The 54,253-nt window shown below is 37.7% G+C and overlaps 2 protein-coding genes and 1 long non-coding RNA gene across 5 annotated transcripts; 2 read left to right on the forward strand and 1 right to left on the reverse strand.

Moving 5' to 3' along the window:
• The first annotated feature begins 25,049 nt into the window (after positions 1-25,049).
• Positions 25,050-27,021, forward strand: ppp1r3c2a (protein phosphatase 1 regulatory subunit 3C2, duplicate a). The gene is made up of 3 exons (XM_012921878.5): positions 25,050-25,208; positions 25,350-25,432; positions 25,592-27,021. The coding sequence occupies exons 2-3, from the start codon at positions 25,419-25,421 to the stop codon at positions 26,646-26,648; spliced, it is 1,071 nt and encodes a 356-aa protein (XP_012777332.4). The 5' UTR covers positions 25,050-25,208; positions 25,350-25,418; the 3' UTR covers positions 26,649-27,021.
• Positions 27,022-31,512: 4,491 nt separating this feature from the next.
• Positions 31,513-50,781, reverse strand: prkab1a (protein kinase, AMP-activated, beta 1 non-catalytic subunit, a). 3 transcript variants are annotated; one of them, XM_076886332.1, is made up of 8 exons: positions 50,667-50,781; positions 49,151-49,354; positions 48,855-49,024; positions 48,534-48,627; positions 47,840-47,954; positions 47,466-47,599; positions 47,206-47,274; positions 31,513-31,621 (listed from the first exon to the last, which is right to left on the reverse strand). In XM_076886332.1, the coding sequence occupies exons 2-8, from the start codon at positions 49,298-49,300 to the stop codon at positions 31,604-31,606; spliced, it is 750 nt and encodes a 249-aa protein (XP_076742447.1). In that variant the 5' UTR covers positions 49,301-49,354; positions 50,667-50,781; the 3' UTR covers positions 31,513-31,603. The 3 variants fall into 3 exon arrangements, with proteins under 3 accessions (XP_076742447.1, XP_004538458.1, XP_004538457.1); XM_004538401.3 differs by lacking the exon at positions 31,513-31,621 and adding an exon at positions 36,517-41,192 and having other exon boundaries at positions 49,151-49,333; XM_004538400.3 differs by lacking the exon at positions 31,513-31,621 and adding an exon at positions 36,517-41,192.
• On the forward strand, positions 32,044-33,363 carry LOC106675176 (uncharacterized). Its single transcript, XR_001341782.3, has 2 exons — positions 32,044-32,644; positions 32,802-33,363. It is a non-coding gene; the product is annotated as an uncharacterized LOC106675176 (long non-coding RNA).
• Positions 50,782-54,253: the final 3,472 nt, after the last annotated feature.

The raw sequence follows: 54,253 nt of genomic DNA on the forward strand, positions 1-54,253 counted from the left end.
AAGTCAGGACTCTGTGCAGGCCAGTCAAGTTTTTTCCACACCAAACTCGCTCAATCATGTCTTTAGGGACCTTGCTTTGTGCACTGGTGTGCAGTCATGTTGGAACAGGAAGGGGCCATCCAAAAGCTGTGCCCACAAAATTGGGAGCAAGAAATGGTCCAGTATATCTTTTTACGCTGAAACATTAAGAATTTCTTTCACTGGAACTAAGCCCAACTCCTGAAAAACAACCCCACGCTATAGTCCTGCCACCATCAAACTATAGTCAGGCAAGTATCGGCACCCTGACAACTGCCAAACCCAGATCCGTCCATTGGATTACCTGATGGAGAAGTGTGATTTGTCAATCCAGAGAACATGTCCCAACTGCTCTATAGTCCAGAGGTGCCGTGCTTTGCACCACTGCATTGGACTTGGTGATGTAAGGCTTGGATGCAGCTGTTCAGCCATAGAAACCATTTCCATGAAGCTATCTCCTTGAGCTAATCTGAAGGCCATATGAAATTAATTAATTGACTCTGCAGAAAGTATCCACTCACCTGCTCGATTTTATACACCTGTGGCCATGGGAGTGATTGGAATACCGGAATTCAATGATTTGGATGAGTAAGTGAATACCTTTGGCAATATAGTGTTTTTATAGTGTATTTTATTTCTTGCATTTTTTTTTACATAGATTGCTTGTCTTTGTGTAAAAAGCAAGAAAAAAAGAGATTCCTTAAAATCTGAATGTGCTGCTGGTTTACATAAATCATTGTGCACTACATTAGACAATAAGAAGAAGCAACATTTAGAGGTGAATGTTTGTCACCATATAATGATCATAGAAATATCATTTTGAGGATGTATGACTTTTTCTTCTTTTTTATGCTCTGTTAAAGACACACGTTAGACCTATGCATGCACATCAAAGTATTTCTGCCTGTGAATTTACCTGTATCTTAATGTTTTGCCTGATTAAAGTATTTCCTCCTTACTGCTGATTTCATCTCACATTATCATTCGCCTGTGTGGGTGACATTTTCTCACTTCATTAAATTACAAGATATTAAAAAAAACACACAAAAAACCAACCTTTGCCCTCATCGTCCCTTATGAACACACACTGAGCACAATTCTATTTGCTCATCTGCTTTGCAGTACCCGACACTTCCCAATTGCTTAAGTACAGTGTGTTAATTAAATTTAGTTACAGGGGATGAGTTTGAAAAAAAATGTGTAATTTACAGTGGTTTAGTGTGTGTTTTATTAATTCCATTAACTAAATACCATCTGCAACAAATGCAGCATCTATCTGCATCTAGGTCAGCCTGCACGAACATCATCTCACCTTTCTTGCATGGTTGCATTCATTTATTTCACAACCTGACTTGTCTCGCTGGCTTTTCCACCCTGCTGCTCGAATCTTTTCTGCCTCTGGGTCAGGGAGGTCAAAGTTGAACTTAGATTCTTACTGACTCCATCTTTTCCACTTTGTAATCCTGCACCGTCTGTGGCCCGATTTCTTGTGAGTGGCAGATGTGAAGCTCATCATAAACAGCCTCGACACACTCTCTGACTCCATCTGTCTCCAAGCATGGCTGCTTAGAGAGCCGGTGGTTTGTTGTAGTTCTGTAAGAGGGAACTGTGGTTTTAGTTATCTTGACCCAAACAGGATATTTCACAGCATCAACACCTCAAGGGTGAGGTGTTGAGTAAACTAAAGTGGTCAGTCTTTGACACTGCAGTTTATTGCACTGGTAGAAGAAGCAGTGCAATAAGTTAAAAGTTAGAAGTTAAAAGTAGTGTGGGAAGGCTAATGTGTGGTAGCAGTAAACCAGGGCCGTGCAGAGAAGGCCTGAGCTCTGTATTTTGTTTTTTTTGTTTTTTCTTCGCTGTCACTTCGAAAAATGATTCAATTATTATGATTATTAAAAAAAATGTTGACAAAAAGTTCCTTAAGTATAACATCTCCATAGTAACGTGATGCTGTTATAATGTATCAATTATATACATTACACAATATAAAAATAGTATATGAAGTAGATTTTGTCCAGTTATTTATATGTAAATAATATTTTGACACTAGAGGGTAATAACTGACCATGATTTTACAAACTTTAACTAATCTGAAAATTTTGAAAAATATCTGTCTCCTAACGCTTGTTTTCAGTTAGAATGAAAATATTAATGTACAGTTCAAGTCTATCAAAGCTGAAGGTTTTTAAGCAAAAGTACTTTAGTACTGTGTTTTTCTTTCTTTTTCCTGTTCTCTGCCATTTCAGTTCAACTTTTGCTCCCAATGAATCATTATCTTTTCCCCCTCCCCTCACCCCGTTTCGTACGGGGGCAGCATCATAAGACTGCAGTGCCCTTTCAGAGAGGATAACTGAATCCCCACTGGAGATACTTGTGTAAATGACCGTGGGAAATGAATGTACTTTAGAACACAGTGATACTTGGTCCACGTGGAGAGGGAAGCCTTTGCTAGCTAAATCCTCTAGTCCCTTGCATGGTGTTTACCCCTGGCACCATATCGCCCCAGATCTGAAATCCTGACTATCCTCAAAACCCCATTACAGACGTTAATCCCCAGCAGTGTGTGCTCTATACTCCTCACTCTGGGAGGCATTATGGTTAGACTGAGTAATTTCATTTTTGCTGAACCAATAACCAAATACTCCTTTTATCATTTTTGGGCTTTTTTTCTTATTCTCCAGATTTGATTTTGCACGTATATATAAGATATATAGAGAGATATATAATTTGCCATGAATTATATATCTCATTACAGACACTGTTAGATTGCTTGTTTGCTGGACTTGTTGGGACAGTGGGATGCTACATGTGAGAGTATGCTATTAAAAATACAAAGAGCAAGCAGAAGAAAATTATTGTCAGAATACAGAATTCCTGAGGAAGTGCAAGTATTTTTTTTAAATGACAAGAGAACTGAAAAAAAAAGATAAAAATGGTTACAGCAGAGCCTTGGGGCGGTGGTCCGACTCATTCCTGCCAGATATATCTAAATGAATCTTGCTTTCATGCAAATAGGTCTGATGGAAAAAGACAAATTCAGTATGCATGACAAGAAAGTGACCATCAGGATGCATTTGTTGGGAATAAAACCCAGTCTGCAGATAAAAGAACCATGTTGATACCACGTTGTCAAAAACGATGCCGAAGCTGGAAAACAAATTATAAGTGCTCCTTACGCATTTCTACACAAAACATAGCACAGCTTTTAGATTTAATAAGGTAGAATTGGAATAATGAAAGGAAACCATGCAGAAATTGGGGTGAGGGTGGGGGGATTCTTTTTTTATCACTTTAAGACATAAGCTTAAAGATACGGGAGTAGTTAAGTTTAGGCAGACAAGTCCGATATAATTTCTACAATTGGGATATGTTCTACACTAGGCAGAGTATTTTATTCAGACATGAAATCAAGATAAGTAGCCCACAAAGAAATTACTCATAAGGAGAGATTTCTGTTACATGCTGGAATAGTTTTATGGTCACAGGGGTTCAAGATATGAATGTGTATGCGGGAAAAATAAGTATGGTTCTGACATAGATATCTTTAGCAGTCTGACTAAGAGCTGGATTTCAGGTTCTCTCTGTGCAGTTGACCCCTGAGGAGAATTTTGTGCATGAACACAATGTTAAAGTAGAACTACTAACTTCCCACAACATTCACTTTCCTTTATCACAGAGATCCCCCAGTATTCATAAGGAAGTGTTTCTTCTTCTTTTTTGTTTCCTTATTGTTATTTTTTTTTTATTTTATTATTACACCAATATCAATAATACAATTTAGTAGTAGTTGGAAAAAGACAACAAAAGTAAGAAATATAAGAAAAACAGTGTTTTGAAATCTGTAGGACTGATATAATATGGAGAACATGTTCACATTTAGCCTTTTGTATCTCCAGCTCTTAAAGAGCAACATTATCTACTTAATAAATGAAACTTTTCACTTTCCTCCGGGGTCTTTATGTTTTCCTGCTAACTCCTCGGAGAAAAATCTGACCTGTTTTTGGCTAAACTCTTGCTAACAATGGAAAGTGAATAGCAATTGCATGCAAAAAAAAAACTTTTGTTCAGTAGGGTGTAACGTCTACTGCTTGATAACTGCTTACTAGAAGTACAAGGCCATCCACAGACGGGTCTTGCAACAATTGATACAGACTTTCAAGTTAGATGATATAATTTAAAATGCAGTGCATTGAATTATACAATAAAAACTGTTCTTTTTTTTTGTTTACATTATTTATTACTTAGGTATTATCAGTAATTCTGAAGCAGCTCTCCATGGAAAAAGTAAAATAAGAGAAACATTCCCATTCAGGTCACATTTTTCAATGTAGCTCTCATCTCAGCAGTGCAAAGCTTCCCATTTTCCTGCGGGAGCTTGCACTTATATAGGATCAACAGCACCATATAGGCAAAGAAACAGTGTCCATCTCTAATCTAATGCAACAAATGTTAGATAGAAATTTGTCTTTCTTCTTCTTGTTTATTTTTGAGGGGTTGCTGAAGAAGAAAAATGTTCAAACAAATGAATAAAGCAATGACAGGGAAATCATATTGTCTAATGTGTCATATGTAATGAATGTAAATGACCATAAAATGTTCAACAATTGGTAAGTAAATAGGTCATAGTCACACGCCGAATACAAGATTCTGTTGCTACAATAAGAATTGGTAACAGAATCAGTGAGGCCTGCTGGCTCACTGCCCGTATCGGATCCTCTCAGACCCCCTCTAAAGCCTCCTAGGGGGGCCTTTAATAGAACAACAGCTGTGCCGATGCTATTTCTCATTTAACTCACTTAGAAGCTGCCTTCTTATCACAGGCTCAAAACAAAAACACTAGGTTGCCCTTCCAGCACTTCCCTCTTTCTCTACAGCTCCCTAACATGATTGTAAACTTTTAAAATTTAATTGAGGTTCTGGAGAATTGCTTTGTGAATTTGATCGAAGCCTCCACTAGAAAGCTTTCCTCAGAGCAAAGCTCCTGCAGCAAGCCCCTGTTTCACTATACACAAGCGGTGAAAGAACACAGAAAGCTCCACATACATAACCATACACACACCCAAGAGGGCACTCTAATATAATTAGGTACAAACCAATTATTCAAGCAATCAGTCTCAGTTTGATGATGTGTCAACATTTCGTGTCAGTCCTATTTCCCAAACTGTTCTTGAACTGCATCACTAATTTTGTATTCATACTCAGCATCCATAAAAGCTTGCACTCTCTCCTCAATTTTAATCATTGTAGTCTCGGCAATCAAGAGCGAAGAAACTGTTGACAAGAGGTCAGAAGTCGAGTTATGAAATATTACAAAAGTGTGAATTTTAATGAGCCACTCTGCTAGTTATCCTCCCACAGTAAATGCCCAAAATGGACTACTTAAATGCATATTGCTGCCTTATCACGACGGGTGTGGAGGCAGAGCAATTTAAAAGCATGGTAGAAATTTTTGAGATGGAAATATGAGGAAGAAGGAAATAAACTACAGGTGATGTACAGTAATGTACCTGTCAAACAGAAAAACAGTTTTGAGTATGCAATTGGCAAAATGGAAAAAGTCAAATAGAAGAGAAAGTACGTACTTAGCACACAGAGCAGAGCAATTAATTGTTATTTCCTTCTCTCTCGCTTTCTGTTGTGTGTGTCCCTCTTTTGCTTTCTCTGTGTCTTTAACTGTATTGCTTACTGTCATTAAGTATTTAACCTTTTGATATGTTATGTCACTTTAATTTACATATCAACAAATTCACATTAATCAAGATAAGGCTTTGAAGATTTTTTAAAGTATTTTAAAGGTTTACAGAAGCATATTAAGAAAGTAATAACATGTGGGTTCCAAGCTTTTTTGGATACATTATTCATATATGGTATTTGCCCTTTGCTGGGAGGTCAGCAGATATGAATTTAGTATCTTATTCAAGGATCAGAATTCCCTTGAACAAAATTAAAGAAAACTTTTCTCAGTAAAGCTGAATTTTATTCTTGTGGCATTATATGTACAAAAAAAAAAAGGAAAAAAGGAAAAACCTTCGGTAACCTGCGTTTTAATCCCTGTTTGTTTTTTCCTCTTCAATTTCCCATCTCATTTTAGAATTGATTAATTTTCAGATGTATGGGTTTTTTATGTATTACTTTCACTTTGCTTTTCAACTCCATTATGCAAATGAAGGGGTTTTCATAAGGCTGATGGTTGATCTATATCGGCATTGACTCCTATTGAGTCCTAACAGTAATGGCTGCCTCCAGTTAAACGATCCCTAGAGATCCGAGGCAAGAAAAAAGAAAAACTTACTGAGACACGTTTTCCTCTTGACATGTTTTTTTTTTTTAACTTTAACTAAAATAAAGCATGAAATAAAGTATAAATGAAAGCAATCTGATGTCATCAAGCTTTCCATAAGGCTATCCTAATTGTAGGATCACCACCTCCCACTTCATATAAGGTATGTAGCTGTGACCTGCTTTCTGTCAACAACCAAATATAGTTTTTAGATTCTTTGGATTCTTATGAGTTAATCCCACTAATGATGGTGTTTCCAAAATATTTCTCTGTCTTTGTCATCTTCTGCTGAGATGCTATGTATCTAGCAAGTGATTAGTACTGAAATGGGACACCTTGGGAACTTTCGTTCAAAGAATCCTCGTTCTCCTCACATTATCATAATTTGCCAGCCCTATCAAACTAAATTCAGGAAAACCTTATATAGAAATAAGCACAAGATCAGTTGAATGTATGAAGAGTAACAAAGAGTAGCTAAAGTTGGCCTCCTAGAGTTAGCTTACTAACTTTTTTCAAATAAAACAGAACATTTTGACAAGCTCCACAGGAGGTAAGGCTTTTGGCTCCACTCTGGTATGAGATACCTTAGCCTTTTGACAACACAGCCACCTTTTTAATTCACCTGTCAGGTCAGGCTGACAGGTATTTATTTGTGTCTCGTCAAGAAACATCAGCACTACCATTCTGTTTAAACTGACAAGAACAGATGACATGTTTGCGCACGTCACAGTGAATCGTTCTAAGCAGTCGGGAGACATCAAAGTGTGTTCTGGAATCTTTGTCATTCCATGTTCATTAGGGAGACAAACTAAATATGCTCTATAAAGAATTTCTTAGAGTCCTTGAAGCAGCTTAACCCATTTATTTTCTTCTTTGGCCATATTTCTTACTAGAATCTTAACTTGGGGCTAACACCAGTTAGGAATCATGAAGAGAAGTGAAAAAATGATCAGTGGCTAGTGGACTGCAGAACATGAAAGCTTTTATGAGACCAATTAAAGCATAAAATTAACAGAAAATGTTCCATCTTCTTTGCACATTCCCATTTTAATTCCTAAAGGAGAAGGCCACAAATCAGTAGTCTATTAACACATCTGTCCAAGTGAGTAATCCAAAATATTGGCTCTGGACTTGCTGTGATCATCAAATTACTCACAAAGACACCTTATTGGCATGCTACACAGCAGTACAGGTGAAATGACAGTAGCTCCCCAGACTCTCTGCACCACATTGCAGGGCTCTTATTTCATTTTGAGGAAAACTACCCCACCCTGCATCACCCACCCCAGCCCTCCACCCCATCCAGCACACACATATACACATACACCTCCTTCAGACCATCTCATAACCCATGCCCCTTTTGCCATTTCTCATTCCATTAAACCCTGAATTATTCAAAGCAGATGAAATTGATTTCTTGATAGTTTAATCGCAAATCAAAACCGAACCTTGAGCCCAGTTCGTTCCCTTAGGACAATTTTTGACAATCAAATATTCATGGAGAAATGAAATGTTAGCAGATCATTTCTGCTTCTGGCTGATTAGGCAGACACAATGAAATTCAGATGGAGAAAAGAAGGAGGCATGGAATTAACTTACTCCAATATGCCACGGAAAAATTGAAAGTGAGATAAGATTTTCAGACGATCTAGCAAAAGCCCTTATATATGAGGCTTGCCATTTTCTTTTATATCAAGCCAATTTGCAAAATAGAGTAACTTTAAGATTAGATGTGTGTACCAAACCTGTATTTAACATTATTCATAAGAAGTCCTTTACTCACAATGTTAGGTGTAATTGTATTACAGTGTTTATGATAATGCAATAAGTGAAGAACAAGATATTAAGCAAGTCATAACTTGAATATTTTTTGGGTCCCTTATCTGCACCAGCCTCAGGATAACCCCAAGTGCAAGATTAAATGACATATTAAGTTGACTCTGTTTTGTAATTGGTCTGATATCAACACCAAGGTTTAAAAAAATTTGAATAACCAGAAAATGCTTTGTCTCATGAATTTCAACATGTTAAATTTGGTGATAGGGTCTTTAAAAGCATGAAATAAATTATAATATTCCTGCTAGAATGCTTTATAACTTTCTATAAGTCCTATAGTATGCTAGCAGCAATACATTAAAGAAGATGTGGTGCTTAGAATAGAATAGCCTTTTAATGTCATTATACGTGTACAATGAAATTGCAAGTACATTTTTTTTTTTACCTTTAGTAAGGCTCGCTGATTTTCCTAGTTTCCAGTGGGAAGAACAAGGGGAATATTTGGGTTATGTTATATTGCTGAGACCCTAGCTCATGTAAAGAATGCATTTTTAATTATTTCTTTTGGGAATTAGTTGGACCTGAGAAGTGTAACAACGTTCTGTTCAAAGTTTTATCTTTAAACAGGAAGTCATATTTTAGTTATGTCTTCATATTTCACAGCGTAACACATTAAAGTGACCATTGTATAAGGTATAGAACACTTCATTTGAGCAGAATGAGGTGCAAATAAGCCCAAATGACTTCTTAATGCCTTTTTTTTCTTGTTTCCTGTTATAATGAGTGTTGGTTAAAAATATTAATGTATTGGGGTTATTCCATTAAAGGCTTCCAGTTCTGCCTATACACTATTAATACAACTGGAACTGTTTACTGAGTTCAGTGTATGTCATGGGTCCTAATTTAAGGTTTCACACACTGTCAGGAGGGATGCACTCTGTCAGTCAAAGCATGAGCAAAATGTGTGCTATATTTCCAGTCAGTGTGTGTTGTTTATCATTATTTGTGTACCCATGAAAATTGAAGTGTTAATTACATTTAATCAACCTTATTCAGCTGTCATTCACTTACACATAAGGTACATTTTACATCAAAAGATTTTTTTTAATTAAGTAAGATTTAATACAACTTTACTGTATCAGAAACTACTTCAATTAAATCAAAATCAAATCAAATCAAATCACTTTTATTGTCACATCATATGTGCAGGTACATTGGTACAGCACATGCAAGTGAAATTCTTGTGTGCGAGCTTCACAAGCAACAGAGTTGTGCAAAATACAATAACATAAACAGGCAAAATATACGAATGGCTAAATCTGAAACTAATAAATATATGTACAATATATAATAGTATATGCAAAAAAAAAAAAATAAATTCTGGATGTGTATATGTAATTAATGGTACCAAGATTTAAATCCTGGTCATGTTAATCCAAGGAGCTTGGAAAGAAAAGTGACTGGACTTCTTTAAGTTTCTTGAAGACGTTTCATGAGGACATTTGTATACCAGATAGAAGCCAGGAAAATAAACCAACCTTTCTCCTCTGAACCATCAAAGGTATACTCTCAGTGGGAGGGGTACAATTTGAAAATAGCCGCACCAAAGCTGGAGCTAAGAGCAGACCACATAATTCCCACCTACTGGCTAAAGAAGCTAACTGCACTCCAGACTGACCAATCTGTGCAATTTCATGAAAGAAATAAGTATTTAATCCCTTTGTAAAAATGTGCTTAAGTACTTGATGTACATCAAGCCTTGATTTCCAATAATTTCTTTCCTGACTGTACAAGTACCTGGGAATCCCACTGGCAAATGGGAACCAGGAAGGTGTGGAAGGTGAAGGCAACAATGGTTCCTTTGGTAATCGGAGCACTCGGGGCAGTGACCCACAAACTGGGCAAGTGGCTCCAGCAGATCCCAGGAACGGCATCTGAGATCTCTACCCAGAATAGTGCAGGATCCTCAAGCTCTCTGGCCTCTTGTAGACGATTTGTGCTTGAAGGATAAAGAACACCTTGTAGGGTGAGTGGGGAATTTATTCAGTGTGTGTGTGCACATGTTTATATCATTCTGTCTTTATAAACAAATGTGGGTTTTTTTTTTCATCTGACTATATAGAGTGGTATAAGGAATATATTAAGAATTGCAAGATAAATTATGCATACATGTCTGGGCATATATAAGATACTCGAAAAAGTGTCTCAGGCCTGATAAATAGCAGAAACAGATTTTTGAGTGTTTTTATTTTTGTTGTTGTTCTTGTTCTTGTTGTTGTTTAAAATAACAAGATTTAAATACCAGCAATTATTTTGAGTAAAAGTGATTTAATCGTTTTATATGAAGGCTTTTTTTTTCGTTAACAATGCCAAGAATGACATTTCACACTTTTATTTGTAGATTATTCTGATTACATCATAAGTATAAATTTTGTATTCAAGTTATTCCTAAGCTTCATGGGTTAAAGCTTCAAAACAGTAGCTGAGCAACACTGCTTATTTTTATATTTAATTTACTGAAGTATGTTTGTAGTTTCCTACTTCAAATTTCACTTTCTTATCAGTGCGTATGAGTGTTGTCCAAAGCCTAACACAGAGGTGGCTTCAAAATGACTCATCCTTTGATGGCAGTAAGTGCAGATATTCACAGTTAATTTGTTTGGATCGAGTGGATATAAGGGCGGGAACAGTAAAGGTTTCTTTGAAAATAACAGTGTTATCTGACAGAAAACACTGCACCTTCAGGTCACGAACACTTTCTGCAGTTCCTCATATAATACCATCTTTAGAAAGTCATTTCACTGAGGAGTTCACTTTGCAAAGATGTTCTTTCTCACTTTTATACCAAAGTTTATAATTTCACATAAATAAAAACAGACCATAAATGCTGCTCTTCCTTTCCAAATGTTAAAGCCAGTATTAAGGTTTCATATTGTAATAAAATAATGAGCAGTAATGGGGTTAATAATGGTAATGGTAAAATGGTATAATGGTAATGGTAAAATGGTATAATGGTAATGGTAAAATGGTATAATGGTTTTCAGCTACAAATATGAGATAACCTATCTGACTAGATGCAATTTTGTTAATGTTTAAAAAATATAATAAAATATACTACTGCTGTAACTGTACATTATTATAAAACTGAATCAGTACTACTGAGTAAAATCAGTATCAGTAAACTTTTTATTCCAAGAACAGGTAAGACTGTAATTTCATTTCTCTGTATCTATTTGAATAATGACCTATACCTGGACATTACCACTGAAATGGATTCTAGATACAGTGTGTCTGGAATTCACCCCTAAGGTGTGATCTTTGGATGATTAGAATCAATTTGTGAACCTTGGGACTGTACAATAAGCCCATGTATTTCTTTTTACAGATATAAAAAGAAAATGAGTGATGGGGTGGTGAATGGTGGTACAAAGAATAAAAGCACAAGATCAAACAGCATCACAGGGAATGAGGAAGTAAGGAGGAATTTTATAATACGGTTCTGCCTGCCTGTCTGAATGCGTGGCTAATTCATTCACCATCTCTTTCAGCTGAAAGCAGCTCAGATCTGACTGTATCTTATCAAGGTAAAGGGTGAGTTACTCACACTGACATGAAGAACAGTAATATCTGATATATTAGCTCAACAGATTGCATTACTGCTCAGAACATACTTGTGCCCAGCTGCTTCCATCTCTCTGCAGTATCCTTCCTGGGGTTATGTTATATTTACAGTCTTGAAATGACAAAAAAATATATAGGATACACAAATATTTTTGTGTTTTTCTGTCTTTAAGGTCATTTTGTGGAAAGCAGCTGATTATAGACCAACACTGCAGGTAATACTGGATTAGGAATTTACAGATTGGCATTAATATTTATTTGAGCTCAGATCCAGATTATTTTATGTAAATGTAACGTGATGCTACAGATCTTTGTGCATGCAGATATATACAAAAATAGGATAAAAGCATTGCAGCTGACCTCCTTACAGTTAACACAGTTGAAACTCTTGTGATGTACGGCCTTTTAATAATGCAGAAATGCACTTGATCACCACACTACTCAGCCTCCTATGGGATCATGACATGCATTAAAGGAAATAAGCTATCCCGAGACGTCTCCTGCAAGGTCAATGTAGTGTATCATGCAATTGGAAAATGGGTCGAAATGAGCAATCACACTTGAGACATTGCGTTCGTCCCAATGCTCCACTAAACAAGAATTCATTATTTACTTACAATCATTTGTACCACATGGGAACTTTCTTTCTTACTTACAATAAATACTGTATGTGCATTCTCATTGTTTTTCTAATATACCATATAGTGACATTTACAGCAGTGGAGTACAAATATAAATGCACTTTAGACTCTATTGTGCTTTGGCACCATGTCTCATACTACCTCACGAGACATTCTCTGTTGTGCATAATTTACTATATTTCCATATTGTATTAATGTTTTCACTTTTCAGCTTTTAAATTAACATTTTCTAATACAGCACATTTAGGCGAAGGACATTCATAGATCATTAACAAAAACAAAAAGAGAGAAAGAAAGAAGAAGACAAAATAGAACAATGTTTTTAGGTACTCTTTGAATATAACAGTGTTCTTGCACACCCTGTGTGTCAGAAAGCAGCCCAAAGGGCAGTACATGTTTGGCAGAGGAGCTATTCCAGTTGTTTAAGTTCTAAACAACATACATCATTTGCTGATATTCTCTCCAAGGTTACAGAAGTGCTTGCGTTTGTGGAAAATGTTTCACAAGGCTTTATCAGACTGATTGAGCCAAAGCCACTAACATACCTGTGGGCTACAGGCCAGTGTGGCTGTGGTAGTCATAATAAAAAGGCTACAGTACAGTTTTTATTGTGCTTAAGTTTTGTGTAGGCACTTAATGATGCAGAATAAAAAGGAACGCTTTGTAATTATTATGATTGATGCTCCACTGCCATCAAGTGGAGAGGCAAGAGTCTGCAACTGAAGGCCATTAACAGTGAAGTAGATAATGTGAAGATAAAACGTCCATGGGGAAATTTATACTGTTGTTCATGTATGTAGTTTCTTTATTATTTGCTATTAGATTGAAAGCAAGAAAAATTGCCTTCTTCAAAACTCAAAAACAATACACCCTGCTCTGAAGGTATATTTCATATAATTTACTTTGTTTAATGTTAACTGAGTAGGTTATAGTCTGATCTGAACTTACCTATATGTCACATATTTTTCATCATGATTCAAATTAAATATAACAGCTGAAAGCCATGAAGGTTAGTGATTTTCACCTGGATTCACCTGACTGGTCCATGTCCTCCCCAGCTGGTAAAATGCACCCAGTAGAAAATGCTTTGCTTCTCACAGATGTTGAATAAAATGGTCCTGCAGTCTGTTAAGACACATCTGGTTTTGGAATACAGTCTGTCTTGGGTCTCCAAATGCACTGAGGTTTCCTAACACATAATTCTGCTGATTCTTTCACCATTAGAGTTGAATAGACAATATCCGAGTGACCCTGGATGTATGGAGTTTGTCACTAGAAGTGCTACTAAAATTATTTTTCTTAAAAAGATATGTTTTTGGTTTTGGTTTTTTTCCCCACACTTTCACCAAGAAAGGCAAATTTACGTCAGTATAACTCAAATCTTGCAATTCAGCAAGGTTATTCAGGTACAATAAATGACACATACCAGTAAAGAAACATTTTTATCTGTGGCATGAGAATGCCATGTATTGTAGGAAATCTCAGTACCTTTTCTGAAGATGTGCCTAAGGGTTTGGATGTGACATCAATAAAATAAATCCATACTTCATTTCATCCTTATGTCAAAGATTATTTTCTTCTTTCTCCTTGAAAATGACAAATCGGCACTTCAATTAGATGCAACAATAAACCAGACACTGTTTGAAATGATAAGAAGGATCCAGTAGGAAAATGCACCCTTGTCTCAACTTCTTATCAATTATCAAAATTTGCGAAAAGTGAAACTTTTGAAACAAGGTGACATGGAAATCTAGACTAATGGTGTGACATCTCTGGAAGAGCTTGCAAAGCTTGTTTTAAAGGCAAGTCTTTAAAAACAATTATTCTTATCCTGTCTTGTCCTTTCATATGAGTCAAACTGTACCCATTTATTGAGAATACTTTTCAGCTGGGAAAATCGTGAAGACCTTTTCAGCTCAAACATTTCAAAAAAAAAAAAAGATGTATGTCAACGTGTCTGCATGACAGAATACTTCAGCAGCAAAAATGTTCCTTGTCATTACTTATGCAGCCTATGAAACATTTGATAAATAAACTGATGACTTGCAAATGGTTATTTTGTGGCAGATTGATTTCAAAGTGCACACATCTACATCATTTACATTTTCACTGTTCTACTTGTGCAGTGTGGAGCCACATGGCATGTGAAATATGAGCAGATGATGCAAATGTACAAAAGAATACATACTTTTTTATATTCCATCAAAGGTTCCACTATAGACAGTCATTAACATATGAAAGTTTATTTCTTGGGTACCATTACATTTAATGAGTTTTTGGTATATATTGCACTTCTTTTATTTCATATGTTACAATCATTCCTGTATAGTTAACTCTGCTTTATGTCCTCATGGGGTTAGTATCAGTCTTTTTTCAGTTTGCCTTTAATCTTTTTAAATTCATTTCAGTTGTACGCATTGTGGAGGTTTATGGAGGTTGTAGCAGTCAGACAATCGAAACGTCATCTTCCCTGGGTGCCTCATTGCCTTTATGTTTATATGCACATTATATTCTAGCTGTTATGGGTCTTCTGCCATTAATAACATTTTGATCTGTGCCAACTATGTTCCATTTAGCAATACTTCCTCATGACTGATACATAATTTTTTGTCTCATCCAAGCCAATTTTTCACAATATTTCATCACTGGATTCTTGGCCGTGTTCTGCGCAAATAGTGAGCTACAGTGAAATATAAGACAATGATGTAAAAAGGTTCCTGAAAGTGAGCAGTATTATTATTTTTAAAAGTACATATCAGCTCTTTTGGTTAACATTGTCTGCAAACCTGCCACCTTTACCTTGCTGCTGTTGATAGACTGAATGATGCCTGATCTGTATATGTGCAGTGTCATTAACCTGGGAACATACAGGTCAATAGTGCTGTCTTCACTACTAGCCTTCTCCCTGCACAGAGCATAACACTGTTACAAGACATAGATGGGAAACTGCTGTATCTGATTATGGAAGCTGAGCTGTACAACTCCCCAGTCCTGCTTTTAGACTCTGCTTCTATAACACCAGAGTTAGTCTTGAGTGTCCCAGCTGCTGCCTTGACCCGTGCTGAGGACTACTGGCAAAGGCTACAGGGTATACCCACAGCTGCGTTCAATTCAATTTTGTTCCTTTTAGCATCGAAGTGCAACTGGCAAAAGCAAACATGGCAGAAAGCAAAGATCTTTTGGTACACATAATCATAATCAAGTTTTGTTTTTTTCTTATCTTGATTTCTCTAACAATAAAAAACTAGCCAATCATCTGATGCAGTAAGACAGTGCAATGTATCTAACACTCCATGGCATGGTGTTCCCTTCAGGCAATAAACTACATCTTTTTTGCTATTACGGTGTGCCTTAACATTTTTATTTATTTATTTAATGACACAAGACACTGTCAATTGCAGTATAGTTTGTTGTGCATTGTGCAATTAGACCATTTTGTTAGGGCAATAATTCTGAAACAGTGCTATTAAGCTCCGTGGGACTGCTTGTTTTCGGCTGCTTCAACACACTGTATTCAAATCATTATCTTGTTATGAGGCAGCTGCAGGATCATTTGAATTAGGTGTGTGGGTCCAGGGATTGGGGTCACAGGCGAACCTCTGTGTTAACATTTTGAAAGCACTGAGGGGCAGAATATATATGTAGGGAAAGTATGGATTAACATGATGAAATATAAGGGTCAGTTAGGGTCATTCCCTCAGTGAGGACAGTGAACATCATGAGTGTGAGTTTGAGGAACAGTTCAAGTCAAGGGGTCATTTAAGGGTCAGACATATAATGCAGGGAAAAAGTGGGTTTGGATAACCCATCCTGGGTGAAAAAGTAATTTCCACCTAAAAGTAATAACTGCTTATACAGCCTTTGGTAGCTAAAACTGCAATCAAGCACTTGTGATAATCTCAATTAGATTTAAGCCTAGACTTTGATTAAGCCACTCCAAAACCTTCATTTTGTTTTCTTTGAGCCATTCAAAAGTGGGCTCGTTTGTGTCATTGTCTTGCTGCATACCCAAAGTGTGTTTGAGCTTCAGGGAATTCTATTTTTTGGCAAATGTGAGACAAACCTTTGTGCTCTTTTCGGTCAGCAGTGGTTTTCACCATAGAACTTTCCCATAGATGACATATTTGTCCAAAATCTTTCTTATGGCTGAATCATGAACTCTTACCTTAACTAAGTAAGGCCTGCAGGTCTGTTAATGTTGCTGGCAGTAATTAGGCCTGGGTGTTGCTAGTCATGTTGAAATCAGCTTTTCAAAACAAGTGGTTAATACCATAATAACAGTTAATTCATGATTTAACAAGAGAGGGTAATTACTGTTTCACATATGGCCAAAAAAAATTGGATAGCTTTTTTCCCTTAATAAATGAAATGATTGCTAAAAACTGTTATTGCCGGCAGTGGCTGTTCCACCTCATAAGACTACTTCATTTAAGATATTCCAGCATTATTAATTTGCTTTGACCGAGGAGCAAGTAGTCATTAATATTAATATTAACTAATGTTTATTAATGTTAATATTAATCTATAAGGATAAGCACTAGCACTTTATTGTTGATTTTTTTTTGTTGTTGTTTGTTTTGTTTTTTATGTTTTTGTATGGGTTAATCCATCTTTCTGTAACATATTCACCTTTAATGGTGAATATGGTGATTTTTTGTTTTTATGTTTGTTTTTATAACGGTATAAACAATGAAAGGTGGTGGATTGGCCAATTCGTCATCATCGACTCTGGGCTGGACCAATTACAATACATCTGTATTGAGGTGAAGAGGAAGCGATTTGTCCCATACTTCAGCTAGAATGAAAAAAACTCCAGTTTTGTGTCTTTTTTTCAGCTAGAATGAAAAAAAGACACAAAACTGGAGTTATTCTGTGTCTTTAGGCTGCACAGCTGCCTCTTCTTCTCTCATTCTCTCCCCTCCCTCTCCTGTTGCTACTTCAATCATGAAACTGATCAATGATCAGTGGGATCGGCTTTTCTGTCGCAAGTCCCGTCTCTCTTGTTTGTTTATCGCCCACTTTGCGTCAGAAAGAAGAAACCAGCAGATGTCGAGCTAAACAACAGCAGCACGTTCAAGCTGTTGTTAGAATTTATTTGATATTACTTTCTAGTATCAGCTGATGTTTGCTGGAGCCACAGCTGTAAAGCTGCTGGTCATGATATCGGTTTGGATATGTGGTGAGAGGGAAACGTGAAGATAAAACCAAGAGATGTCCTTAAGTGGTCATCTGATGTAAACTGTATAGAAATCATACATAAATACCAACAAGACAGTGTACATCACTGTCACAACAGCGTTTGTTTTCATTCAAAGGCTTTATAGTTTTTCCTATAATACCTGGTGCGCCGGTCTCTAGTCAAAATACCCGAGCAGATTTTTTGTCCCAGTCCCAATCCTGACAGATATAGTTGTTTTGATTTTTGTTTGCTTTTTTGCAGATGACATTATGCTTATCAGTTTTATCTGTATTCCAGCTAAATAGTTAAAATCCCACATGCAATCTATTTCTGTCATTAAACTGTGTTTATTTTTTTTACTGTCTAGCTGTATTGTAATCACATCTTACTAGATGCATCAACACTACTAGTTTATTTATTCTCTCACTTTTATTTAAGATTGCAATTTTTAATTTAACATTGCTCCTCATCACAGAGAAAGAAAGACACAAAGAAATAATTATATGTTCAGGAAAGTATAACAATTTCTCTCAGGCATCTTCGCTGCTAATAGCCTGGATTTTATTTTTTTGTCCCAGCAACATCTGAAGATGACACTTAAATGAGCCATGTTACATAAAGACTAAAGTTCATTTGCTTTTCACAGTGAACGGAATCCTTCCTTCACTGGAGGAAGGATTCCAGGAAGGACACTGGAGGAAGGACTCCCGCCCCCCGCCCCACTGACTGTACAGGAAGTTAGCACAAATGATGATAGAGGTCCTGCGGGGTTCTATCTTCAGTCAGCCAAGGGTGGTAATGGGGTTACAGTGTGCAATTTGCTACTCTACCCCTGCAAGCTTACATCAGCCCGTCTCATCGTTCGTCTTAAAAGCGGATTCCTAATCGTTCTGCCAGCAGAAATATAGTTTTGGCTTTGAAGATGGTATTTTTTTCCAAAGAAATAAAGTTTTGACTTTGAAGATGCTATTATTACAGATAAATTTATTTATTTATTTACCCAGGATGGACTTGAGCCTTTAAAAGTGTCTGAGGCATTTTAGATTTAAAATTAAAACTTCAAAAGTGTTTAAGCAGCATAACTGACAAACTGCTTTTGTATTTAGGGACTATATATATGAAACACTATTAACTCTATTAAGAATAAAATATTATTTTCACAACTAAAATATAGTATAAATTAGGAAAGCATGTAAACATACATATTACACTAACTTTCAATTACATTCTACATATGAATAAAAAACATAACAATAAAAATATTAATACCACATTAATTATCATTATTAATATTATGGGCAGTTAATGAGAATTTTAAGCACATATCAAACCTGTCATCAAGCACAGTTTATCAGTAAATGAACTGAGTGTTGACTAAATATACTTTTACTCATGAGTTCACTGCATGGAACAACTCACAGCTACACAATAGAAGCTATCATCTTGCCTCATTCGTTACTTGTCCTGTTTGTATTAAATTGTGCATGATGAACTAATGCCCAAGGACAACAGAAAATCCCAATAATGTCTTTCAAGCCTTGACATGAATGTGCAAGGTTGCTTATGCAACAACTTAATTCTACAACTTAGTTGTCAAAACATCCACATTGGTATGGGTGTTCCCAAGAGAGCTTTACAAATCAAACAAACCCACAAGGTATTTTAAGAAACAGTTCATAGATAAGGAGATTTATATATCTTTAGTTTGTAATATGTTGTTTTTGAACAAGAGTACAAGAAATACTTTTGTAGTAATAACCTATGATTCAGTAGCTTGTGGAACAATAACTGTTGTTTTCTGCATGACTTCATCAGTCTCTCAGGTAATTGTGTTGGAATTTGGCCCCTTCTTCTTTATGTATGGCCTGTGCTTCAGTTCACTGAAGTTTCCAGGCATTTGGGCAACAGCACCACCTTGATTCGTTTCTTATTCTGACATTATGTTGCAGATTTGCTGGTCTGCTTAGGATCATGGTGCGCATGACTGGATTTTGCCAAGCTTTAGCTGTTGGACAGATGGTCTCACATTTGACTCTAGAATACCAGATGACTTCATGCTTGATTCAATGACTGCAAGGTGCTCAGGTCTCTGGCTGTAAAACAAGCTCAAAATGATCACCCCTCCAACTGTTAATTGCTCACATGATTGACAGTTGGTAGGGAGTGTTTGTGATGACATGCTGTGTTTGGTTTCCTCCAAACGTGGTGCTGTGCATTATGGACAGACATTTTCATTTTGGTCTCGTTTGTCAAGAGGACTTTGTTCCAGATGTCTTGTGGTTTGTTCACATGCAACTTTGAAAACCAAAGGCATGCTGCCATGTTCGTTTAGGGTAGCTTTCTTTAGTTATGGTGAGCGAGAATAGTTGTTTTAAAAAATGCAGGTGATTTAATCATTATTTTCAATGCAGAGAAACTGTACCAACTGAGTGCTGCATTGTTATCCAACAGAATCCCAAACAACTGCTAGTGCAATAATACAAAACCAATACATGTCCACCTCTTTAAATACAAGTCGCTGGATAATAAATTTCTCAAACACAAACACGTAAAATTGGAATTTTGGAACCATTTTTAAATTTTGAGAACACTGCTATATGTTTATGCACTGAGATTTCAGATTAAGTAACAGCGATTAGTACTGAAATCTAGAACCCGTGTTATTGAAACCTCTGCAATATAGCGTCTGGTATTTATATATATGCCTGAGTCTAGATAGGAATTTTAAAAAGAACTTCAAATTAGTTAGTATTTTACAGTAAGGACAATAGTTTAAAGACACTGAAAGTTTTTTAATGGTCAAAAACAACAAAATAAAAAACACTTTGACAATCAATATGTGAGAGAAAATGTTAAGAAAAAAAAACATTGTAAGGATATGCAGTGGATATGTTTTGTGACTCTTTGGCACGGACTAAGAATGAGTTCAAACCAACAGCTAAGTATAAAATTGTCATTATTTCCTTAGAGGGAGGGAAACTTGCCATCACTAATTCATTCAACAATAAATTCTGCACCATTTAAAAGAGTATTTACTATAAACACAATAATATTCCCAAACACACCAGTAAATCCAGCAAGGAGTAACTTTAAAAGAAATTAAGGGTTAAAGAGCTCATCTGAAGCAGCCAGGTTTTGTACTGGAACAAACAAAGTTCAGCTCACATTTACCATACTCTGTTATTAACAGATGATGGATGTTTATGAGGGAAAGTGAGTGCTGGAGTGAAATTAGAAAATTGCTGAACTCCTAAATCTTAAATAGTATTAAATGTATTAAAAGTATTAAAATGAAAACCACATTGCTCATCTCCACATGAGACCAAAATGCGAACAGAAGTCTAGACAGGTAGTCAAGCCAATAAAACTGGGATTAATGAGGCATTGTGTATGACTCTTTGTGACTTCATTTATGAGCTCACTGAACATCTGCATGCAGTTGACAGAAGTCAGTTGGTATGTATCATAACTTTATCATTACTTTTAGCAGTGCTTTGCGGCTGTGCATGCATGTGTGCGTGCGTGCGTGTGGAGGGGGAATGAGGGGGGATTGTGCTTTACTTTCATTTGCATTTCATAATGTTATCAGATATCCATGTGTGGTGAGAGAGTGCAGCTGGGCTGATGAGCTACTGTAATGCAAAATAAATGGCCACAGTTAAAAATACAAGGGAAAACAACATTAATATAAATGACAAAATTACTATTCACATTATGACAACACTTTCTGAATTATGAATAGTGACCCATATGCTTGAAATGGTGGGAATTTAAAAGCACAGGGATTCTACTAGATAAAAAAAAAAAGAATTTAATTTATATGAGTTGTCAAGACAAGTGGCCAGAATGTTTTGTACAAGACAGGGAAAACATGTATGGCCATTTAACAACAATGAAGGGTCTGTGATTTGTTCATGCTGCATAATAAGTAAAAACATGTCTGAAGGATTATATGCATTTGCATAATATGAGCCAACAGTGTGAATATATATTATTTAAACATATAGGAAAGAGGCACAGTTCACAGGAAAAAAAATTAAATGCTGATTGATTCTGAAATTGATTTGGTTCAGTGAATTTTTAAAAGTAAGCATTTCATGAATTTTCTCAAGCTCTTCTTTTCTCACCTTGGCTATTCATTACGTAGAGCACATAGGGGTTCTTTGATTCCATTGCTTTTTGTACTCAGGGGGCCAAGTGCTGCGAAAAGTTGGTGGGAAGGAACTGAAAACTTACCTGGATGGGTTTAACTTCTGTTTGCTGGAGAAGAAAAGTTTAAATAGGTATTGCAACATATGAATACACTGCTTTTTGCTCATTGGCACTGTATGATTTGATTAAACCATGTTCTAATATAAAATAAATAAATGAGTACAGCACATTTAGATAGTACTTCAGAAGGGGTCAGCACAGAGACTACAAGCCCATTATCATCAATGGAGCTCCAGTGGAGAGGGTGCAGTCCTTCAAGTATCTTGGTGTCCACATCTCCTCAGACCTGACATGGGCTGCCCACATTCAGGTCCAGACCAAAAAGGCTAGGCAGCGCCTGTATCACCTACGACAACTGAGGAAGTTCAGGGTCTCTCCAAAGATCCTCAGGATTCTCTATACAGGCGCTGTGGAGAGCGTCCTCACACAGAACATGACATCGTGGTTCGGGAACAGCTGTGTGAAGGACCAAAAAGCTCTCCAGAGAGTGATCCGTACAGCAGAACGCTGCTGCAGGATTGTTCTCCCCCCGCTTCAGGACACCTACACCAGGAGATGCCGGACTAGAGCAGCGCAGATACTGAAGGACCCGTCCCATCCTGGCAACAAACTGTTCCAACTTCTGCAATCTGGTAGAAGGTTCCGCATCTTCCGGGCAAGGACAGAGAGACTCAAGAGGAGCTTCTATCCCCAAGCCATCCGTGCCCTAAACACACACACCCGCCCTCTCACATCATCTATAATTGACTGAGACAGGACTCTTCCAGACACTAAACCAAGGAACAATGTACATTTCAATTCCTTTAATTTTAAATATGTTTATATTGTCTATCCTGTAAAATAGTCAGATGTCTATTCATATTAATGTACAGAATTCACCTGCTTGCTGCTACTACTGCACATTCACCCAGTGTATATACTATATGTGTATATATATATATATAATGTTCTTCCTCTACACCCCCCCCCCCAATTTTTGCACATGTCGAGGAGCGTGTCAGGCTATGTTTCACTGTGTGTTATACTTGTATAACTATGCATGTGACAAATAATAAAGAACCTAGAACCTAGTAAGAATAGGTATGTGGATATATAGGGGCCTTATTTAAAAAAAATGCAAATAGTTGTAAACACCACAGAGTGCAAGAGTGTATCTTTTTTTAGGTTTTATAATACTCTTCTAGAATATTCTTAGTTGTAAACACCACAGTGTTTACAACTCAGCACATATACAATCTTTATTATTGTTATTATTATTTACGTCTTAAATCATAATCACAAAACATTCAATGAACTCATATGAATGTTCTAAATGTTAGGACTCTTTTGGTTGTGTGATAATCCACAGCAGGCTTTATAATATGAGGTTACTTAGCATAAACCTCATAATAGTCGGTTTTTCCCTTCCACCAACATCTAGCGTCTTTTATGCTTTTTAAGAAGGCTTTTACATTTTTATAAACTCTAGCTATGCCTGGAACTGCGCTGGAACACATTTTTTTAGAATATGCCCCCAAAAAGAAACACAAACAAAAAAAAAGATTATTTGGAGTACTGCCATTTTTGATCTGGCAAGTTAGAACAGACCTTTTATATGCTATCATTCCAGACAATCTATTACTAACTGAGAGTTGGTTAGATATTTAGTTAGATAATTGGGGTCATTTTTTGTGTAGCATGTGTCACTCACTGACTCAGGAGTGTGTTGAGATATTGTCTGAAAATACCTGCAGCACACACCCCTCAAGTATTCTATCTCCCAGAAATGAACAGTTTGGTTGTATCTGTATGAAACCCGCCCGCTGTGGATTTTGAACATGTTTAATTTTTATTTGGCGGTTCCAAACTGACTATGGATGTGAGATAGACGAAGTGCTTGAAATGTATAAAATAAAGTGCTGTATAAAGGTATTGTTAAAGTGAAAGTATCATTAAAGTATGACATGCAGTCAAATGTGCTCTATTTACATGAGTTTTGAGGGGGGGGGGTTATGATACAGAAATGAGGACTTCTACAATATTCTTGCATGTACATCATAATAAAAATATATTTAAGTCATTATAGCTGTCATGTTAATATCTTGGGTGAAATAGGGCATGATTTTATCTGATACAAAAGTGAGTATTATAAAACCTAAAAAAAAGATACACTCTTGCACTCTGAAACATTAATTAAGGATTAATAACACATTTATTAATATCAGATAGTGTATTTATGCATTCTAAATAAAGCATTTTGTTGTAGACACTTATTTGCTCTGTTACCTCCAACAATATCCGGTAAAAATTCAGGGATTCAGTGCAGATGTGAAATAGCTTTTATGCCAGAAGATAGATCAACCAACAAACTGCCACTAAACACAGATTCTGTTGCCTTTTGCTTTTGCATGACCTCACGTCACTTGTGAAAGTCTGCACGAGGAGTATGGCAGCTCTTTGGGAACATTCTTTCCCCATGACTCAATTGTTCACTCTGCAGAGACTGGCTGTCTCTTGGCTGTCTCTTTCTGCAAGTCAAAACATGCTACATAGAGAACATTGTGTCATGTAACCTACCTTGTACATCAAGACAGGTTTTGGGGGTTTTTTTTGGTTGTAGCTTGCCAATTTACAGTGAGGTCATAAAAGGAAAATTATACATAGCTAGCCAAGTCTGTTAAAAAAAAAACAAATGAAAAGACAATTGCTCGCAAATGCCAATCCCAGAACTCGGTGTACTCTAATTATCGGAACCAAAACTTTCACTTCATGGTATTTGATTTGTCTGAACTTGAAGTTAATTAACTAGTGAAATGTTCCATAATAGTTGTCTAAGGCAGCACTGCAGTTACTCCCAAATTTGTTTCAGTCTAAACTTGTTTTTCAAAGCTTTGACATTAGCATTTGACCATGTTACAGTCTGTACCAAAAGAGCAGAGTAGCTGCTTTACCATTTACTGAGGTTGCTAAGCTAAGCACAGCAGCTTCTCTACCAGTATCGTTGATCTTCTCACCAAGAAAGAAAGCATGTTGGAATATTGGGCCACTTCTTTTTTATCTTTACATTACGGTTTCTGTTAGCAATACATCTTGTCCATAATCTCAGAAATGAGTGCCTTTCGTGTGTCTGCTATAATTTTTAAATCTCAACTGTAAAAGGAGAGATCATTTAAAAGGTTACATTTGTATTGATGGAGCTGAAATCATACTCTGGTTCACCTTCACCATTAAACACACTTAGTTTGGCCAGAACTCCATAAAAGGAAAACTTTGAGACCGCCTTTCACATATCAGTTCTTAAGGGGCAGGATATAAAGAAAGCAGCTTGATTTCATTGGCTAAACTATACCCACATGTAGGCATGGTGTCATAGACAGTGCTGCCTTATTCTCAAACTTGTCAGGGAAGCTCCAGAGACAGCACTAACAGACTGCAACTGAGGTGCTCTTTTGCTCTTTCTCAGTGGCGGATTTGATTAAGCATATGGTTACTGTTATAACCTGTAAGTACATTTTGCACTTAAAAATTTGAATCACCTTGCATTCTATTCATTTATTTGTCACGTCATGTTTATAGTTAATTCATTGACTGTTGGGTTTACTAAGATGTTTTATTTCTTATATTTCCTCTTTTGCATTTATAGATTGCCTGAGTTTACTGCAGCTTTCAAGAAAAGACAAAAGACTTCCATTGTCACATTTACAGACTGAAAATGAGCTGTACAAGGTAAGTTACTGTTATATATTTAACCATGTGGTAACTGTATTAACATCAGAATTCACAAAATATTTTTTATGTTGAAATATAGGATAAATTATATCTATAATTTCATTTATCTATATAAAAATAGATCTGATTTTAAACCGATGATCTTTTTTTTCTTAGAGTTCTTCATGCCTTTAGTCATCCCCAGTACACTGTGAATCCAGTTGAAATGGCTAAGTGTCTGAGCCTCAGGCAGGAGCAACAACTTTATGAACTGTTTTCCATGTCGCACCTGAAATCCACAAAGCCTCCTTGTAAGCATACACACTATCCAGTGAAGACCCCTTATCCATTATCACATCCATCCTTGCCTTCCACTTCATCTTTACCATCACAATTGTTGCGCTCCCCTCACTCAGCACCAGAAAATACTCGGAGCTGTTTACGCAAGCACATCAGCAGAGAAATCAAGAAGCAAGTTGTGTTTGCAGATGCCAAAGGATTTGCACTTACTGCTGTGCGTATGTTTACTCCTGAACCTTTGTCTCCCACTTCTACCCTGGCGATGAGACCCTCTCCAGCCAAACTGGAAGGCCAGCAGTCAACCTCTGATAAACTGAATCCCTACAAGTTGCGGCTGGGTTTCCCTCAGCCAGCCCAGGACCAGAAAGCCTTTCTTGCACGTTTGCAAGATATGAAAATACAGCTGGAAAGCTGCAACATTTCTGAGTACGTCTTAAGTGGTAAAGTGTTTGTTGCCCATGCCGCTACTGAAAAGGATGTGTGCATAAGGGTGACCTTTGACTCCTGGCGCAGCCATCATGACATTCCTTGCACATTCTTGTGGCAACATCGCTGTGGGGGGTCTGATGTGGATGTTTTTGGCTTCAACTTAAGCTTAACTCACAACAGGGATCCAAGGGAGCGAACTGAGTTTTGTGTGTCATTCAGACCAGGGCCTTGTGCTACACCACACTGGGACAACAACGGGGGACAAAATTACAGAGTGTGGATGGAAAAAGAAAGATCAAATGTGAACCAAGACAACACTAATCGTTCTTACCCCACACTTTCAAAGCATAGGTCACTGTCGTGGCCTTTACACAAGTCCATCAGTGTGCAGAACTGCACTGATCTACAGTATATTCAAAAGACTCAGGGAAGATTGGAAAGCGCGTCCAAATTGAAATCACCCAATACCCTCTTCACAGACTTAAGAAATATTATTTTAACTTAAAATATTTAAGAAACAGTGGCTTTGGGGAGGGGTACATGCTTATGAAATCTAGCGTGCTGTATATGTCTGCGAGGATTCTCAGTCATCCAGGACATGGTAGTCTAAGAAGCTTGCAAAGAAAGCGACTGGACTTCTTTAAGTTTCGTGAAGACATTTTCATCAAGAGACTTTTTCAATTCTGAAACTAAATGATGGAGAGTCACGGATACTTAAACCTTGTGGAGGTTTTCAGTGGACAGTGCTGGTTGATCTGTAATATACCCTTGAAACAATTCAAACGTAATGCACCTCCACCTCCTAAGCTTAACTTCCCTTTTGAAATGTGAAAACTTGTTTGACTTGATATTCTGATTAAAACTGTCTTAAAATATAATTTGTCTTTTTGTCCATCTCCTTGGCAAGGTAAACTGTGCAATATTGCATAGCCGCATGTTGTAGTGTGACATAACATCACTGGGGAAAAAGCAAAAAACATGAGACTTATATTTGCTTAAGAGAAAAAACATATATCAGCAAATAAAGGTAATTATTCCAAAAATCTTTTTTGATGAGCTAACACAATGAATGGACTTATATATTCACACAGACATTATTTCTCTGGCCTCAGTTCTGGCTCTGGTGTGTGTTTCCCTCTTGTGCGTCATACATACCAGAAAGAATAAATTAACAAAACAAAACAGATCTTCTGGGCGAGGTGACAGACAAGCTTTGAATGGGACGTTGTGTTCAAACACACCCTGCTCTAAATGGTTGAGTAACACCCTGGGAACTGTTACATCTTGTCATGCACATGACTGGAGTGGCAAACACCATGTAACCATGGCAGCATAAGGGACAGCATGTACTTTGGATAATGCATGAGTTTGTGTTTACAGTACATACAAAGGTGGAGTCATTATTAGATATTAAAACCACACGGAGGATGCTATTGTTGCTTTTGTTCTATTTATTCTAATCTTTGGGCTGGTTTCTTTGTCCTACTCTTTCATTTCACACAGGACAGCTCCCAGAAAAAACAACAAACCTTTTTGGAACTGTCATAGCTAAACAGCTGGGGTGTTGCATTTGGGGCATTCACAGATGAAGCTGGTTTTCACACCTTGTAGCCTTAAGTACCTATTTATTTTACTTTTTTTTTACTATTTCATTTGAGTATTATATTTCCCACCTCTTCCACCTACTAAAAGATAAGCTAAACAACAATGTCAAGTATTTTTTCCCAGTACTCAGATACATTCTCTGAATAAAGGTTCCAAAATAATTCTTTAAAAACATTTTCATTCTTAAAAATTAATTACCCACATTGATGATGCATGTTATATTTTGTATTTTTTGCCACATGAAAACCGCAGTGACAAATGACAACCTCCTGCCAGTGGGACTGGGATGTTGGTCATTTTGCAAGCTGCTGATAAACACCCTCATTTGTCATTTTGTTTTGAGGACCCATTGCATTCTATAGTGCACAGTATTCACAATCTAATCTCTGGAGACCTGGGGTACAGTCCTTGGGCAAGATACTGAAGCCCCAAATTGAAACAGTGTGGACGTTAAGGTTTCCCGTTCATCAATTCAGACAAGTCAAAGTAAGGCATAGCCATCAACACTATAGTCATTTGTTTAGGAACCATGATAATGGCAACTACTACATAAATATTAAAAGACAGTATGCAGACATCCACACAAGGCATTACGTCTGAGAAAGACTTTTCACTGGTCGATATCTTTTTTTCCTCTCTCATTTTATCTTTTAGAGAGCAGCAGGCACAGCTGGGTGGTGGCCAGAAGCCAGCTACCAGCTGCTGGTGATTACAGTGCTAAAGCTCATGTTGTCTGAACAATAGCCTGCAGACTGATCCAGTGGGCTGCAGCCACAGCTGTGATCACAAAGAGTGAGCTTTAGGTAGCTAACAGAAGTGGCTTGCTAAAAGCAAGTAGACTGTAGTGACATGATTTATGCTTTTTCTATAAACTTACAATTAACTAAAACTGTCTACGATAGGAACAACAACAAGTGAATGATCTATTTGGAATAATTTAAATGTATTTAATGTTTATATCAAACTACCTTCTTTCTTTATCTTCCAGGATGGAAAAAAAACAACGTGAGTACTTGGATCAATGGTGTTAATAAAAACATTAAACACATACTCAGCACATAAAACATAGGAAATAGTGTCTGTGATTAGTTCAAGTTATGTGCACGTCTCCAATGACTGTAGAAAACATGGACGACGCGACAGCTCCCCAAAAATTAAGCCAAAACGTCTCTATTGCCCCCTGGTGTCTGGCTGCAGTACAGGTCATAAACCCCGCCTCCTACATGTTATCGGATGGAACTGTGGTCAGACTGGGGTCCTACCATTGTGGGAGGAGGTGCGGTCGCGTTGTCCATGTTTTCTACAGTCATTGGTCTATAACAGTCACATTCAGTCAATCCAGAAAAATGGGTCACCCAAAGAGTTGCAACAATGAAAGGCAAACTTTTTTTTTTCTTTCAAGATTAAATGATTATAGTTGATATAGTTGATGATAATAGTACACAGTCAAAGGAGCTTGCAAAGAAAAGCGTCTGGACTTCTTTAAGTTGCTTGAAGACGTTTCACCTCTCATCCGAGAAGCTTCTTCAGTTCTAAGGTCAAATGGTGGAGAGTCCCAGATTTAAACCCAGTGGGAATATCCATCTGCAGAGGGACAAAAGACCCCCGATGATCCTCTAATCGCCTGAGCCAAGGTGTGAAACTGGGTGTGGGTCCCAATCAGCCAGGGTTTTGGGTGAGCTCATTGTGAAACCTGGCCCCACCTTATCATGCGAATTCCTGAGATCAGATGGCCCAGGGTGTGGGCGTTAAGGCGTCTGGGGAGGGAACTCAAAACTGGATTATAGATGGCAGAGAGTTGGTGTTGTAAACCACCGCCTCTGTTCAAAGATGGTCGCTCACAGTGGACATAGATGCTTCTTTCACTCCTCTTTCAAACCATCTGTCCTCTCTGTCCAAAATGTGAACATTGGCATCCTCGAAAGAGTGACCTTTGTCCTTTAGATGCAGATGGACTGCTGAGTCTTGTCCTGTGGAGGTGGCTCTTCTGTGTTGTGCGATGCGCTTGTGAAGTGGCTGTTTGGTCTCTCCAATGTAGAGGTCTGGGCATTCCTCGCTGCACTGTACAGCATACACCACATTGATAAGTCTGTGTTTTGGAGTTTTGTCTTTCGGGTGAACGAGTTTTTGTCTGAGCGTGTTGCTGGGTCTGAAATACACTGGGATGTCGTGCTTGGAGAAAACTCTCCTGAGTTTTTCTGATACACCGACTACATAGGGGATGACAATGTTGTTGCGTCTGTCCTTCTTATCCTCCCTCGCTGGTGTCTGATCTTCTTTTCTGTGCCTCTTTGCTGACTTTAAGAACGCCCATTTAGGATAGCCGCACGTTTTGAGTGCTTCTTTTACATGCATGTGTTCCTTCTTTTTCCCTTCAGGCTTAGAGGGAATAAAACCCGAAACCCTGGCTGATTGGGACCCACACCCAGTTTCACACCTTGGCTCAGGCGATTAGAGGATCATCAGGGGGTCCTTTTGTCCCTCTGTGGAGGGATACTCCCACTAGGTTTAAATCTGGGTCTCTCCACCATTTGACCTTAAAACTGAAGAAGCTTCTCGGATGAGAGGTGAAACGTCTTTAAACAACTTAAAGAAGTCCAGACGCTTTTCTTTGCAAGCTCCTTTGACTACGATGACCTGGATAGTCATCCAGAGAACCTTCACAGACATAATAGTACACAAAACGACTAGATGCAAGTCTTAGTAGAATTATTTGTATATTTTGTATATCATGTGTATTTGTATATGTTGCAAATGCTATATTATAGTGCTTGATGCAAAGTATGTTATTTTTAAATAAATAAAAACGCTGTGAAAGCAGTGCTATGAAAAAGCTTCCTTTGCCAATTTGTGTGATTTGTTTTAATGCAAATTTGGCTGACTTACATGTTACAGGTCATTAAACCAATTTTTCTATTAGAACCTCTCATCGTGGTTCACTGGAGTCTCAAAGCCTTAGAAATGGTTTTGTAAGCCTTTCAAGAATGATAGATGTCAATGAATTTTTATGTGAAACAATTGACATCAACCATTCTCCAAATGATCTTTATATTTGTTGAGAGGTGTTGGTTTTTGAGATCTACTTCACTTCACTGTTCAGTTTTTATTAGTTTAAGTTTGGTGTTACAAAATGAGACTGTTACAGATATTATACTGAATCCAGCCAACACAGACCAAACATCAAATTAATCCATGTCAATAATATCCTTTCAATGTTTTCTTGTTGGCCACAAAAGGAAACAAGTAGAGCAGAGTGCCCTCTACTGGCAATAATCTTTAAAGATTGTACTTTGGCAAATGTCATATAACAGAGGAAACAATGCAGGATCACAACTACAATCCAAGATAAGCAATTTAGTGAATGTAGGAAGCTATGGATGGTTATAGGCTGCTCCATACAAAATCACATTACCCATGTTAACCGTCACAATATTTCTACACTGAAAGAGCGTTACATCACTTTTAAAAGGATAAACATATCTGAAAGATTGAATTCTTGGTTCAATATAGTTGTTTGGAGAGGTTTTATTGACACTAGTCACTGGGAAGGTGCTCATGCTCAGGATTCCAAGAAGACCTTGCAAAACATTCAGCAGCCTTTCTGTCACACTCACAGATGAACATCTCACATTCATTGTTATTGTCTGAAGAAGAGAAAATAAAGAGCTCAAAATTCACTTTGCAATAACCAGAAGGCCAACAAGTGCTACTATAAAGTTAAATGCCAATCGGCTTTTTTGAGTACTCACTGCCACAGGTGATCTTTCATCACAATTATAGTCATAGAACTCAGTGTAAGGATTGTCCAGGATGGGCCAGCATTCAGGGTGCTGCATAGCATCAGTGTAACACTGGTCATGCACCTGGCAGCACCTACAGTGGGGCAAAAAAGTATTTAGTCAGCCACCGATTGTGCAAGTTCCCCCACTTAAAATGATGACAGAGGTCAGTAATTTGCACCAGAGGTACACGTCAACTGTGAGAGACAGAATGTGAAAAAAAATCCATGAATCCACATGGTAGGATTTGTAAAGAATTTATTCGTAAATTAGGGTGGAAAATAAACAGGTCACATACTGTGTGAAGGTGGGCAGTGTGGAGTCCAGTGAGGCATGATTGAAGTCCCCTGATATTATGAGAAGGGCTCTCGGTGATTGTGTTTGCAGTCTGCTGACCAGAGTGGAGAGAGTCACAGGCTGCATCCGCGTTGGCCGAGGGGGGGGACATACGCTGTTATCGCGATAACATGCGAGAACTCCCGGGGCAGGTAGTACGGACGCATGCTAACGGCTAACAGTTAACAGCTCAATGTCTCTGCTGCAGAGTTGCTCTTTTACAGTGATGTGCCCAGGGTTACACCATCTGTCGTTCACAAAAACTGCCAGTCCCCCTCCTTTCCTCTTACCGCTGTCTCTGGTCCTGTCCGCTCGCAGCAGCTGGAATCCCGGTAGTGTCACGCTTGTGTCCGGAGTTAGCGATGTTAGCCACGACTCCGTTAGCATCATGATGCTACATTGCCGGTACTCCCTCTGTGACCATTTTGGCAGCAACATGAACAGCGCCACTGTAAGCGGCACTGCAGAAACTTTTCAGCCATCGGAGTATTTATCCCACTTTAATTCACATGACATCAAGTTGTATATCAAAAAAAATAAATAGGTTAAATATTACCGACCCGTATAATGCTCCTGGCATGCTTTTCAAAAGTATTTCAGCATCCCAGATCTATGCCATCCGGACATACATACCTTATAAACTTCCCATCGCACTACTCGGGGGACTCTTTAAAAGCCTACAAAAGCCTGGAGGGTTACAAATGGACCCAATCTGGCTTTGTGACAAACATTCGGCTGTGGAATCTTCAAGCAAAAAAAATTCTTCATCATCACTGGAAAGGTAAGTGTCATATTATCCCAGGCAGTGTAACGTTAGCATTGTTAGCGTTGTCCTTTGTTTACATTAGCTTTGCTCAAACGCCTCTGGTTGTCAGTAGCCATTTTGTGTTTTTGGTGTACTTAACCAAGATTTTTAACATTTGTAATTGTATTTATAGGTTCAACATTCCCAAAGGCTAAATGACCCACAGTTGAAGCCATGGGTAGTAGTGAGAAAAGACGGGGTTGTCTTGGGAGCACACTGTAACTGCACAGCTGGCCTTGGTGAGAGCTGCTCACATGTGTCAGCTGTGTTGTTCAGCACATGGCAGCATACCAGTGGAAAAAAAAGAAGAGATAGCTGTTACATCTAAGAAGTGCAAGTGGGTCATCCTAAGTGAGGAGTCTTTAAAGAAAGTGGAGTATCAGCAATGCAATTACATAATTTTTAACAACTCTAAACAAAATAAAAAAGAGAAATCTGCAAAAGATCATCCTGGCCTCTGAGCTTTCCCACCTCTCCTACCTCTGACTGCTGCTGAGCAAGACCAACTGTATCACAACCTCTCCCAATGTCGCACACAAGAGGGGAAGATCATCAAACCTTAAATTAAAATTCTAAATTAATGCTATTTTTGTTATTTATATAATTCAGCGTTTTATATTGCACCTTACCACTGAAGCAAGTGGCTAGTTTGTAGATTTTTGTTCACTGACAGAGGCAATAAAACTTTTTTCTGATTTTGGTTCTGATCTGTATCTGTTAATCAAGAATATGAAACGTGGTTAGTAGAAATCATTTAGATGGATGTGAAGAACAAAAAATAGTGAGCCCAGGTGACGTCTGCTATTCTCTTATTCTGATATCTGTAAGTAAGAAAGCTTTCCCTTCAAAAGTCAAGTCACAATAAGGAAACAAAGTGAGAGCTATAATGTGTATTTGTTGGTTGAGCACATCAGTCACATCATTTTCATTTACATCACTGGAAGGGCACCACAGATTCACCAAAGCAGCTAATAAAGCATAATGAAATACAATTTTGCCTCTTTCTTGTGAGATTCTATAATAGAATGAAACAGTAATGCCAGTTATAAATAAAGACAATAAATTGAATGAATTACGAAACACTTATTTCTATTACAGCTGAAAATATTGTGTAATACTACAACCTGAAATGACAAATAGATTGCGTTGGCCTGTACAGGAGATAAAGAAAAAAAATTTAACAACAGCTGTGAAATGGAATAGTCCAAATCACCAAAGTAAACTGGACCTGGGCTTGTTGCAGGGAGCTGAAGTTAATAAACATCTTGTGAGTGTATGCACTCACACTTAGGACCATATAATAATAATAAATATGTCCGTGATGAAAGTTGTTCAGCACGCTAACGTCCTTAGTCCACTCTGTATGCTAGTATAGGTCTAACCGTTTCACTCCTTTGATTTTTTTCCTCGTACTTTTTTTTTTCTTTTTGTCTAATCTGTCTTTGTACAGACCTGCCGTGTTCTCCGTCATTTTGTACAAAACTGTTTTTGGGGCAAATAAAATGCAAGTAGGGATTAAAACTGCAGAATTAATGATTACCGGTGCTGGAAATGCTAGCGCTTGATGCAGTGTTTTGATTTTGCTGCCACTCATGCCCACAATGCAATGCGCGAAAGTCATGTGGTCTGTCAATCTCTGTTTGCTCTATCCATTGTAGCTTTGCTTTCTGTCTTCTGTTGAACACATCCAGTCTTATTTTTCTTCTCCTCTTCTCTGGAGATAGAACGTAGTTGAAAAAAGCTGGAATAAAGTCCGGACTCAATGGATTATCGCTCTTTCTGCCTAAAAAATAAACATAAACATTTCAGTATTTCTACTTTAGAGCTTGCTAACTTAGAAAGCACGACAGAAAGGCCACGATGCATGCAACTATGTGGTTTTGCACTCATCAGAAACCACAATGATAGTCTAGTAAAAAATGAAAATTCTTATGTTAGAAAGCTTGTATTTGGTAACTTACCCGATATGAAATGATTGCTGCACAAGCGGAATCCGACGGCTGGAGTCCCATCTTTCAGTCTTGTTTTGCTTACTCCTGGCTCTTTTAATAGCGCTAATCAATTTAGCTCGCCTTTCCGCATCTTTGGGAATGCGCTAAAACGACGGACCTTTCTTTTTTCTTCATCTATTTGTACAACATGGAGCGCAACAGTTATTGACCATGGTTAGCCTCCTTCACCGTGGCAGTCAGCCGATTGCTTCCGAAATGGGGGAGGACCTGTGTGACGTCATCCCCCGGAGCTCTGGGAGACACTTAAAAGAAGTGGAGGATCTATCGGTTTTGTGAGGGGTAAGTGTGTTAGCCCTAACTATTAGCCTAAAAGCCATCATCAGTATTATACGAATCATGATAAAACACGCCTACCATGTTTTGGGTTCCTGAAACTGGTCCATCGGGTTTTTGTCTCCCCAGAAACACTTCCGTTGTGTTTTTTCCTATTTGTTGTTCTTTTTTGCTATATCCGTTGTATTTTTTCCTATTTCCATTGTCGTTTTCCTTATTTCCGTTGTGTTTTGTGTCGTTTGCAGCGTTTTTCTTATTGCTGGTGTTTTCTGAAGTTGCAGTCGATTTGGCCTCTCAGGGCCACCGTATAAAACAGTAAATGAGAGCAGGAACACAGATTCTGCACAAAGACGTAAACACAAAACGCGGACCCAACGCATCCGAATCAGTGAGATGTCGCCTTTCTCACCTGACGGCACGGACACGGAAACGCCGTCAGGGCTGAAAGCCGACAGCTTTTGAAGCGTCGGCAGGTGCTTTGTGTTTTCGTCTTTTTTGCGCTAGATTCTGAAGCTGCAGGTTTTCTCTCTCTCCAAACAATATTGACTGAACCAGCAGCCAAAGACCATCCAAATTACGCTGCACGTTTCGCTTTACATAAACATTGTCACGTATTTCCTCTTACTTTTGCTGTTTTGCTTCCACCACGATAAAATCACACTTCATGTAGAGCTCTCTCTAAATCGATAATCAAAACCCACCCCTACTTCTTACCCATCAGTCTACGGTGTCGGCCGCTGTTTTTTTTTTGGGTTTTTTTTTTTTTTTTAACTTACTTCCAACAAGAAAGCCTCATTTCTGCTGTTCAATACTGAACAAATTTAAACTTTTTATGCAAAATGCTTACGTGTGTCTCTAATCAAACCTCTGTAACTTTGCTCTGCTTCACTTTGTTATTGTAGCGGGTCAGGGCTGTTTGGGGTTTTGTTTTGACAGCTATGTTCTGTTGTTCCAGGCGGCAGCGTTATGTTGCCATGGTTACAGGTGATGCTTTCTCTCTGCAACTGTGGGTTTCTGGATGGAGAGAGCGCCTTTTTTGGTTGTTACGCTAGAGCTGCGCCGAGCAGTTGTGTTAGCGTTGTGTGTTCATCTGTTAAATGATAATAAACGGCTGTGCTCGATGGCTAACACTGCAGGAAGCAAGACTAGACGTTACCTCTGTCTCCTCCTTGTCTGAGCTCGCCACAATATTTTTAAGGTCATCTACTATAAAAACCCAGACCAGGAAAACCTCCTTCATGTTTTTCTGTGTTTTACCCTCAGTTACTTCGACACAAAGGAATCTGCTGTGATGCTTACACCTTTGATAAAGCCTCGCAAGTGTCAGCTTTCTTTTAATAGATACAAAAATATAGATATGTACTGATAAGTGATCAGAATTATAATATTTCTGACTGTCTGAGTCAAAAATTTCCCCGATTCAAATCGAATCGATCGAATCATGGATCGAATCGATTCGGGACCTTGTGAATCTGAATCGAAAAGATTCTAGAAATCAGTGACGATATCCAGCCCTAGTTATTACCCATATAGTATGAAAGATAATGTCACAGCTAGCCAATGTAAAATACTTATTTATTAGACACTTTTTAAAAATAATTACATAACAATTATAAAGTAAAAAATAAAAAACAAAAAAAATAAAACATGACATACAGTAGATAACAAATGATGTACAGACCACTGAGTTTCAATGCAAAGTGCATTAACAGAACAATCTGTAGTGGAGAAAGCAGGAAACAGCATGTTTCAGAATTCATAACAGCAGTATTTATTTTTTGAAGAGGGGCCATATAGGATTTTTAGGATATATTTAAAGGGTAGATGTTGATGAATATAATATTTCATGTTAAAACTTTAAAAATGTACCATATGGTTGGAACACAGGTTTTTGCCAATATTTTACACAGGTATAAAACAGCTTTCAGTATCATTCTCCATGCAGGTGTATGACTTTAAGGTGTCCTCTGAAAATGACAAATAAAATACTTTCCCAATTCTGCAGGGGCCCTAATATGACTGGAATGCAATATGCACTTTATAAATAATGACTGTGTAATGACTGCACAAAGGTCAGTCAGTTACTGAAGGTTCAGCTCTAATGATCAAAATGGCTGCAGTCATGTTATAAATTAAAACATGACGCAATATATAAATTTTAAAAACATATTCTTTAATAAATACCTTTCTTAGAATGAAAAAAAGTGCTTAAAAGGTTTGCAAATTGCAATGATTAAAATGACTACGTGAAATGGATTTATATGTCTAGCATGGTAACATCCCACAATCACCTTTATGTCAGTCCTGACAGCAAAATTAACATGAACAAATGTGACTTCGTCAAAATCAAAATAATCAGAGTCATATTTTTATGGTGATATCATGCACAGACACAAAAATTATAAAATAAAATGATGTTGGTTCAATTCACACAGCTTTAAAAAAAAAAATTCAGTCCTTGACGCCCTATCAAATCAACACAACACACAGAGCAGAAAAGCTCACACATTATAACCACAAATTTCAGGAGCAGTTGTTTAAAATCAACAAAATAATGGATCTGAAACATTATTTGAAGGAAACTGGTGCTCACAATGATCTATGCCACATCAGCTAAACCAGTAGGGAGCAACTACCTGGTGTCACTCTTGATAAAGTACATCAGTAAAAGAAGGAAGGATGTGTGTGATGGCACCTATATAAATCTACACAGATGCATACATTAGTTTATTTGGAGTACATGCCCTAAATTAAAGGCTTATTCGCTCTCTTTTTTTTTTTTAACTCTTGTCTAACTTTTGACTGGAATGGTCATAACCACAGCTAAGACTAGTTTTCACAACAAAACAATGTAGGAAAAAAAAAGATATATTGGTGAATAGTTGACAAAACTTATTTAATGTGCTCAGTATGATCATCGCTAAATAAATAAACAACAACATAACACAAAAACAGTTAAGCTACCACAGGGCATTTTGTCTTTCTTTGACCTCAACATTTACATTCTTGATTGTGCCGCTGTGGTTTTCTCAGCCACGAGAAAGACAAAAGCAGCGCGTACTTATCTGAGGTCTTTCAATGAGGTTTTCTCAGCATTAGTAATCATTTTGAGTCCTTACATTTTTGTCTGTTTTAATTACAAACGTGTTCATGTTCTACCACATTCTGCTAAGAAAAGATAAAGTTGAGCACTGCAAAGGGCAGTCACTGGAACAAATAGAGGCAGATTAAGTGGGAATGGAGTGACATTACCATACTAAAGAGATGCACTGTAACTGGTAATACAAATTGTGTGCATAATCTCAGAGTTGCTAACCTCTTATAATGTTTAGGTTAATCTATAACTGTCATGCAGGTTACAAGAATTTACTGAGCCAGTATTTTCAGTCACAATATAGACATGGGTGCCATCACTTTGGGCATCACTCAATGCCACTGTATATGCACTTGCCTTAATCATTCCCTTACAACCTTTGAAAAACCAAAATGTACCAAATAAAAAGGGGGAAATTACATTACACATTAGATCTTGACGAATTAAGTATTCAAGTAAAACAATCTTTACTGACATACATTGTGTAGTTTTTTCAGAACAAAACAACCTAACAACAATCAGTAAAAACCAAACTCATTAACCCTCTGGGGGCTGGATTCAAAAATCACAGCAAAGGTCATAGTTACAATCATTCAAGTGTTCCCTTAATTGTCTTAGCACTATCCGATTGTTCAGTCTGACGTCACTAGCCGTGTCTGGGTCTAAACTCCGCTGCAGGTCCATATATCAAACGATCACTATGGCATTACTGAGAGTTGAAAAACTGTCTAAAGTCTTTCATCTTTAATAAAATGATCGGCGTTCTGCTCTACCAGGTGTAACAATTGAGTTTAACATCCAGGCATCCATGAAAACGGAATTTATGACATTTAACGGAGTTAGAAGTTAGCAGGGAGTTAGCTCGCTAGCTTCTATCTAAATACAATATAGCATGTCCTGACTGCGGGGTTTTGGAAACAAATTAAAACGTACAGCTCTGTTATCACTTCCAGCATAAATGAAGACAGAAAACTAAACAGCAGTGACGTTTGTAGGGTTACTGAAGTTGGGCTAGCTGGTATATAATGATGTGCTACGTGACAGCTAGCGACACAGCTATGTTAGCATAATATAAACAAGCTATCTTTTTTCCCACTCGATAAAAGTTAACGTGAGTGTTCTCGGTGGTCAGGAACAAATGTAATCGCATGGCAGGATGCTGTAAAAGGACCAAACTTCAGCCAGGAGAACAACTGAGATAATCCATCCACAATACGAGGTTAGTCATTCATATACTGCTGCATGGGCTGGGCTGTAGTTACATCCTAAGGTTTTAAAAACTGAGCTTAAATAAATGATTAGTGGTAATAAAAGCCGAGGGAGGTCAACAGTGATCACTGACTGTTTTAGGAGCTTTTTGAGATCAAATAGAAGAAAATACGTAACATTAAACATGTTAACAACACAAAAGCCATATTAAACGCAGACTACTTTAGACCCGGAAGTAGGATTCGTCGCGTCATCACTGAACAACCGGATATAGTATATATAAATTAGTAGTCATTTTGGTACTTAACAATATTTAATAAACTAATAAATACAACATTAAGAAATTAATGAAAAATAATTTACCACATTTCCTTCATTTTAGCAAAGTGTGAGAGAAGCTGTGCTTTTCTCTTTGCTGCTTTACTGTGAAATTGTTTTTAATTAATTAGAGCACAACTTTTCATTTTATTAAAATGCACTAAAAGCTTTGCAGCATGTGACGTTAACAAACAAAATGCCAAAAGACAAGCTGGCACAGACAGCACCGTCAACTGCACTTTTCTGTCATCAGCTGACTTTGCCAAATCAAAACTAATACACAGAGCACTGCAAACAAACCAACCAAGCAAACCTACTGGTGTAGGAATCATGAAATGCCTCCACTTACCCTTTACTGTTGGCTCCCTGCATGCTTTGTTAGTTCTTGCTATTAAAATGAAGCTATAGTGGGTGTTGGTGGCCAAAGATTGTATATTAAAAGGGCGATCGTGGCTCAAGAGTTGGGAGCTCCTCTTGTAATCGGAAGGTTGCCGGTTCGAGCCCCGGCTCGGACAGTCTCGGTCATTGTGTCCTTGGACAAGACACTTCACCCGTTGCCTACTGGTGGTGGTCAGAGGGCCAGAGAAATCAGATTTTATGGAAGTAAAATAACCCTACTTTTCTACTGACTTATGACCACCGTAAACACTTTACTAATGAGTTTATGCTTTCAGTCATCTTATGTAATACTAAATTATGTTCACTTTGGAAACTGCAGTCGCATTCAGGGTAAAACTAGGGAAAAAGCAGGTTACTGTAAGAGCACTGTTGTGTATGTAATGACTAAGTGTCACAACCACCACTCGTTTGCCAGTTTAAAAAAAAAAAAAAAAGAAAAGAAAGAAATAATACTTGAAGTACCCAACATCAGGCTTCAAAACAGGTGCCCAAAAACCACGATGTTCTATATAATTGTGTGAATGTGTGAATGACTGAATGTAGTGTAAAGCGCTTTGGGGTCCTTAAGGACTAGAAAAGCGCTATACAAATGCAGGCAGGCCATTTTACTATAGTCTATGTTACGTATTAAATATTCCTATAGTAAACAGAGTAACACAGAACTGAAGTGAACACAGTGACCCCATTTACCCACCAATCCAATCCAGCTATTAGTTAGTTGCGCTGATATATGACACAAAAATCAGATGTGATGTACTGCATGGGAAAAGCAGCATCATCACTTAAACTGCCTTTTACAGCAGGCTTCCTTTAAAATAACTCTTTTCTGTCTGTTTTTCAGTAAGTGGCTGTCTAACTGAATCATTTGTTATTTGTTTGTATGGCTTTTAGTGTATTACTGTAAAGCAATTACTATAACCCTCAGTCCAAATTTTTTTCTGGGAATCAAGTCAACATTTTACAAACTTAATTTGTTCCCTCGTGCTTATGCAAGGCTGCTTCTTTTGGTCAGAATGGATCTAACTGGTGAAACCTGGAAGGAATATACACTAGATTTTTTTTTTTGAAAAAAGTGTGGCTAGCATTTTGTACACTCGGTGTACAGTTAACAACAGCTCCAAATATAGAAAAGAATGCTTCATCAGATGGGCTTATAAAGCAAGGTGGTGACATATTTCTTCTTATAGCGATGTGTTGCACTGAGTACCATCACTCCGTCCTGTGACAGAAAGACACAACACACAGGAAAAGTCAATTTAAAACCTCACGCAATGCATGCTTTCAACTAGGATGGAAACAGTAGCATCAGTCTTACCATGTACAGTTCCACCATGCTATAAGCCAGTATGGTTAAACTGTAATTGGTAGGGCTATGGCTTTTTTAAGACACACATGAAACCAGAATTGCAGCATCATGGTTGCAGGCCTCCTCCTACCAGTCAAGTAGCAGTTCACACCCAAGTCTGTTCAGACTCGCATATAAATGTAGATAAAGAAAAAAAAATGAAAGAAGAAAATACTGGCAACCGCCAGCCTCCTGGTAGACACATCTATGGTATTGATTTCAAAATCCTATGTCACCTTGTTCTGAAGTTTCTCATATTAACAGTGTTGGGTTTATCTTGGCACAAACCCCGCTGGAACGCGAGACCAACAACTGCACGACAAACAAGGCAAGAAGGTACTGTCCGTGTTTGTGGCTTGCAAGGGAAGCCAGCCAAAGTTGAGGAAAAGATTCCTTCACCTGAACTCAACCAACTTCAACTGATTCCTTCGCTAGAGCCCTTTTTATTGTCAGCAAGCAATCATTCATGAATATGCAATTACAAATACACGTGACATTCTTAAGCTGGCATATCTGAACAACTAGTGATGGGATTTCTGGCTCTTTTTAGAGAACCAGCTCTTTCCGTTCGGCTCACTGAAAAGAGCCGGCTCTTTTGGCTCCGAACTGGCTCTTCAGGTTGATTTGTTGCTTTAATTAATTTATTATTAACAATAATATAAAATTATGCACAAAAGGAATTACTAATTACCTGCATGAATAAACTTTCTGAATCCTTTATCATCTGCAACTGAAAATAGGATGATTACTATACCTTTCTAATGTGAGGTTGTTGTCCCTGGCTCTTTCTCTGTCTTTTACATTTTACATTGTACATTTGTTCCATATTTAGAAAGTAATTCTGTAAACACTTTCTTGCTTTTAAAAACATAATTTCCTTTTTATTTTCAAATTCTTAACATGGATAATGATGGTAACATTTCTTGGTTTACTTCAACAAGCTTCTTGGAAAAAAAATCATATAAATCAGCCCAATGTTGGAGGTACAATTGAAAATGTCACTGAAAAAACATTAACGTTAGAGAGGTGTAATGAACTAAAAACATGAGCATATAAAAACATTGTGCCAAAATAGAAAAGAATGTTACATAAAGTCAATAACTTGCTCAAATGGCTTTTTTCTTTCCAGTTGTTAGAAGTTTACCTTTGGTAATAATAACTTTTGAAGCAATTTCTTTCCTCTGTGAAACAAAGACGTGCATCACATTTTTCACAGAGGGTGGTAGTTGCATTCACCTTGCAATTTTTGCACCGACCTCGCTTTTCACATTTTACAGGCCAATGTGCAACCTCATCAGTCTGGACATCCTCTGGAACTCCAACACGAACTCTCTTGGGTGGTGGAGGTGGTGATGAGATGTTCTGTGATGGGCGCCCCCTGTGTGATTTCCAAAGGATCAGGCTTGTGGCAACTTCTGCCTGGAAGCTTCTTTGTTTCAGTGGCTTTTGGACACCAAGTAGCTTGCAGTCACGACGGTAAATCAACCATGCGTTGACAACACCGAGCATGATGGTTTGCCAGAACAGGTAGAGATACCACCTCCGTGACTTCATGTGGTACTTGTACCTTGCAATGCAGGCGTCAAGCAGGTCAATACCCCCCATGAATGTGTTGTACTCCTTCACAATGTGTGGCCTTTTGACCTCAACAAATGCCTTGCCCGATTTGCTCCAGCGACGGATTGTATCTTGAGGCTCAGTTGCACAATAGGATGAGATGAGGGTAACAGATTTGTTGTCATACCACTTCACAATAACCATGCTCTCCTCCTTATTCACCCTGGCATCAACAGATCCCCTGCCTCTCTGGGCAAGACTTTTTTTCATCTTCAAGCTGACAACTTGCTAAGCGATTTCCACGAAGTGTTCCTACAAAGTAGATCTGTCGCTGAAGAAGTGTGAGCACAAGTGGGGCTGAGGAGAAGAAGTTATCAGCAAAAACTTTGTAGTTTTGCTCAGCTGGCAGAGTTTCACACAACTTCACCACAACATCTCCTCCAATCCCAAGTAAAGTCTTCTTCCCAGTACCACCTTGATAAACAACAAAATCATGGAGCATACCAGAGGATGAGCACCGGGCCCAGATTTTCAATCCCCAGGGGTGGGGCTTTCCCTTCACATACTGCCTTATTGGGCTGTGTGTCCCCTTGAAGGGTACCATTTGCTCATCAACAGAGTTGTACTCCTCTGGGACGATATCCAGGCATTGGTTGCGAAACATTTCAAGCCATGGACAGATCTTCCAGCACTTGTCTTCTGCATCTCTGTGTAATAAATCTGTATTGTCAGTGAAATGTAGAGATCCCAACAGGGTTTGAAATCGGTTGCGGGACATGTTATCTGCTACCATAGGACACCTGGTGTCATTTTCCCAGTATGCTCGATTTCCAGGCATTTGGCATAGACCCATCCTCAGATAGAGACCAGTGAGTATTTCTAGTTCTTTAACAGTGGTATTTACATTTCTCAGATGGTTGGAGTTTTGTACACTGTATAAATTTGTTTGTTCCATTAACAACAGCAGCATATCATCTGTGATGAAGTTTTTGAAGTACTCTAGTGGAGTGTGGATCTCATCTGGAGGTTTGGCACAGGGTCCCTTGAATGTGGTCTCAGGGGTTTCGAACATTTCTTTCTCCAGGAGAATTTTTGTCCTTTGATAGCTGCCTTGGGCTGCCCAGTGTCCATATGGCTTGAATGTGGCTCTGTCTCTAAATCACTTGAATCACAACTGTCTGAATCACTGGATTCACTTGATTCATCACTCTCCACGTCTTTGTGGGGGATGTAATTAGGGTCTTCAGAATCTTCATCTGAGCTACTTTCACATCCCTCATACTCACTGTCCTCTGCAGTGATAAACTCCAGCGCATCTTGAACACTATATTTTTTCTTTTTATCCATTCTACAAAAGAGTGAAAATGATAAAAAATGGGGGGTAACTGAAAAACGCCTCGACAAAGCTAAAGTAAAGTTCCATCACAAATTTAGGTAATTTAAAAAATTAGTTATGCTTGAATTTAGTTAAATATGACTGAGAATTAACAACAAAGAATAAATTTACTTAAAATAACTGAATGAGCTAAACTGACTAAGCAAATGATCAGTTTTTGTCTTTTTGTGACAAATATGTCACATCAGTTTTTTTAAGAAAATTTGGAGTTTAATGCCCAATGTGACATATTTGTCACAGCGATGTTTAACAAACTGATTCTAGATCAAATTGGTTCAGAAATATTACCAAACTAGGTTACAAGGGACCTATGACATCTTATCTGAAGTTTAGAATTGCTGAATGAGTAAAAGCTTACCTTTGCAAAAAGAAAAGAAAGTTTTTAAAATTAGCACAGCGGTCTCATTAGCTAACCAGGTGGACCAAGACTTTGAAAATGGTGTCTTGAACACCCAGAGTGCCTCACTTGTCACATGACTGAATTAGTTTGTGCAGTAGACGTCACTTAGGGACTTTATTAGTTAAAAGTCAAAGTTAAACCATTATAAATAGTTTTTCTTTAAGTGTAAAGGGGCAGTGACACCAGTGTCACTGTGGGTCCTTAAGGGTTAAAATCAATCCTTTGATTTTTCTGAAAATCAACAGAGCCCCTTATAATCCCGTGTGCCTTATGTATGAATTCTGGTTGTGTTTACTGACCTTGAAACGATTTTATGTGGTACACGGCGCTCAAAAATCTGTCAAATGTTTCAGTACGACTTTGCTAAGCTACGAACCCGCACCGCTTGATGGATTGTCGGAGCATTACGGCTATCGTAGGCAGGAGCCTCACGGAGTGATACGTACTGCGCTTCAACATAATATTACCGTATTATGTGTATAACCTCTTTTTAAGTTTTGTGGATATCATACATGGTTATGCTGAGGATATGTCGGCCAATTTCCACTGGAAATACCTTTTGGTTAAACTCTTAGCAGGGAATTTACACTGTTACATTTTTATATAACTTTAATGCACATAAAAAACAGCTGCTTGTTTAAGTGAAAATACATTGATGGGGTTCTTTGCACTAATAAAGTTGTGGAGTTGTAAAGTATTTTGTCTAGTGTCAATTATATCGTCAGTTATATCGTTATCGCAAATTTTCAAATGTATATCGTGATAAATATTTTCGGTCATATCACCCTGCTCTACTAATAAGGATATGATTTTTATCAGCACACAGATGATTATATATTTCTAAGCATAAATGATTATATGTTTCTAAGCAGAAATGACAATATAGAAAATATCACCCTTACAAACAGGACTTTCAGAAAACATGACCTCTGACCTTTAAGTTGAGGTCATGTTTTCTGAAAGTCCTGTTCAGAAAACTTTTAGTAAATACACTTTTGGCATCAATTTGAAGGTGATGCGTCACCTTCTTCTCAAGTTATCACATTCACAAACTTGAAAGGGTGCCCATGGTGGGAGTCCTTCATCAAATCACCTCTTCAATAAGCTCTGACATAAAGTGACATTATTTTGAAGCATTAGATTAATAATATACATTATAAATAAAATATATCAATTAAATTGTATTACTATTGAAATGTGTCAGATATATATAGTAAATATATATATTTTTTTTTATATATTTAAAAGAAATGTATAAAAATAAAAGCTTGCTTTTTTTCCTTTTTTCTTTCCACAGGCCAGTAACACTGAGTCACTGACCTGGGATTGTTAGGCTGCAGACTGAATTATCCTAAACATTAACTATTAACATTAATTACTAACATCTACACTATCAGAGTGTCTGTTTGTGCAGCAGGAAACGTGGCCTCAAACCTCAGTTCTGAGAATGGTGATATGCTCACTTTTCTTCATTGCAGCCACCACATGCTCCTTTAAAGGTTACGGACACACACGATAACTCATTCACTAGCACATTTAAACACACAGACACACATGGAGGTGCACAAAACACACACATAAACACACTACCTCATCCAGGAGAAGCAATACTGTCAGAACTTTTTTTTTTTGCCTCCTAACGTAACAAAGACTTCCAAGAAGACCAAGTAAAGGCTATTTTATATTATGCCTGATTTTTGTTTGACATTGCTGTACTATTTATTGTTGCATTTGATTTCAACATCTCATGAATACAATGAAAGGGTTTATTTGTTAGTTAAGTTTTAAGCTATTAAAAGCACTGCAATTTCTAGAATTGAACTGTCTGAACAGTTTGTTTTAAAGAACCTATTAAAGGACAGAAGTATTTTTTAAATCAGATTACTCAACCAAACATAAGACATAATGAAATAATGTGATGCATATTCAAGATTGTAACTTTGCAGCATTACTAATATATCAACAGTCATTAAGAAGATGAGAAATTACAATTAGTAAAGTTTCAACAGAGCCAGTTAGATTGTCCCCAAAATGCAAGTTTTTCTCACAGGTCACACTAGTGAACATAAAGTCATTAAAAAATGTGTTTAAGCTAAATACAGCAACATTTTATCTGCTTCATGTACAACTACTTAACTACATTACAAGAGAAACCAAATGGAAAAAAGTGAATATCTGACCACCCACTACCTGAAATGGAAAATACACATAGTTGTTTTCCACTCCTTTTTTTTGTTGACATGCAGACATTTGCTGTGGCTATCTTGAAATGCAAGTAAAGTTTGTTTTTCCTGTCAGAGAGTTGAAAGAAGGAGAATTATCTGTCCTTCATCTGTTCTTCTGTCCCATTTATCAGCCTTTTTGGCAATGCATAGATTCAATCTGCTGTGCCAACAACGTGCAAGCTTGCTAAAAGCAAAAGCATCAGCAGCGCACACTTTCTGTTAAAATGCTTACAAAGCCGATCAAGTTTTCTCACACGCTACCGAAAAACATCAAACACAAAAATCTTAAAAGTCACCCTGAAACCTTACCTTAATGGAAAGTGCATAGAGGTGGTTGAGCATGACATGGTTGGGTTCTGGGAGCAGTGCAGGGTCACACTGAAACAATGACAAACAAAACAACAACATTTAAAATAAATGATCTGTATTATTTATTCTTGTGGATGCATTTTTTTTTCACAATTTTGTTGTACGTGTACAATGACAATAAAGGGCTATTCTATTTTTATGAAATGCAGGCAGGGGAAAGTGGGAATAAGCCAAATTCATCTCAGATTACAGCTACTTACAGAAATCCCAGTGTCTTTGTTAAGGATGACCTGTAGAAGGTGAGGTGGAAGAATGGGTGGAGATTTTAACTTCTCTTCCTGTTTAGGGACATAAGCATCCTGATGATATGGCCCAGGAGGAGAGCTAGAAAGGTCTGAGGGGGGGGAAAAAGGGGGGGAAACAGTATGACAAGAACATTAAATTATTTTCAAACCTATAGATTTTAACAGCAATGTTGAAATCCATTAAAAAAGGCAGGAACAAAAAAAGTTGGTCTTTAAAATGAATGAAGATTCTTTTTGAACACTTTTATACCCCTGCTTTCCAGACATGTAGTCTGGATCAGTAAATGTTTAAAAAAAAGCACAGATAAACAGTGGCTGTCAGCACTCACCTGACATGTCAGAGCATTTCTGCGAATCCACCATTAGCGCATCAAAAACCTCAAAGTCAGTCTTCTTTACCTGAATGATATTGTTGACTGTGCCTAGCTGACTGGTTACAACAGGCTGTTAGGAAACAGGAGACAATAAAACTCACAAATAAAGCTCAAAAGTATAGACCAAAAAGACATACTTTATATAATAGCAGGCCAGTGTTTGCTTTAACAAGCATCATGATGTGAAGCAAACCACTTAAGCCTCTTAAACTAATGTCCACTCATGACTACTCTACCTCTAGTCATGGCCCTCCACTGCACCATTTGTCCTGATTACCATATGTGTGTGCTAATATTTTATACACTTGTTACTATATTTCTGAAGAGAGAAAAAAAGATGTTTATTGTTAAAGCATGACATCAGATAAGGTGACTCAGATACATGCCTGCAGTCAGTCATGAAGCCAGCTCATCATAACCTACACTAGTGGCCTTAATACACTCACAAGTTATTACTCATAATGTAATGATAATATTAATGCATTAGTGAATATATGCTTTTGTCTACCCAGACTTTACAGGAATGGCAGAGCTGCAGTGCCTTTAAAAACTGAAACTGCTGCAGATTTTGTGTTGAGGTCTAGGTAAGTAAAGTAAAATATGCTTGTTTGACAACAGGTCATAAATGACTGTGAGAGTAACGGCTTACCTCAGCTGGGTCGTGGGTCCACTGACCATCCACGTAAAATTTGTACTGATGCTCCCCCTCAGGTAGATCGACAATTGCCACAAAGGTGTTCTGACTTTGATAGATCACAAACAAAAGAAAAGAAAACATTTGGCACACAGGTAAGTTAAACCAGCGATTAACAAAGAAGAAGAACTCACATTCTTGGCTTGTTCTAGTAAACCTTTCTCATATGCAAATAGGAATAAAAGAAATCTGTTAAAACTCGAGTTTAAATCTCAAAAGATAAACAGCCAGAAATTCAACCTGAAAAACATGTTCAGATTTATAACATGCTCTCACCTTCTAATAAGGGGAATTTTGTTGGTCCAGTTGTTGAAGGATCCAGAGAGGTAGACCTCCTTTCCATCTCCTTTCCAGCGAAAGACTGTCGGCCGTTCCAGAGTTGGTGCTTTGTCATCTGATTCTAAGTCTTGCTGCCAAGCAAGGAACTCCTCTTTCTCTAAGGGTGCCTTAAATGCACATCATACACAAGAATATTATTTATCAACAAGGATTAGAGTTTGAAGAGATCTACAGGGCCAAGAAGGCTATAAATTCTACCTGATATGCACCTCTAAGAGAGCAGCCCAATTTACCTTTATGTCCTCTCCATGAAAAATATCAGCATCCTCTGGGCTATCCATGAGGATTTTTGGCCTCTCGCCCTCTTTGATACCTCGGCTGTCCCTCCGCTGCGCCTTCTCACCATGGCCCATTGCAGCCCTCTCACTGCTTGTATTCCCCATGGCTTTGTCTTCTTGCAGGCTGTTACAAGGTCACTGCAAGTAGAGTTGATTCAGCTGTGTAAAGAAAGCCGTAAAGTCAGAAGAGACTACATAACACCTTACAGATTTATTTATAACTGCTAAAGGCTTACTGGTTAAAATGTTGCTTTTTAGGCCTGCAACTCTCAAAAGAGACATTTTAGGTACCAATGCTATTTATAGTGACTTCTGCAGTAGAACAAGCTGAATCATGTGGGCAGACTACAACTTTTCCATTTCTAAGTGTATCATACTGAACAACTATGAGTTCCTTTATTGACTCCAAAACAATCCCTGGGACGTTAATACCAGATATCTTGTATATGTTTCAGTGTCAACTGTCTTGTTATGTTAGTTTAAATGTGATCCAAATAAAACACGTCTTTCAGCATGATACCTATTTCCTCTAAAGGATGGGTGTATTTGTTTGAGTATACCATTCTCTCTGGAATACATTTACATTACTGCAGGTCATTTATAGGCCTATAAATATAACGCTGTTCCTTACACTTTTAGCTTACACTCAGTTATCTGCAATATAAAAATACAATTACAGAACAAAAACAATTTTCTAGCCAACACTCTGACCACACTTTGTTGTTCTTTTACTTATAGAACAATATCACGGAATCTGCACTGCCTGCTCTGTCAGTACACACAAGTAAAGGTAAGACAACCTTTTTAAAAGAACAGCAGAAACCATAGTTACAGTAATGGATTACTTATTATTGACCTCATAATGTTATACAATGAAATAAAACTCTACCTGAAACACTCCCACAAGTGACACTGGAGGTTTTAAAGTCAAATGATGTTTTACTGTTATGATATCTGCCAGTTTATTTTACTTTAGAAAAAGTATGAAACTGTATTTGGAAATACCACTGAATGGGAGTGTTACTGGAATATTCTAGTACCCTGCAACATGAAAACATTCCCATTTCAGTTTCCTTAGAATAACTTGGCTATTTTTGGTTATATGATGATATTTATGGAAGACGATGTCAAACAGGTGTGTACATGTATGCGCAGCGTGTTTAGATCTTATCAGCACTGTGTTTACATACTAGCATCAAAGGTTGTGACATGCCTGCGGTTATGTTAGCTCATCTTAACGTCTAAGCTCCATTCCAACTTCCTGTGGCCTCATACTCTAAATTATACCAAATAAACACGAGGCTGTTGTAAGACACATGAAATAGAAGCTATGAAATACAGCGTTACTAAAGCTAACATTGGGTAACCTACTAGCATATGTAGCCCAAACATGCTATCTGCTTCGACTTAAAAGGTGACACCAACTAATAAATACAAACACCGACAAGAAACGTAGGGTTGTTTTGTTTACCTGAGAAACGTTTGCCGTCGTAGATATCGATGTCGACCTGTCAACTACCTTCCATCCCGCACGAAAACAAAAACATTTGATCCTTCTAGCAGAATCCGGCCCCTGTTGCGCATGCGCACTTCATCCAAATGCAAAATATTAATGCACCCTGACCTCGTGAAAAGCAAAATATTATCCGTCACTACTACCGTCGTTTATTGTCTCATAAACTACTCTTATCCATAATAAATCTTTTGGTTTAATGTTCGACTATTATAACCTTTTACAATTTAATTCTCTATAATGACAGACGTAATGTCACGTACTCAACACTAGATGGAAGAGTGGGTCAAGTAGCCTGCAATGTGGGTCAGTACAATGGATATAGAGTTGTGTTTAATGAGCGAATAGAAGCATGAGACTTTTTTTCTTTAATACAGTTTAATGAAAATGTGCAACATTTGCTATATTTAAAATGCATATAGCAATCCTTCAAATCCATAGAAAAACACTTCTTTCAGCTTTGATGATCCGCAGACTACCTGCCTCCAACTTGACCTATCCCTGGCATCCTTTGATATGACAACCCTCTGCATAGTCACCTTCACTACATCCATGAATCTTCTCTGTGGTCTTCCTCTTTTCCTCAGGCTTGGCAGCTACATATTTAACATCATTTGCCTATTATATTCTCATATCCCTCCTGTGCACATATCCAAACACAGACTAAGCCTGAACTGTACTCATTTCTAATCCTTTCCATTCTGGTCACTCCAAATGGAAATCTTATCATCTTCAACTCTGCCAAGTCCAGCTTTGCCTCCTGTCTTTTTGTCAGTGTCATAATCTCCAATCCATACATAAACATAAATATAGATGCAGATACTGATAGAATATGTTAATAGTTCTAAATATGATATGCTTATACATTGTGTTTCATACCACCAGTTAGGCTAATGATGTCTTGCAGCCAGTGACAGTGCTTTGGGAAAATTTAGACTGCTGGTATAACAAAAACACAGCAGCTTTATCCTATCCCTGATATCTAATATGAATGTGTTCCTTGGTATAATTGCCTTTAACACATTTCACAAATGTAATATGAGGAATCAGATCCAGCTGTGAGAATGCCTAATACGGTCACCTAAATAATTGTTTGAATTCAAAGCCATGCTTCTGTGATGATTAAAGTATCAATGCCCTGTAGAGATAAAGAGATAGAGACGAAGCAGCAAATCACCAGTCCTTGTAAGGCAGCCCGATCTAACTGTTGGACAGTGTGAAAACTCATTAGGTTGCTGTGGTGGCAAGCACCCTGAGCAGTACTGTGGTGTCTGTGTGCCTGGTAATAAAAGAAAAAGCAGGGAAAGAGAAGGTGCAATTAATAAGATCAAAAAGTATTCAGATTTAGCTTTAGTAAAGTGCATTTATTATAAGTCATACAGTAACAGCACACTGTGTTGCTACTTGTAACACAGCAAATAGATTGTCATTATTTTTATTAACTACACATTTTTATGTTCTGTTACTTCGGCAATACAAGTGGAACATTTAACAGCAAATGCAATACTTTTTGCTATTAGTGTTCGCTCCCTGTCTGTTGTTATTGCACCTCATGGGGTACATTTCTGTTACAGTATCTCCTGTTAGCAGTCACACAAAACTGCAGCAAAAGCTTAAAAAAAATCATTTGATGTTTGTTTGTCCCCTCACCAACATTCCCTGACTTTATCAACTCATTTTTCTCAAAGTTTGACAGAGATTTAAAAGAGTTAACGATGTCTACCCCCAATGGCACAACAGCATCCTCGAGACACAGGAGGCAGAGAAAGCTGTGCAGCCTTTTGGCACATAATGAGCAGCTAAGGCTCTGTTTTTTTTTTAATGTCCAGTAGAGATGTTTGAGCTGAGGGGAGGTGGGATTTCGCTGGACCGTTTTAAAAGAGAAGAATTTACATTTTCACAAGGCCCTCTTATCTGCGCATGTTACAGCAGGCACAGCCCCAAATTACATCCATGGCCAGCCACACTTGACTGCATCACACAGATGTCGATCCACATGGGGTGTTCAATTACAGAGATTTAATTTTTCCCTTCACAGCTTCTGCCTTGTTATAGCCAGCTTTTGTTGTTTTTTCTTCAACTTTATTTTTTAGAGATGCCAAAACAAAAAAAAGCATGAGCCAAAATTTTAAATGCATATTTTTGTGCAGTGGACAAATGCAACACTTTCACTGAGTACATTGAATCAAATTAGCTCAAGAGAAAAAAAAAGAAAAGAAAAATTAAAAAAGAGCAATGGCTGTACTTCCTGGAACCAGACGACTGTAACTGGCTCATGTCAGTTGCAGAGACCGAGTTGGCTCCAAGGAAAAAGTTGGCTGTGCTGGTGGAAGTAGGATGTGAATTATTTGCTTACACGCGGAGGATGATCTAAAAATGGCATTGGAGAAATAGAGTTGGATGGCAAGTATCCCCACTGAGGTCTTGTCTTGTTTTTTAGTGAGACTGGAGTGGCTTGTGTCTGTATTCCCATGTATGCAGATGACCTTCAAATCAAACTCTACGATAAGGCATTGCCACTGACACTCATTATCACCAGAAAAATTTAACCTAATAGTTGCCAATCTGGAACTCACTGCCTATTTAGAAATCCTGCATTGGCACTCAAACCAGTCTGTGAACTCCATGAAGAAACTGTGCGCTGACATTTTACTGCAGCTCTCCTCTGGCTCTGCCTCCCCAGAGCTATGACCGCACTGCCACACTTGTTTACCATTACTCATCCCTGCTGAGTGAAGCCATCACACAACAGCAGCCGTCCGCATCACAGCACCTCTGCCAGCAGCTGGCCCTGTTACACTCCTTGTAGGACAGGCCAGATAACCTTTGTACAGAGCTCCTCTGGATCACACATGGGGAGAGATGACTCAAAAGAAAAACCCCCCCAAAAACGGTTGTTTCTTTGATACTCTTACAGGCTCACATCTGTGCATAACACATTTGGCACACTTGTAGACTAGTAAGCAAAGACTACTTTTATTAAAGCGCTAACATTCAAACATGATGGCATAGAATCATCTCACTATCATTAACTGAAAGGTAAAGCTCTGTTCCAACAACATTATTTGTTTTCTGTTGAAGATGTACTTTAAAAAAAAAGATCATAAATACAGTATAGAGGTTACTGGGGACACTGAAATCAAACAAAAGTCAACTGTGCAGTTGCTGGAGACAGTTAGGAACAAATTAATGCACCATCAAAATGTATTTATTTATTTATGGAAGCAAAATTTGGAAGTGACGATAGTTCCCATGCTTATGACAACAGAGCCCTTCACATGTAATTCACTGACTTTTTTCATAATGCACTTAGGAAAAGGCCATGGTTTATCTACTGTAGACAGAATTGGATTACTGGTTATTTTTATTGATTGAAACTATAACAAAAATGGAAAATACAAAAAAAAAAAAAAAAACAAAACCCAAAAAACAGTCATCTCCCTATAAAACAGAACAGTTTGGATTTCTAAGATGTAATAGCTTAGTTTGCATGTTTTACATTCTTGGATTAATTGATTGGTAAATTGGCCATGCATCCTGTTATC

Source organism: Maylandia zebra, linkage group LG7, assembly GCF_041146795.1.
Source record: "Maylandia zebra isolate NMK-2024a linkage group LG7, Mzebra_GT3a, whole genome shotgun sequence".
NCBI classification, from domain to species: domain Eukaryota; kingdom Metazoa; phylum Chordata; class Actinopteri; order Cichliformes; family Cichlidae; genus Maylandia; species Maylandia zebra.

Bases quoted from the DNA above. Each gene is read 5' to 3' on its own strand.
- prkab1a (XM_004538401.3), bottom strand. From the start codon at position 49,300: ATGGGGAATACAAGCAGTGAGAGGGCTGCAATGGGCCATGGTGAGAAG. The intron at 47,275-47,465 runs GTAAGTAGCTGT...TCATTGTTTCAG, and splicing joins ACAAAGACACTGGGATTTCT to TGTGACCCTGCACTGCTCCC. The intron at 41,193-47,205 runs GTAAGGTTTCAG...TTTCTGTCACAG, and splicing joins TCTATGCACTTTCCATTAAG to GACGGAGTGATGGTACTCAG.